This window comes from Phoenix dactylifera, chromosome 3, assembly GCF_051530095.1.
Source record: "Phoenix dactylifera cultivar Ajwa chromosome 3, Ajwa_hap1_PhDact_Kaust_v1.1, whole genome shotgun sequence".
Taxonomy (NCBI): Eukaryota; Viridiplantae; Streptophyta; class Magnoliopsida; order Arecales; family Arecaceae; genus Phoenix; species Phoenix dactylifera.
Genome location: NC_143192.1, coordinates 9,646,546 through 9,718,393, shown reverse-complemented (window position 1 = coordinate 9,718,393; position 71,848 = coordinate 9,646,546). Strand labels below are relative to the sequence as shown.

General features: G+C 43.7%; 4 protein-coding genes across 5 annotated transcripts in view; 2 read left to right on the top strand and 2 right to left on the bottom strand.

Annotated features, from left to right (window-relative positions):
* The window catches only part of LOC149767881 (uncharacterized), a 13,858-nt gene extending 12,398 nt beyond the window's left edge, over positions 1–1,460 (bottom strand). Inside the window, exon 1 of the mRNA XM_089929367.1 lies at positions 4–1,460. Coding sequence (XP_089785493.1) covers positions 4–661 — 658 coding nt within the window. The 5' untranslated portion in view covers positions 662–1,460. The remainder of the gene's footprint in view (positions 1–3) is intronic.
* A 12,577-nt stretch (positions 1,461–14,037) lies between these two features.
* On the top strand, positions 14,038–33,827 carry LOC103707690 (uncharacterized). Of its 2 annotated transcripts, none has more exons than XM_039116930.3 (7): positions 14,038–15,928; positions 28,210–28,300; positions 28,408–28,565; positions 28,688–28,739; positions 28,937–29,019; positions 29,150–29,243; positions 32,830–33,827. In XM_039116930.3, the coding sequence occupies exons 1-7, from the start codon at positions 14,366–14,368 to the stop codon at positions 33,375–33,377; spliced, it is 2,589 nt and encodes an 862-aa protein (XP_038972858.3). In that variant the 5' UTR covers positions 14,038–14,365; the 3' UTR covers positions 33,378–33,827. The 2 variants fall into 2 exon arrangements, 1 of the variants encoding a protein (XP_038972858.3); XR_005507352.3 differs by having other exon boundaries at positions 14,134–15,928; positions 28,651–28,739; positions 28,861–29,019.
* Positions 33,828–34,950: 1,123 nt separating this feature from the next.
* LOC120108675 (uncharacterized) lies at positions 34,951–36,628 on the bottom strand. Its single transcript, XM_039122352.3, has 2 exons — positions 36,159–36,628; positions 34,951–36,056 (listed from the first exon to the last, which is right to left on the bottom strand). The coding sequence occupies exons 1-2, from the start codon at positions 36,207–36,209 to the stop codon at positions 35,232–35,234; spliced, it is 876 nt and encodes a 291-aa protein (XP_038978280.3). The 5' UTR covers positions 36,210–36,628; the 3' UTR covers positions 34,951–35,231.
* A 30,233-nt stretch (positions 36,629–66,861) lies between these two features.
* On the top strand, positions 66,862–69,760 carry LOC148714232 (protochlorophyllide reductase-like). Its single transcript, XM_088717705.2, has 5 exons — positions 66,862–67,013; positions 67,131–67,232; positions 68,399–68,924; positions 69,040–69,398; positions 69,489–69,760. Exons 1-5 carry the CDS (start codon positions 66,963–66,965, stop codon positions 69,642–69,644), a joined length of 1,194 nt encoding a protein of 397 aa, XP_088573831.2. The 5' UTR covers positions 66,862–66,962; the 3' UTR covers positions 69,645–69,760.
* The last annotated feature ends 2,088 nt before the right edge of the window (positions 69,761–71,848 follow it).

Sequence of the window (71,848 nt, the reverse complement as noted above, 5' to 3'; positions counted from 1 at the left end):
TACCCTCGGGGCGCGCCGAGCTCAGACCCACGCTCGCCAGGGCGTCCTCCCGCAGGAGCTCGGTCAGGTCGTTGCCCCTCCCGAGGGCTCGCAAAGAGTCCAGGGTCCTCAGCTCCCTCCCCGTGGGCTCGGAGAGTTTGTTGAGGGCCTTCAGCCGAGGGTGTCCCCACCTTGGCTCGAACCCCCAAGGCGCCGCAGACGCCAGAAAGAAAAACTTCCTCTTCCACTCGTGAATCGAGGAAGGGGCGCCCCGGAAGAGTGACATACCGCCCCGAAAGGCGAAATACAACCACCCTACGTCCGCCGGGTTTTTCTTTAACAGAAAACACCGGCGAAAAAGGCCGACCGAAATCGGGATCCCGTGCCCGAGGCACAGGGATAAAAACCCGATTATGGTCCTCCATGAGTTCGGAGCCAACTGCGCCGGGACGAGCTGGTACTCGGCCAGCAAGTTGCTCACGAACTCATGGGCGGGAAAACGCAGGCCCGCCCAAAGTGTCTCGCGGTAAACCGCGATCCGACCTGGGGGCGGCTGCGTCACCCTGTCTTCCGGCCCTGCGGTTTCAAGGCGAAACCCGGGCTGGAAGAAGAAACGGGAGCGGATTAACTCCAGCTCCTCTTCCGACAGACTCGACCCAACCTCTTCGGGACCGGAACCCATTCTCACGGAAGAGTGGAGCAAAAGTTAAGAGTAGAAAATGGAAGTTGACAAGGAGGAGAAAAGGGGAAACCCTAGTGAAAACAGGAAGAAAACCTACTGGACATTGCCGGAAATCGCTCCGGGCACCACCAGCAAGATTCAGCTGAGGGAGGAAGCAGGGGGGAAAGACGACGAAAATAAGAGGCAGCCAAACAAGACCTTTAGGGCAGACTCGTGGGGTTTATATAGACCCCCCTGACGGCCCAGATCGACGGGGTCGGTTCCCATCCCCCCGACCGAGTTGCGCCACGTGTCGACCTCGGAAGCCGAGGCACCGTATCCACTCCGGTTTAATAAATCGGATACGAAATCGAAGCGTTGTCCCATCGGATCTCGGGGCCTCATCATGGGTCCACAGAATCAAATCGTCTTGAGGAACGAGCGGACGTAACCCCCGCTCCCCTCGTTTAATAAGATCTGGGACACGTGGAGCCCCGATGAGGCCTCCACTTCTTCGGAATTATGATCCAGTAACATGAAATCGAAAGCGTCCGACCTCAGGTCGCGCCGCGTGTCCGTTTCAAACCCCGTAACGGCACACTCATTAATGAGCCAGAAACGTCGATTACGGAATCGAGACACCGCCTCGACGAGCTCGAGGTCCCCCATCATTAATCCGCCGTAAAATGATCCTGGCGATTCGAGAAGCATGATGATACGAGCTCCATCATTAGCTCACCGAATAAAGCAGCCTCGAGACGCCAAAGGGCGCATATCTCACCATGAAAGCTCCGGAAAGCACAAGGGGGCGGGCGAGACCTTCCCCCCAACCTCAGTGACAGACTTTACTTCCCACGTCCGAGCCCCACAAGCCGCTCGAACTCGGAAGTCGGGGGATAGTGTTGGGGGGAATAAAGTTTCCCCCCAAATGACATAAATGCCCCTAAGAAGCCGTACAACCTCCGACCCCGGACAGCCGAAGTCAGCGTCCGACCTCGGAACGCTCGGCCACAAGACGACCGACCCCGAAACCTCCGACCTAAGAGAAACCCCGATGTCCGAGGACCGTACTCTAACACCCCTCCGGCATTTATTGCGCATGGCCGCTGTAATCTTCCGGCACACTCAACAATAAATGCGGATCTCCGGCTTACTCCATAATAAATGCGGATCTCCGACTTACTCCACAATAAATGCGCATGGCTCCTGACATCTACGGATCCCCAGCTCTCCACGGCAAATCGACCCAGCAGGGTCTAGTCGACTATGATAAGTCTCTGATCTCGGCCATACCGCCGACATCAGCGCAATGATTCGCCTGACCGAGCGCCGACCTGAACAACATGCCAAGCCGTACTACGGCCTCGCCCTGTTACATCACAGGTAAACCGACCCCCGCATATAAAAGGGAGCCTTGGCCTCTCAAGAGGGGATTGGAACATTCATACACCCAAAAATCACTGTTTATCTCCTTCTCCCCACTATTTGCCCCCCTCCCTGACTTGAGCGTCGGAGGGCCGGCGCCGGAGAACCCGGCCACCGGTTCGTGTGCAGGCACCCGGACGGAGGACGCCGCCAGCCAACGGATCGCCGCCCCGCTGCGAGGACCTGCTGTTCCTTCTCTCCGACCGCCCCGGACGCAGGACGCCGCCCGCCGACAGACCGCCGCCCCGCCGTGAAGACTAACAGTCGCTCCCTCTCTTCGACCGAAGATTGCCCCCGGGTCCAATTTCCAGCAACACTTCCAACAAATAAAACACTCTCTTACCAATATTCTTCCGTCGGAATTAGAAAATAGTGTAGCAAGTGTGGATGATTCAATCACAAGTGTACAAATTATAGGCATTAGGAAACACAAATTCCCTTTAACTCCAAGTTTTTCACAGCAGCTGTATAGGTGCCTCATTTGATTCACTTTACTTACACATGTAAAAAAACTTAGAAATCTAAGGTGAGATATCAATAAAAATGGTCAATAAATGTGGAATGGGGCAGAGCCACAATTAGCTCTTGGTAATTTCTCTCTGGGTTTTTTCCTCTTTTTTTTACTGATGTAAACTTTGTGAACACATCTGAATTCTTGCATTATAATTTTTTTTCCATTTCTTCTATAGACATTGAGAATCCTTTGATGAACATAGACAGTCAACTGTCTATAAAAGAAGATTACTAATGAATGTGAGAATTCCAGTGGGAACTGCACAGCTCTTGCATTTGGGCCCAAACCACCAGCAGCACAAATTTGCTGCCCCTTAACAACCCATCATGAGCTAACTTTTTGGAAGGCCATCAGAGGCAATCAGGCAAAGAGCAACTACCTTAAAAGATAATGACTGGTGCAAGGATCTAGGCCTACATCTTAGATCCTAAGAACGCAATGTCACATCAAGGTGTTTTGAGCCCTAACTCAATCATTTGGTCCCAATCTAGGGACCCAATTTCACTTCTATCCACTTCATCTGGTCTGGGACCCTGGAAACATTGAGCTGTGCTGCTTCTGCAATGCCTAGCCCCTTACCTCAAAGTCCAGTTGAAACACTGTTAAATAAGGTGGCTACATGGATGTAGAAGAAGGTGGTACTAGGTTAAGAGACACTGAGGTAGACTCCAATTGTAGTGGATGCTAGTGGTTAAAGGTGGTACATGCTTTGGAAAAGTGAACAAATATGATATATAAGTCGCCTGTACTGCTGTTCATCTGGCCGGTTGCTGATGTTCTCTCTACTGAGGTTGGCTGATCTCCCACAAAGACTTCCTCTTAAACCTCAGGTGTAGTGGAGGCTTTGCTCTGCTCCTTCTATTTCTATGTTTTTTATTCCTTCCTTTTGTATGTGAAACTTCCCCTTTCTTTAATAAAATTTTGGTGACTAATGGAGGTTTAAGCTCTTTAGTCTCCATTTATATCAAAAAAAAGGGCAAAGTTTAGGAAGATCAATAGTAGGATTGGTAAAGCAAGATACAGATGCTATTCTCCTTAGTCTGTTAAAACTGAAATGAAACCTAAGCAAATAAGTACACAAGTTGGGGGGTTGTCAGTCCCATATTGAGGCCTTAAAGCCCATTATTCTCAGAACAGATATCTGAAGAGAGGGCCCACACCATCACATTCAGGAGCTATCCCAGGATATCATATCAAAGCATCTATTTCACTGCAGAAAAATGGTCAGGAGATAAATGAAGAGGGAAGGTGAAAAAAAAAAACTTTGGTAAATTGTAAAATTATGATGAGCTGCTCTTTTAACCAAGCACCAATCATGTTTTGTTTTGGTGATTTGGGACTCCCATGAGGATAGCAGTTTTAATATTCCACTGACATGTCCTCTGCTACCATGTGCTGAATCTTAATGTGGTTATGCAAAGGCTATACATGTGTGGTTCCCCCTGCAGACCAACTAATTGCAAGAAAAATGCAGCTCTCTTTTTCCTGTAATTTAGGGATATCTGATCACCTTACTGGAATTCAGAATGTAATTAGGAAGTAAAATGCTTGTTAGACTCTAAATGTGAGCCCACATTCCTTTTCTTGTCACAACTTAATAGTTGATAACCAGTGGGTAAGTAATCACATTCTGTTGAGTCGCAGGCCAACTCGTATATGTTAATTGTAGTCTCACGCATTTTAGCAAAATTTTTTATGACATAATGCAAATACATTCGATGAGACTATAGATATTTGAAGTGGATTATTGTGATACTACCAAAATACAGTATCGTCTAATTTATGCCCCATGGAGCCCCACTTATTTATACTGGGATGTGAATTCCTTAGTGCAACTATATAAATATAACTTTTATAGTTGCCTAACTATATATAACTTTGGTAGTGGCCTACTTTGTAAGAGTCGAACCGTAACTTGGTTTTTATTTATGTTTAAGGATCGTAACTTTATAAATTCATCATCAATATTTCTTTGCCATAATGTAAAGTAAGTCTGCACCATAAATTAAAAAGAGATTGACATATAAAGAGGGAAATAGTAAAGAGTGAGAGTGCATATGAATGTGCACAGGATAATTTCCTAAAGAGAGAAACAAGAGATGCACATTGATCAACATAGGATATTTATCAATTCACACTACTACTTGCGTTATGCGAATTGGCCCAATGTTAGGCTTTACGAGCTTGAGTTATCAATTAATAGGATTACTATGGCCTTCGAATGTTTCATCCTCTTAAATAAATCACATGGACCGAAGGTGCCTTGCAATGATTCCTCTACCATATAGGCTACTTTAGAAATCACCTCAAATAATGGTATGATAGCGTACGGTTTGACATGTTAAGATGAAACATCACATGCCTAACATAGGACTTACATTGTACAAACCATTAGGTCCTAAATTTATCAAGTACGAAGTCCTACTAGCTAGACTGATAGAATTTATCAAATTGTACTTTATCACAACTAGCAGTTAAGGATTTCATACTCATTCTTAAGATGGTATCAACCTTAATTAGGGATTCAAGGTAGTAAGGATTCAAGGTGATCAGATAGTCGTTTTGTAATGTCATGTTGTGTGAAATGATTTCTTGTACTTTTCAAATTTAAATTATTATTGTGTTGATATGGATGTATGAAAATTCTTACTGTGCTGTAAAGCTCACAACCTTTTTCTCTTTCTCTTTTTCAAAGTTGCAAATTGCATAGTACATGGTTATGGTTGAGATCACAGGTGGAGGGGATAATTAGATAGAGCATCGTTATTACTAGTTGGTTGATCAAATTTTATAATTGGACCAACTCTGTTGTTTAGTATGAATTGAAATCATTATTGTTCAATGATATCAAGTTTGTAATATAATTTTTTAGGCCTTGCATATTCTATAGAGCTCTGCCCTAGAGAGTGTGTAGCTGTGTCATGTGCTACACCTGGATGCTGGATTCTGGGTGTAACAGATAGCGTACGGTTTGACATGTTAAGATGATACATTACATTCCTAATATAGGACTTGCACTACACAAACCATTAGGTTCTAAAATTCATCGAGTAAGAAATCCTACTAGCTAGACCGACAGAATTCATCAGATTGTACTTTCTCACAACTAGCAGTTAAGGATTTCCTATGCATTCTTAAGATGGTATCAACCTTAATTAGGGATTAAAGGTAGTAGTAATTTGAGATACCTTTTTCTTGATTCCATGTCCAATCCATCTCACATCAACATCCAATCATGGGAATTGGCTGTTAGGGAAGCAAGTCATCACTGATGTTGGTTGTCTCCACTAATAGCTTGGAAGTTTTTAACCCCACATTAATTAATCAATGCAAAGCTACTAATCCAAGCAAGGTAGGAGGAGAAGAAAATGGACAGATGGGATCCCTTCAATCAATGTTCCTGCCTACCATCACCATGCCTAGCCCACCGACGACACATTCAAAGACCAATGCCCATCTTTTCAATTATTTCCTCCTTTGCTTCAACTTTTCTCCTAACCTTCTTGTCTCTTCCCCATCTTCTTTTCCCCTTTGTCTCTTTTCCCATCACCTCTTCAACTCCTCTCCTCTCCTCTCCACCGACGAGGCATGGAAAGGAGAGCAAAGGTCACCCTCCATTTGTAAAGAGGGCTTGCTAAAGGCCAAATTACTCGTCTAAAACTGCTTTCTAATGTCTATATATATTGCTTCTCCAATATCCCTTTTCCCTCCCACAAGTCAATTGGGCATGTCTTGGAAAAAAATAATGTACTAGAGACATAAAGTATTCCATAGGCAATACACTCTTGCATTCTTTAGTTAAAGAAAGATATAGATTAATTGACATCAAGTATGAATTATATAAAACTAATCATCATGTGCGATGCTCATGGGAAGATAATTGGCAGTAGGTGACATCTATGTTGAATGATTGCCAATATTATATCGACGCACAGTCTAATATTCTCATGAATGTATATTGTTATATGACATATTTGAGAGAAAAGATGACACTGATGATATTATATTAAGCTTTCTTTAATATTGCAGTTATGGTATTATGCGAGGATTAAGTTTATAATGGCTTTTCCACTCTAGATGGTACCATTTGATGCTCTCTTGGAAGCTAAGCCCAAGTTTCTTTTGGACAAAGCTCCAATATAACTTTGGAAGGAAAGCAAACAGCTTTGGCAACGAACCATGTGGACGACTGTCCTCGCTTTAGCGGTGTAACGTTGTGGGCCGGTCAACTTCAAATCTCTCAACATTCAATAATGGTAAGGTTATTGCCGAGTCACTTTCAGCCTAAAAAATTGAGGACAACGATAAGATCGAGAAAAGATCTTAACAATTATTCAATGAGTTCATTAAGTTGGGCAGGGACTCTCATGGATTAAAGCAAATGAACTAAATGTGCAGTGAGTTGAGTTGGGGTGCATGGTGACAATTGGTTGGCTATCGGATTCGGACTCGAACTACAAGCCAAATTCCCTGTAACCATGAGTTCTAGTCTTAATGTTCCAGGTTCTGCATCCGATTTCCCCTACCAATGCGACATTTTCGACTAGTCTTGGCCACTTGGAGTCAACTTTCTGCCGAACCCATGGAATCTTGTTCTAGTCTTAATGTTCCAGGTTCTGCATCCGATTTCCCCTACCAATGCGACATTTTCGACTAGTCTTGGCCACTTGGAGTCAACTTTCTGCCGAACCCATGGAATCTTGTTCGGGATATCGAAAACTAATCATGAGTCAAGATCGTCGATCTGATTCAAAGACTACATAGATCCAGATTAAGTCAGCCCACCCCTTTGAATCCAGATTGCTGAGGTCGGCCTTGAGTAGACTCGGCTCGGTTGCAGCTTTAGCTGAAACCATGGAGGAGATGGGATATGAACATGTAGCCATTTAGGCGGTGTTTCCATGGGGTTAATCAAATCAATTTTTAGGGTTCCTCACCATCATTTGTTAGAGTAAATCAATATATAGACATGGCTTGCAATGATAGGATAAAAAGTTACATGCATAAATGCAGTGTGGTCCCCCTGCTACCTCTATATGCATATGGTATATAGTATCCCTAGAGGATATGCCTCAGGTCTATAAAACCTAGAAGATACATGGGGTGGGAGGATAAGATATTTCTCATCTCCTTTTGAGGAGTCTAATACTCTTGGGGGGGGGGGGGGGGGGGGGGGGTGGAAATCTCATAGATAATTTCATTTTAGAATGATATGCCCACAGACATGTACTCCAATGTAAAAGTGGAGACCATCAAAGATGGCTCATTCATTTATAGTTTATACTACCCAAAAACAAGGATGTTTCATCTATCATGGTACACTATTAATATCATAAATTAAGAAAGACACTGGACCCTTTTTATCTTGTTTGAAGTGATATCTAAGATAAGCCTTCTCTTAGTAAAGTAGTGCATGAAAAAGATATCATGCATATATATGGATTGCCTTATGCCACATATAGTTCCAATTTCTGCCTATTGAGTTGTAACATATAAGCTCATACAGTTACTTTTATCTAAAAGGAGGCATTTAAACCACTTCCTTATATTTGAGCACAACCAGTGGTTCTCAACTTTAAAACATGTGCAACACTATACCAAGGGAGTGCCACATTTGAGAGGCCCACCTTGGATTTCTATTTTTCTCCTAAAAAAAAAAAAAAAGAAGGAAAAAGCAATACACCTAGCTGAATTTATGGTATCCCTTCAATTGCAAACTCCTTTTTTCTACTTAGAGAAAGTTTGACCACACCAATAAGCCTTCTTTAAGGCGACATACAAACATCCAAGCTTGATATTCATAATGGATTAAAGTATTTCTAAAACATAAAATTAAAGATTGATGATTACTCTCACTTCTATTCTTCATCTTCTTTCTTAAACTCTTTTGGTGAAACATATCCATGGATTAGCAGTTAATTAGCATAGTAACTTCCCTAGCCATCTCTTCTTCTACCATTTGATTATTTTGGCCACGCCAAACGTGCTCGAAGGTAATGCTTGCTTCTATACCAAATCCATTAGCAAGTCAACTGCATGCACACACATAAATATAGTTTAATATACTTTTACTTTTCAAGGATGCACAAGCGTGCTAATAGTGCTATGGACTGAATGGCATCATATATATGTTGCTGCTCACATGAGATTGGCACCATGGATGTCTGATTCTCCTTGTCAATTGTTAGATATTTTATTTTTTGATTCCTATGAAGGAGTGAAGTGGATCAGATAATAACCATCCGGACCTATTTTCGTATCTGAATCTATCCGAATATGGATAAAAATTTAAGCATCTGACTAATATCCATATCTTTCAAAGAAAAATGGATATGAATATGAATCGACAACTATTCCATCCGTATCTGAATATCCAATTCTATTTATAACTCTATTTAATTTCATATAACACCCATAAAATTTTAAGAAAAATAAATGACCACATTAGCATGCTATTGACTTAATTGATCATCCACTTAGTAATTAATATTTTTGATTCCGCCGTCATGAAGTTTAATTATCCGATTTGTATCCATATCTATTCAAAATGAATATGGATATGAATTTTTCCATCCGGCTAGCATCCGTATCCATATCTGTATTCATCAAATAAAATAAATATCCTGTCTGAATCCATTTCGATTTCGGCCCTATATATTCTCATAGTTGTATTTACTCTAAATTGGTTTAATGAATTCCGGTTTAACAATAATGAAAAAAAGAAAAGTATATAAATATAAGGTGCCAAACAATAATATCACAACAACTGGCGACGACGAAGACGATAGGAAAGAGGATAAGAAAAAATAAATATTGGGAGGTGACAGTGGAAGCACGAAGCCGGCTCTCCGTTGGTGACAGCAGTACATGCAAAGGTGCATCCCACTATTGTAGATTCTCTTCGCTGTCTGTACCTTCCCTTGTATCCTCCATGTTCTCATCCCTCTACGTTGTCCAATTCACCACTATGCACCATGAAACCACTCCATGTATCAACCCCAAGAAGCTTCTCCTTCCCACTCTTCTAAATTTTTTAAAACTATTTCACAGCTGGAACTTGCTTTCCCTAGACGATCGAAGTCTCACTTGACAAGCCTGCATGGTGCTCAATGTCATGCATGTCAGTATGCATTAGAGCTATATGCGCTCCTGCTCCCACAGAGATGGGGTCGAAGAGTAGTTGGTTTCCTTTAAATGATTCATGCGTCGATGGACCACATGATGATATCGGGTTTCATCTCCCCACTGATGGTTTGGTTTCGGTAGGAGGCACAGGAATGACATGCATGCCTTGGAGGAGATCACTTAATTAAATATCGATATAGTGGTACTGCTGTTGGAAATGAGTAATGATAGGTTACTGGTCACGGTCCCCTCCTCGTTGTTTTGTTTTAGCCAACATCCCATGAGCTGTAGAGGTACATCTACTCACAAGCACTTCGCCCTGGGCATCAAATGGCAGGACCACTTCATGGTTATAAGGTCAGTCCCAGGATGACAGCACAAAAGAATGAGAGAGAGGGGATGAGAGAGTTAAAACTAGAGGAATTACTTTGAGATATATATATTACCTAAACTTGTATAATTAAGAAGGATAATATGCCTTTCATTCACCTAACATTCTTCTTTGCAAAGTTGATCCGACCTAACTATGTGAATAAAAAATTGGAGTTAACTTTAGGAATATCGATGTGCTTTATTGCAAGACATATTAATGGTGGACAGCTTTTTAAAGCGGCTTGAGAGCAGGTCATGTCGAGCTGTGGAAACTAACATTCCGGATTCTGTAATCTTTTTGATACTTCGGAGAACTCATTAGCATCCAAATGCATGCTCCGAGGTTTCCACACCTATTTTTCTACACCTCTCACCTGGATTCACCGCTGTCAAACAGTGTTATGAAACCGGGTCCCACCCCACGAGATCACTCTGAACTTTGTTTGATGACGATAGGATTCAAGTCGAGAACGTTTGCCTGCCATCAGAAGAACATTTATTTATGGTTTTCCATCTTTGGAGTGTGAAGCAGCAAGACTACTTGAAATATAGAACAGCACCAAGCAAGCATGCACCAATGGCCACCATTTTGTCTCCTTGCCTCCCTTTGCATGGTAGTTCATCAGCACAAACTACTATCACCTTCCTAATTCTACCTCCCAACAACTCCACAAAGGCCCGAAGTTTCAGAGCCAATTCCTTCTCATGGGGCCTGGCCATAGTAAACAAATCCAGATAAAAACAAAGTCCCCTCTAATGATCCTCCCCCTTATTCATACTCCTCTTTCCTCTCTCAAAAGTAAAAAAGAAAGAAGAGAGAGGAAACTGTGCTCTTTTACCCCTAGAACATAGAGGCCGGTGGTGGTGGACCGGACGATAAGGATACGTTATGGCCAACGGTACCTGGTCCCCTCTTCTCCTCTCTTAACGGAGATCCATCCCTCAAAATGGGCAGGCCGGGGCGCCATGTGGAGGACTTATAGTTGTCGGAGGCCTAGATCTGGCTTTGGTTGGTGACCACAAACTGGAGAAAACTGCCTCATTAAAAGGATGGAAGATGAAACAGAGCAAGGAGATGCCTCCCTCTCTCATGACAGCATCTCAATTAATCCAAAAGTGGATGAGTCTCCAATGAGACAGCTTGTATCATTAGCTTGTAGTAGAGGGGAAGAAGAATTGATCATGCATGGAGTTAAATCTTGGTGGTGTTCAACTTATCATTTTATTATCACGTAATGTAATTTAATTATTACCATTGCATGATGCAGGCACGTGTTTTTGTATCAACTTTTTTGAGCTTTTTCTTCCCTGTACCAGACCTCTTACTAAGTAGTAAGTAGTATAGGTTGTAGGCTTTTGTGGGGAAGCCATTGTCTCTTTTTTCAGCGCGGGAGAGATGCAATGAGAAGTGTTATTATATTCAATGGTGCATGCTCGTTGTAGCCGCAGCCTGTTATTTATTTCTAAATAAATTTCTATGCTCTTTTGTTTTGTCCTCCGCGTAGTCTTATCCGTCGAGTTATATAACGGTCAATAAGTAATAACTTCACCATCCTCGATCTTCTGCATCCAATTTTTTTTTATTTAAAATTTTAACTGAATTGAGTTGGAATATTAGGTAATCAAAAATTTATCTGCAAAAATCTACTCCAACTATTAATCGTCTGTTTTTTTGTTTTTTTTTGGGAATCAGTACGTAACTGTTTATTTCGAATATATATATATATATATATCATTAAAATGGTCTAGTCCAAAATCTTACAATTTGGTAGAATCAATGATTCTGGACTAGAGAAATTGATACATCTTAGCTATAATATATTGCTCTTTTGAAGCGCAAATAATTTTTTATTCATTATATGCATCATAAAAATGGACTTATCCAAAATCTCACTATTTGATATGATTGTTGATTCTGGATCATAAAAATTTTACCTTCCCAAAAAATGGAATGGACTTATTGCTACTATTACTCTCTTGCTTTTTCTTACTAGTAATTTCCTTTTTTTAATATATATATATATATATATATATATATATCATTAAAATGGTCTCGTCGAAACTCTCACAATTTGGTATAATTGTTGAGTCTTGGCTATAGAAACTGATACATCTAAGCTATAATATACTGGCAAAAATTTTGTATTGCTACTAAAATTGATCTACTATGCCTTACCAAAGGAAGAAATAGATCTACAACTACCACTAGTCACTTGCTTTTTTTGAGCACTAAAATTTTATTTAGTGTATATATATATATATATATATATATATATATATATATATATATATATATATATATATATATATATATATATATATATATATATATATGTATCATTAAAATGATCTCGCCTAAACCTTCACAATTTTTGGTACCATCATTGATTCTTGACTTTATAAATTGATACCTTGTAGCTATAATATATTAGCCAAAGTTTTATCATCTCTTCTAGCCATCCTTTTTTTTAAAAAAAAAAAAATAATTATTAGATATAAAAATAATAATTGTCATCATACTGTTGCTATAATTTTAAAATATTTTGGTTTGGGAATTAAGTAGGCAATATAATTTTTCTTTTTCTAAGTGAAAGTAGGCATTTGACTTAGAGAATATCAAACAACAGTTAAACCTAGTTCAGAAGTTGAATGAGAAATTTTAACACAAACCTTTAAACCCTCGGTGTATATACACACAAATGATAGGTGCTGGTTGGTTTTTGTTGCGAAAGATAAGTATATCCTTAGGTTTTTGCTTGCTTTTCCTCGGAAAGGGCTTCTTGCAGTCATTCTAATAATGAAACAAGGACAGCAAATGTGGATTACATTACACTAGTCATGAAGAATTTATGGAATCAGGGAGTTCCCATTTATTCATGATTTAATTGAAGTATTGAGGATCAGCAATCCTACTTTGTTTTTTTATGACTTTGGGTATTTGCTCCTAGAATAACAACATGCAGCCTCCTTATCTTGAGAAGCTTTCCTATAATAGAATACACATATAAGAACATTAGCTTAATCAAACTCACTAACATTGGGCTATCCATACCATGAAATTGCTATTATTTACTATATAAAATTTTCATTTAAGCTTTTCTTCCATTTTCTCTCTTGATGGACAAAAACATTATTAGCCTAAACTTCTTCGAGAAGTTATAATTAAACAAAAGAAAGAATAATTTATATAATTTCTCAAAAAGAAATAACTTAGAGGCCGTTTGGTATTATTTTTATTTTTAAATATTTAAGAGAAAAATATACCCTATCGGATCCTGTATGGTGAATTTTTTCTTTATTTTTTAAATTAATTTTTGCAAATATCAATAGTCTTTGAAAGTAAAAATTTATTGCTTTCAGAAAACTAGCAGGAAAGAATAGTGAAAGTTTGGTACCAACTTTACCTTCCACATCAATTTGCACATAAAATTTTTATTTTTTAAAGAAATAAATCTCATCCACTCATTATTTGAAAAAGAAAAAAAAGGGACAATAAGATCCATATCATTTGGGTTTTTTACATAAGCATCCTCCTAACTATTAAATTTTATATGAATATCCTTCCAAAATTGATATTTGCATGTATACCTTTGTAAAACACTTATTTTGCTATTCTACCCATTTTTATCCTTGTTTTGTAAATATACCCATGCCATCTAACGCCGTTAAAAAATTAAGAATTTTAAATTAAAATGACTAAAATATTTTTAATAAGCAGATGTGCTAAAAAATATATATTTATAAGAAGATCACAATAGAGGACCAAAAAGAAATTTCAAAATTTAAATTTGTAGAAGAAAAAAAATCTATCAGTTTTTCCTGTCTAAGTCCATCTCCTGGGCCTGAGCCGAGTCAAACCGGCGGAACGGTTCGGCTCCCACCCCCTCTACGGCTCCCCAACAATTGTACCAAAGAAGACATCACCGTTACTAAAGAGTGGGATTGTTACCCGACGGCAGCAATAGAAAAAAGAGAGAGAGAGAGAGAGACAGTAGTAAGTAGGGGGGAGGTAAGATAATGAACCGATAAAGACCGCATCACCCATGTCATCGTTTTTAGACGATGGATAGAATCGATAGATCTACTCCCTCCCTCCCACCCCCGACACCAAAACCAACGCCTTCATCATTTTTCCCCGCATCGGGTTTCGGTCCCCTTCTGTTCTCCCCCGATCCCCGCCTCATATCCACACTCCCTTTCGGTTTCGAGAACTCCGTCGCCGCCGCAACCGCGTCTTGTACGATAACTCTCCTCTCTGGCGCCCCCTCGCGACCTATGCCGGTGGCGAGATGAGCACTCCGTCGGACGAAGAGGAGGAGGACGAGGAGGAGGAATTTTACGAGCCGCTTGATCGGATTCTCTCGTCGTCGTGCTCCTCCACCTCTGCATCCGACGACGACGACGCCGACGCACACCACCACCGACGCCGCGGCCGCCACCACCTGCCTCGCTTCCCGCCGCTGTCCGCGGTGTCCCTCGACGTCTGGATCTCCGAGCCGGCGTCCGTGGAGGAGCGCCGCCGGAGGCTACTCCAGCAGCTGGGCCTGGCCGGCGATCCCGCCCTCGCCCGCCTCAAATCCCCCGCCGCTGGCGAGGCGGGCATTCGGGAAGGGGAGATCGGGAGATCCGTGTCCTCTGACGGCCTCTGCCGTCGCCCCGGTTCTTCCTCCGCCGCCGCCGCCGCCGCCGGCCCCGCCATTGCGCGATCTAGATCCGACGGCTCCGTGGATCCCGGCCCTGTATATAATCAGCTGCAATTAGAGCGGCCGCAGGTGCACTGCCATCAGCGGGCGATCCATATGCCGGTCTCCAGCAAGCCGCTTCTCGTCGGAAGAACCCGGCCGGCGTCGGGCGGGAATCTTGAGGCTTCCGACGCCGATGGCGGCGGCGGAGACCGCCGGGAAGATGGCGACGACGGGGATGATGATGATGATCCGAGGTACTTGATCAAGAATCTCGACAACGGGAGGGAGTTTGTGGTGAAGGAGTTTAGGGAGGACGGGATGTGGAATAAGCTGAGGGAGGTCGGGACCGGGCGGCAGCTCACGATGGAGGAGTTCGACATGTGCGTCGGCCTGTCTCCTATAGTCCAAGAGCTCATGAGGCGGCAAAATGTCGAGGAGTCCGCGAAGGGCAGCGGCCTTGGTGCCCTTGGTGGCGAGCCGAGAGCCGGCGCTGGGTCCGCGGGCGCGATGAGGTCGAAGAAGAGGGGGAGCTGGCTCAGGAGCATCAAGAACGTTGCAGGCTCCGTGGTGGCTGGAGGCCACCACAGGGACCCGCGGAGCAGTGATGAGAAGGACACATCGTCGGAGAAAGGAGGGAGGAGGTCGAGCTCTGCCACTGATGACAGCCAGGATGGTTTGCGCTCTCTCCGTCACCACCACGGCCCCGAGCGGACTAAGGTCCGGCAGTATGGCAAGTCGCACAAGGAGCTCAGTGGTCTGTACATGACCCAGGAGATTCAGGCCCACAAAGGGTCCATCTGGTGCATCAAATTCAGCTTGGATGGGCGGTACTTGGCGAGTGCAGGGGAGGACTGCGTCATTCATGTGTGGGAGGTGACGGAATATGAGAGGAAGGGGGAATTGCCGGTGGAGAGGGAGGATAATGGGAGTTGCAATCCTTTTGCTGCAATTACTAATGGATCGCCCGAACCAACACTGGCACTGGCTTGTGTGGAAGGGAACAATTGGGAGAAAAAGAGGAGAGCAAACGTCCCTGGTGGCAGGAAGTCCATGGCTTCGGACCATCTGATGGTGCCGGATCATTTGTTTGCACTGTCTGAGAAGCCGGTCTGCTCTTTCAGAGGGCACTCGGATGACATTCTCGATCTCTCGTGGTCGAAATCACAGGTATATCTCGGTTGCTCTGACTGCATTTTTGACATGTATATGAGAAGGGTAGTTTCATCTGAAATTCAGGAGCTACGTAATATTGAATTTTGAGTACCAAAATTTAACAGTTGTTCTAGCACATAAGGTTCTCTGTTGCTAATGGTTGCTAAAGAACTGACAAAGTTAACCGGCATCCTTTTCTTTCATCGTCATCTTCTTCTTTCTTTGTCTGGGACAGAATATAAGCTCAAGAGAGTATGTAATTTGACCAGACACTTGAATTTTAAAGCAGAGATATTGTTTCTAAGGACTCCTTAACTTCTAAGATGCTTGACGAGAATCTCTGGTGGAAGGTCAATGTTTAATGAGATAAAGACAAATCTAAGTGGACGACAGTTTGTAGCCTAACAGATAAAACATCAGGTAACAGTTGGGGCAATACCTGATTTACATCTGCATTCTGCACATGTCTTCCCACCAGAATGGATGTGATTTTATTTCCAAAAGTTGTATGTAGGAAAGAGGATATCTCTATGATTTAATTTGTATGATGGATATTATATTTTTCAAGAAAAAGAAATGCTAGGCCACTAGCAGAACTAAAAGTGGTTAACATTTACATAGGCCTATAACATTGTGCAGAGCAAGGTTAATTTGGTCATTTAGTTTTGCAAATATGATGACTGGTATTTGGAAAGTGCGGTGCATGCAAAAGCATCTATGGCTGGGATTCTATGGAAGGCTAGTGGGCTCCAAGCATTTGCACTCAGTGGGGTTCTGAAGGATTCTGTTCTTGACATAAATAAGAGAGGGTTCATTGTGTCTGGTTTCAAGTTGAGATTCCGGCACCTTGAGGGACTAGGTGAGGCTTTTTCATTTTCAAGATAGAGTGCTGCATGAGCATTTACAGCCAGCTGATAACAAAAAACATCAATACATGGAGTGAAATTGATCCATCAAACTGTGTTTTAGTTGTGGGTTTCCCATGTGTATTCAAGTTCTGGAACACAATTTGATGCTTGTGTTAGTCAGGCAGATCCTTATTCTAGACATGATAAGCTTTCTTTCATGGGAGAAACTTTTGATTTTTTGGTATGGCTTTCTGATACTATCATATGTAGACTGAATTGGACAACCTTATTGGGTTTAAAAGTGGTGTTTTATCATATTGGTATATTTAAGTATGGAATTCTAAAGAAAGCATTTCTAAGGTGGTGGGCATAACTAGGTTCTTTATATAAATGCAATTTTTCTTTAATTATTAATTTTTGTTAATGTTTTTAGTTTCTAGAGCAATTTTGAATATTCTAGTGTCATTTTGACAGCATGAACAAAGAATTTCTTCAGGTAGGATTTGCTTTTTGTAATGTTCGGTATAACCAAACCAATTTTATTTTCTTAGGTGGTATTGATTACAACATGACATGCTCATTTGCTGTACCATCTATACTCCCATGCTTCCATATTAGTAGTTTCTTAGGTTGTTTATATTTCTTTTTTTCCACTTAAGTTATGGGTATTATCTACACATAATTTTGGAATGTTAGCTCTTTGGACATGTGGAGATGGACAGCATGATACCCCTGAACACTCTGAAAATATTCCTGCATATGCTTAATATGTCAGCACTTCGCACTTAACATTTGGAATAAAATTTTAGAGTGTCTTGCTAATGCAAGGAATGATGATTCAAGTTTTCAAAAACTTCCAAAAAAGTGTCATATGATTGTTTGTCCCGAGGTATACTATCTTGGTACCGGGCCTCATACCGGTGTTATCCTGTCACTGTGTCGGTACATCCGGCACAGGGACCGATTCAGTGTACCCAGTATAGGTATGCCTCCTATATCGGTACCGGTATCGGTTCGGCCCCAGTACACGAATGAAGCACATTCTATCCCATTCTTCTAAATAACATGAGAATGAAACACATTTTTGAACAAAATCAATGCTAATAGTTTAAATGACGTTTCTAAATTCGGCCATTTAATACTCTGAAAATGGCATGAAAGTTGTATGACGTCCATGCACCTGCATCATTTTCTATAACCGTATGGATGAGACGTGCGAAGCATGATGCATGGGTGAAATGCCCGCACGTGATCTTTAGGGCGTGCGTGGGCTACCAAAAATGGCCGATTCGCATGCCCAAATTCTTTGGCGACGGACACTGACCCTCGCCTATATCAACCATTTTTGGAGGATCCTCCAGGTAAATGCTCTCGAGGCCTCTTATGCTCTTGTGCTGCCACTTTGTCGCTCTCACAACACCTCTGCTGTTTTTTGAGAGTCCGTCTGACTTAGGCTTAAAGGGTCCTCTGCTGAACATTTTTCGGCAAGAAGATTTCTTTGTCTTTGCTGTTTTAGATCAGGTTCGGCGTCGGAGTGAATGTTCGAGCACTATCTCTTCCCAGCGCCATCTTGGGAGCGACCAATATTGGAGCCATTGCCACCTGAGCACAACGACCACTGCCTCACCATTTTGGAGGCACATCGCGATCTTTGGCCAACCTCTACGGTCTGAATAGCCAATTGTCCGAGCCCTCAAGAAGCTTAGTCAAGTTGGTGCCTCAGTTGGGCCAATTTCCAGCGACAACAAAAAGACCGAGATACTCGTAACTAGAAGCAACACGCTAGGCTTGAACGAGCTCCGACCTGGAGACCTGGTGCTCAAAAGGACTGAGGTGTCCCAACCAGCAGAATAAGGCAAGCTGGCACCGAATTGGGAAGGGCCATACAAGGTATCCGGAGTCATATGCTCTGAAACCTATTGTTTGGAGCATCTGAATGGGACACCTATACCTTGAACACGAAACTCATCCAACCTTTGAGCTTATCACTAGTAAGATGTATCAATGCATTCTATGAACTTGACTCATCAATGAAACTCTTTTCTTCTCGCAAGAAATTATTCTTAAGTTTTTTAGGTTGGGTACTTAGCTCCCAAGCAAGCATGAGGTCGGATGCGGCAACCACTGATAAAGGCGCTCTCAAGCGTAACAAGTCGGGTGAGCCAACAACCCTGACTTGCGAGCCCCTTGTGGCTAGGAAGTTCTTGGAGAGCTTCCATGGAGGCTAAACCTCTGTTCGTCGGGCGAGCCATCCAATGATCTCGACCTGCAAGCCTTCACAGCTAGGATGTTTCTAGGAAAGCTTCCATGGGGGCTACACCTCCGTTTGTTGGGCGAGGTAGCCAACGACCTCGACCTACAAGCCTTCGCGGCTAGAAAGTTTTTGGAGGACTTCCATGGGGCTACACCTTTGTTCGTTGGACGAGCCATCCAACTATCCCAACTTGCAAGCCTTCGAGGCTAGAAAGTTTCTAAGGGAGCTTTCGTGGGGGCTACACCTCTGGTTGATGGGCGAGCCATCCAATGGCCTCAACCTGTAAGCCTTCGTGGCTAAAAAGTTTATGGGAGAGCTTCTGCATGTGCTATACCTCCGTTCATCGGACGAGCCATCCGATGGCCCCGACCTGCAAGCTTTCGCATCTAGAAAGTTTCTAGAAAATTTTTTCGTGGGGGCTACACCTCTATTCGTCCAACAACCTCGACCTGCAAGCTTCGCGGCTAGCAAGTTCTTGGAGGAGCTTTCACGGGGGTTAACCTTTGTTCGTCGGATGAGCCATTCAGCTGCCCCGACTTACAAGCCATCATGGCTAGAAAGTTGTTAGGAGAGCTTTTTTGGGGGCTACACTCCCATTTCTGATATTCGAGCTGAAGACTTGGTGAGATAACCAACTTCTCCAGGTCGGGACGACCCAAGTGGAGATGTCGACCTTTTGTCTATCGACCTCTGAACTGAAGACTTGGCGAGCCAACCGATCTATTCAAGTTGGGATGTCCCAAGTGAAGATGCCGACGTCCCGTCTCACCAGCCTTCAAGCCGAAGACCTGGTGAGTTAACCAATTCCCATCAAGATGGCAACGACCCAGGTTGAAACGTTGACCAACGTCGTGGGCGAATAAATAAAGTCCGCCGACCACAAGGCTGCAACATAGTTCTCGGATCTTGATAGCTAGAGGTTCAAGCCTTTGGGTATTCCTTGCCTGCAAACCATGGAATGCCGTACCGGCCCGTACCGGCCGGTACGGGCCGGTACGTACCGGTCCGGCCGTGGACCGGTACCGGAACGGATAAAAAACCGGTATTTTCCGATTTTTTATCCGAACCGGCCGGTACGGGTGCGTACCAGCCGGTTCGGGCCCGTACCGGCCTCGTACCGGTGCGAACCGGCCGGTTCGGGCCCGTACCGGCCGGTTCGGAGCCCGTACCGGCCGGTTCGGAGCCCGTACCGGTTCGCACCGGTACGATTTTTTTTTTTTTTAGAACCACAGCGCCGCGCGCTGTGGTTTTTGAAACCACCGCGTACCGGCCGGTACGGGACCGGTACCAGCCGGTACGGACCGGACCGGACCAGTACCGTACCGGTCCGGCCGGCCACCGGTATGCCGACCGGTACCGGTACGGCGGACCTTGCTGCAAACACTACCTTAAAAGCTCCAAGTCCCTGCTTTAGCTGAGCAAAGCTGAGACTAGGGGGCAAGACTCTAATGACCTCCTAATGGCGGTTAAGCAAGACCAAGATAGGAGGGCAAGGCCCCAATGTTTCCCCAACGATAAGCTCACTCTTGGGCCTTGGGAGGGCTAGCCTGGACAATCATTGGGACGATTACACCCCATGCCGATTGGTTCTTCTCAGCAGAATTGCATGCATCACAGAAATTAGAGCAGAAAAAAATAAAAAGTTGAGAACTTTTATTCATTCATTGCTTTAATTATAGTGGTGTTAGCTTGGCAACCGAGCAGATTTACAAAAAAAACACAACCTAAGACACTATAGATAATTTGGATGAAGCAGCTGCTGACTAGGAAGCCATGCTTCATCTCATTTGCCACTTCGTCCTCAACAAAAAGCAGCTTGAGGATGGCCGGCCCTTGCTGACTACAACATCCAAGAGACCGACCTCCGCCTCGCCCCACATCTCAGGAAGACCAAGGAGATCAAGGGGGAGTCCTTAGTCGAGCAGTCCCTAATGAGGACTTGACGATGTCCCACTCAAGCTCGGCCAACGGCTCGCACTCCATTGCTTAAGCGGTCTTCCCCTCGACTTCTGTGGCCTGCTGTCGGGTGACCTGCAACTCCTTCAGGAGTTCGAAGATCTTGAGGTCCACATCCTCCGTCTGGAGTTCACCCATTCGCAGCTTCGCCTCCATCTTCGTTGCCCTCCGACGGAGGATCGTCATCTTCTCTGTGGCCAACCTATCTCATTGAAGCCTCAGCTCATTTTCGACCTCCACCACCCTCTCTATGGCCTGTTGGAGGGCCAGCTGGAGAGCCTTACGGTGGTTTGGTAGCCATTCTGCTAGCGAATGATCCATGGTGACAGAGCAAGGGAGAAAGAAGATAGAGAGGATGAAGAACATAGAAACTATTCCATCTAGAGGGGTGATGCCCTCTCCTTTTATAGAGTTCCCAGATGATTGAGATCGAACTGTCCCACCTGATCGCTCACCATATATCGAGCTTACTGACGGTCCATCTTTTTTTTGGAAAACATTCTTAAGGACCCGTCCTTCGAAACACCGCCCCAAAGTTATTATCCTCATAAAGCTGGTGTAAAGTTCGACAAAGGATTTGCACCAGGCAGCAAGCCTGAGGAAAAATTTCTCGGGACTTTGAAAACGTCATCCGCACCTTCACTAGGCAAATAGGCGACCTTGGAAGGCCGTCTTGGATGTGCGATCTTGGCCATGCTGAGACCGAGGGACAAGCCACCTTCGAACCTGCCTTAGCTCATGCACCAATCTGCCTCATTGGACTGATGATAACTCGCATGCTGGCCTGCTCGTGCAGACCTACATTGGCTCATACACTGAGCTACAATGAAGCTTACATATGGCGTAGAACTGCTTCAAATGACTTAACAAACTTGGCAAAAGCATGAGTTAGGCCTATGGATTGAGCAACTTTGAGCAGAACAATTAATGAAAAGCAAACGGACTAGAGGAACATAAAAGGATAGTTCATTTTATTTCAAAGGAGAAGGTTACAAAAGAGCAAGAGAAAGAAAAGGGAAATACAAAACCGCGGTTTGTGAATACCCAAGTTGGGGGACTATCCTACTCTCTTTCCTCTTCTTCTTCTTCTCGTTCCTCCTCTTTTTCTTCTTCTTCGGCTCCTCCCAAGAAATCCTCTTCACTAGAAGATTCTCCCGAAAAGGTGATTGAGTTGAGGTCGACCTTGGGAAGCAACTTGTTGACCCTTCCCCTATAAATGGTGAAGCTCTTCTTGAAGTAGTCTCTAGTGGCTTCCAGCATCTCGTTGCGAAACTTCTGCAAGTTTTTGTACTCTGTGGTCGCCCGTCGGGCCTCCTCAACTTGGGCGGCTTTCTTCTCGTCTTGGATAGCTTTCTCCTTAGATTAGACTGGCCTTGTCTTCCGCCTAGGCGAACCTCTCTTCGGCTCGAAAAGCTCTGCTCTCAGCCTCTGCCACCAGGCCATTGAGATGAGCGATCTCTTCCTCGTCCTCCTTACTGATTTGGTCGGTGCATTGTGGGCACAAGGATTTTTCATCTGTTTCTCTTCGTGCGGCAATGTTGACGCATCACCCATCTCCTTGTTGATCTCCTGTTGGATCCTCTTGAGCTTGGCCTCCAACAGGTTGAGCTGGGCCTCGGCGGCGTCGACCCTTTTCTCGAAGAGACGAGCATAAGCCTCAGCCTCCTTCCTCGCCTTCTCGGTTGTCGATTGCTTCTCCTTGGCCTGAGCCTTTCCTCACTTGGCCTTATGGATCCGACGATCGGCACGCTCTGAGTTGTGCTGGTAGGTGTGGGTGATCTCGACGAGCACCCATGCAGCGTAGACCCCGTGTGAGCAGAAAAGAAACGGTCAGTTCTATTGATCAAAGAAGAACTTCGAAGTAGCGAAGCTTGTAGCCTTACCTCAATAGCAGTGCGCACAATGAGAAAATAAGACTCGACCGACCACTTTCAGAGCTCCTTCTCATCCTTGGGTAGTGTAAACTCTTAATCCATTTTCCACTTCATCTAGGGGTTTTCCTTGCGGAGCACTGATATTCCTGCTACGAATGATACCGCTTCAGAAAGTGCAGACATCGGCCCGTCCTTCATAAATGAGGTATCTAGAAGATCTCTGCAACAAAATCGAAGAGATGGCTGCGATGGCTCGGCTTCGTTGCTTGATTTCAACCCGGCTTCACAGCTCACCTCGGTTGGTCGGCCTTACCTGCAAGTCTACTTCCATTTCTCGAGTTAACAAGTTAGCTCAGCCTCGGAAGTGGGGGGCAAGTGATACGCCTTGAAACTGATCACAATTGATGTGGCCGATTGACCAATCAGAGCTCGCCATAAAGCCTCTTATCAACCAGCCAAAGCTTGCCACATGGCCAACCCAAAGGCACACAGAGTCCTTCGAATTTCAAATTCTCTCCTAAGTTAGCGACACCTCGGCGATGACCGAGAGCGGTTCCTATAACTGCGTGGGTGAGATGCATGGCTGAAACGCTCGCATGTGACCTTCAAAACCTGCAATGGGCTACCAAAAACTGCCGACTTGTAGGCCCAAATTTCTCGGTGACGGGCACTGACCCTTTTCTATATAAATTATTTTCGAGGGACCCAAGTAAATGCTCTCAAGTCCTCTTACTCTCTTGTGCTACTCTCGCAACACCTCCGTTGTTCCTTGAGAGTCCGTCTGACTCAAGCATCGGAGGGTCCCTTGCCGAACATTCTCCGACATGAGGATTTCTTCATTTTTGTTGTTTCGGGTTGGATCCGGCATTGCAGTGAAGGTCCAAGCACAATCTTCTCTTTCCGGTACTACATCGGGAGCATCCAACATTGGAGCCATCGCCATTTGAGCACAATGACCACCACCTCGCCACCTTGGTGGCACATCACGATCTTTGGCCATCTCCATGGTCTAAACAGTCAATTGTCTAAGCCCTCTAGCAGCTCGGCATCTCGGTCGAGCCAATTCCCAACGACAATGTTATCGTAGATAGAAGATTCCCTCTACTAAGCTATAAACCACACAATTCGCTGTTGTCAGATGCCATAGTATCTTTTAATCAGATTATTGCTTTTGTTGTTGTTGTTTTCTAAATCTCATGATGACATGCAGTCCACTTCTATGCTTATGTTTTAAAGTACATGCAGCAGCCTTCTCTCCAATATGGCATGGAATACCAATTGGTAATGGTTTTTTCAACTAATTGCTAAGGAATGATTTTTCCTTCTGTTTTTTTTCTGAACCTCATTAAGACATGAAGTCCGGCTTGTCTCCATCAGGGCATGGAAATGTCCTACTGATAACAGCTTTTTCATTAAATTGTTTAGAATGGTTTGTCCATAAAGACTCGTTGAAATGCCTTTGTCTTGCATTTAATTGGTATTTCCTTTCCCTTATAACACATTTACCCATAGGAGCAATTCTTGAATCTTAAGCTAGTTTAAGTTTTAAAGCATCTAATCATCAAAGTTTACCTCGTTTCCTGGTCATCCAAAACCTTTGCCATTATTCCTGTAATAAGTAAGGAAAAGACTCTGGTTAAAATCCTTTCACAAAAATATCATGTCAAAAGCTGATTTTCATCTCATTCCTTCCTAAAGTCCAGCTCTGACCTGAAAGGAGGCACTGCCTTGTAAAGATAGGAGGAATACGGTTCTACAGGGTTTTTGGCTAACCGAGAAAGTTCCTCGTTGACCTATAATTGAATTAAGCAAACAGCATATGTAATTTTGTTCACAAAAAGATATATGATATAAAAGAAAGTTAAAGAAGAGAATAAAGGAAGAATTGATATTAGACTAGGAGAGGAAGAGGGAATAGACAAAAGAGGAAGAAAGAGAGGAAGAAAAAAAGGTGAGGATAGGAGGAATATGGTTCTAGTGGGTTTTTAGCTAACCGAGAAAGTTCCTAGTTGGCTTATAATTGAATTAAGCAAACAACATATGCAATTTTGTTTACAAAAAGATAAATAATATAAAAGAAAGTTAAAGAAGCGAATAAAGGAAGAATTGATATTAGACCAGAGGAGGAGGGGGGAAGAGGAAGAAAGAAACGGAGAGAAAGGATTATAGAACATAGCTGAAGTTGTTCCAAGAGAGATATTTTCAGTCAGTCAAAAAATTCATATGCACCCTTCCTTTTCTCCATGACTCTTATTCTAAGTAAATTAGAGCTCTAACATGAGCAGCAAATCTCCATATGGACATCCAAAATCTTTTCTAAAATGCAAAATTCTGAAGCCCTCAGGTCCCCATGTGGAGAGATGGCTAAAATGGCAAAAAAAAAAAAGTAAAAAAGTGAACTGACTTTGATTGTTTCAACATCCATGAACCAAGAAAAGAAGCTTACATGTTGCAACATAAGAAGATTCTGGATTTAAGAAAAGTCAGATCATATATTTTGTCATTTTTCTTGTGTTGGAAAGTTTTTTTCTACCATGTAACATTTATGCCTGCACATACATACATGCAATGATAGTTTATTTGATGTTGTATTAACCTAAAGTTTCTTGTGGGGTTTATGTCCATGACTTCTTTTTGTGTATCTGCTTTTGATGGGGGGAGGGTTTTGCAGCTAAGATTTATTATGCTGTGTAACTTTGATGGCATCCCTAGGCAATAATGCTGCTAGAACAAATGGTTACTGTAATTTTTTTCTTAGGTAGTAATGCCATTACAGCAAGAAATTTGCTGGGGATGTGTCTAGGAAGACTACGCATTTCTGGGACCATATTGTGGAGAGAAATAAGGCTGTTCCATTGTTTTTGCAAGAAATCAAACCAAGAAGGGAAAAAAACCACAAGGTCACAATAACAGGTTTTAGATATTATAAAAGACTAACATGCTTGGGGAACTAGTACTCATGCGAACAACATTGTGGTAGAAGTTCTAGGAAAGCTGTAGTTCCTTTGTGTTTTATAATTTTGCCTTCCCCCTATATTGGCTATTTATGCAGAAGGTACTATAATTAGTGGGTTTGTTGGTGAATGAGGATACATAAAGCCAAAAACTGAACATTTGGGACAAGGCTTGATGGCTATGGTTATGGTAATACTGAAATGAGTGAAATAAAATGATGTACTTCTTTCTGCAAGAGGTAACATCTTGAATTATATATTGGTTAAGGAACTTTTGTTCATTGTATTAGTATTCCAAGCCGTTGAATTACATTCATCAAAATATTAATACATCATCTCTATACTTTGGTGGATCAGTTACATTGGCTCTCATACTTTTGTGTTGCATATTCCAGAGCAAGAGAATTATATTGATTCAAATTATAGCTCAACATAGAAAATTCAAGCCAGAAAGTCAAGTATGAATGTTCGTGAGTTCATTTGTGTTAAGTCATTGTAATTTATGCACTTAGTGAATCGTTCAAAATAAATAAAACTACAAGTCTGATCAGTATTAACTCATTAAGGATATTGATAAGGTGTTTGGATATTCAGAAAAAAATTGAAAACTCTGTTCAAGATCGTGTAGTAGATAAAATTTTGGAATTTGACTCATCTAGTTCCCAGTGGTTCTAAGTCAAGTCTAACATTTGATTTTTAGTTGGGCAAAATGTGTAGCTTGCTAATAGAATCTGACCCTATCAAATTTTTGCCACCTTGTCCTTATTCTATTTTCACATGGTTTAAAAGGCAGCAAAATTAAACAGGCACTTAAGTAGGTTCTGTAGATTCAAGTCCTAGATTTGAAACCTAGTTGCATGATATTTGAATATGTTAACGATATTCCAGTCAAAAAAAGAATATGTTAAAGCTAGAGCACCTCCATCTCATTACATCTACAGGCCAGTTGGTTAATGCTGATGATTTAATAATGGTGGCGATGAGGCAAACTCATTATTATGTGTTCTCAAAGAATTTAGTGGTTGGGTGAGGATAATCTTGGTTTTATAATAAGGAAAAATTTTATGGAGGTGGGATCTTTGGAAAAACAAATGTAGTGTCATAGACCATAAACCCACAGAAAGTAGATGTCCAGAAACACGACTGGTGTTTGACCTAAAGTCATATAAATTTAATTAAAAGGAATGGACTGAAAGTAGGTTCGAGTAAAAATTTTCTCCTTCTCTATATACTATATAATCCTAATTCCTAATGCTACAAGAAAGTTAGAAAGGCCTGTATAAGTGAAATCTGCCATTGTAATACATACCAGATTTTGAGAAACAAGGCAAAGATTCTATCTGTTCTTCTTCATGGTGTTCCATGCGCTAAATGTGAAACCCTATGATCTTAGATGTGATTGCTAGTAATTTGGTGGGCTAATGCCGCCTTCCTCGTCTATCTTATTACAGTTTTTCCATCTATAATTTTTAATCTAAAGTATCCCTAATACCCATGCACTTGTTTCTTGCCTTATTTTTGACCTTTGTAGGTCTTTCCCAATAAAAATTGATGTAAACTTTAAATTTCCAGTAAACAAAATATTTAGCTTCTCCTATTTTAGAAACTCCATAAAAAATCTCAGTGAACCTGCCTTTCTAATGCACTTTCATTAAAATATTAGACCCAAGTTCTAGTAGACCCTGAAATTTAGGTTTAACAGGCTGAACCCTGTTGCACCCGCGAGATCATTATCTATATTCCTGTTATACATATTATCAATTCAGTGCTTCACGTCTTTGATTTTGCTGCATTACTTCTTAAGGTTAACAATCTACATAAAATATGAGAGGCCAAAGATTCTGCAGAAAATTATCATAAATAAGTTCATCTTATTTATATCGAACTTGGCCTTATTTTCTGACTCTTGCTCATATTGTATTTGCAGCTTCCTTTTAAGCCCTGCATTTTTTTATTATTTAGGAAACCAATTTCTTGGCACCATCTTTAATTAATTTACAATGAAATCAGATGCCATTTAGTATTTTGTAGATGTTGTTTCTTTCTGTTATGTCTATTTTATTTGAAACTAGAGAAAAAGTAAAGCAGAAGTATTATGGACACAATTAGACTATTTATTCGTGAATGTATAAACTATGTGGCTTAACAGTCATGTGATTATATATTATGAATTTTTGTGCATTACAGGAATATGTATTTGCTAGTTTCAGTAACCACTCATAGGAGAGCTTTCTAAGATATATATATATATATATATATATATATATATATATATATCTTTGTTTATCAGTATTGTGCTGCTTTTAGTGTTCCTGAGCGATGCTTATTTAAGATAAATAAATATTTGGAGTCAGGAGTTTGTCATTATTACTTGTAGTACTGAGTGATATTGAGTCTATTTGCATCACAGTATCTGCTATCATCTTCAATGGACAAAACAGTTCGACTATGGCACATGTCTAGCAATTCCTGTTTGAAAACATTCTCTCACAGTGACTATGGTAAGTATATTATGTGCTTTTTTGTCTTGCATTGGTCCTTCATTTTGGTTTTGGCTTCTTAACTAGCTAATGTCTTCGTGATGCTTTCTTCACTTTCCTTGATGTAGTGACTTGCATCCAATTCAATCCTGTTGACGACAGATACTTCATTAGTGGATCCCTAGATGAGAAAGTTCGCATATGGAGTATTCCTGATCGTCAAATAGTTGACTGGAATGATTTGCATGAAATGGTCACTGCTGCATGCTATACGCCTGATGGACAGGTTTTTATGCTTGATACTGTGATTACTTCATTTTTAATGTTTCAATTTACAATTACTTCTCCAAGACTTTGAATCGATCCTCCAGGTTTGTCTTAATGCTTGTTATCTGTTGGCTTCTGAAGGGTGCACTAGTTGGTTCACACAAGGGAAGTTGCCTCTTGTACGACACATCTGGTATGGACCATCACGAACTTATCTCTCTCTCTTCTCTCTATCTCCCTCCCTCCCCCTCCCTTCCCCACTTCTTTTCCCCCCTCATGTGTCTTATAGTGAACTTTTTTTGCTTGTCTGATAGGGAGCTTTTGGCTACGCCAAATCTAAGTGAAGGACCTGTATGTTTATACTCTGTAACCTTTTATTTGTTCTTCCAGATAATAAACTTGTTCAAAAATGTCAAATTGACTTGCAAAACAAGAAAAAGAAGTCCAGTCACAAGAAAATTACTGGTTTCCAGGTATCTAATTGCAAAAGGCATGAATTATCTTTATTCTGATCGTATCTCACTAATTTTTTGAGGTTCTCCATCTAGTAGTAAATTTCAGAACATTATATGGTTGGCTTTGCTGATTAGTTCTATTCGACAGTTTGCCCCAGGGAGCTTCTCAAAAGTGCTGATTACATCTGCAGATTCACGAATCCGGGTAATTGATGGTGTTGAATTGGTTCACAAATTCAAAGGTAGAAGCCTCTCCTTGAAATTACGCTCTCACTATACAGTATACATAAGGTTGCATATTTGCAAGTTATACAACATAGCTTAAGTTATATTAGTAGAGATTAGAAAATTTTCAAAATTTTCATTTAAAAGATGACTGCTTTACCTGCCTAGACAGCCTGCTTGGGTGCCCCATCTTAACATTTTTTATCATGTTAGAGTGTGGAGGATGTGATTGGTTGTAGCTTTGTACTGGATCCTGCCATGTTGATACCTAACAATTCTTAGTTCTTAGATATTCTTTTGTATTGTTGATTATTACTGTTTATTTTATGTTTCTCTTATTGTTTTTTATAATTTATTATTTTGATCCATCTTGACCTCTCGGCACATATTTAGCACCAAGGTACTAGGCACTCCCCTTGGCTGTCCGTTAACCGCTTGCAGTCTTTGAGACAAGGATCTCTATACAATTTCCAAAAATGGACTATGAAGTTGGTAGCATATTTCACATGTATTCTAGTGTGAATGATTTGTACTTACCAATTTTTGAAGAAAAGTCCAAATCTTACTCAAGATTGTCATCTTCTCCCATATGCTTGAATTTGGAATACTTAATGCATCGTCCATCCCATCTTCAAGCAAGGATAGCACTTTGTAGCTATCTCCTCATAGATGATCCAAGAATTATTAGTATGATCATTGTATCTATCTGCTTTCAGTTATGGCAATATGAAATGTGAGATTGAATTGAAGATGTCAGCATAGCTACAATTTGTATTAAAGATCTGCCAAATGTAGTTTAGCAATTGAGGTGAAATGGCTTTGTTTTCCCTCTTTAAAATGAGCTTTTTAAGTTTCAGTTTGGAAGGGTCCGTATCTTTTTAATCTAGAGTGAACCATGTGAAGAATGAAAGCCATTATAACAATTAGAGGATGAAAACCTTGATATAAAGAACTTCAATTTTTTTTACAGCAATACAAATTAAGTTCATGTTCCAGCTATTAAGAATTAGTGGTCTTCGATATATTTATTTGTAGTTGGTTCCATTGAAGCTCAAGCTGGGTTCATTTCCAATATTATAGTACTAGCTCCAGTGAAGCTAAAACAAATATGGCTTGTTGAATTTGAATTTTTCCAGTCCTAATTATAATCATATTTCACCTTCCTTGTTACATGTGCACAATATAAAAATAGCCGAATGCTTTGTGAATTTCACTGCTATTGCCTAAAGTTGTTGAAACTACACATAAAGAACCTATACTGCAAGAAAATACTGTAAAATGTTGTTAATAATTTGTTTGGTTTCTTTGTCTTTCTTTAATGTTTCCAATTTTTTGAATTCTTGATTTCTATGAATGAAACCTGAAATTTGGAGCAATGCTGCCAAGACAATCAAAACTCTGAAATTGGAACTCCATAAGCACTGCTGAAGCTGAAATTCAGTTTTCACACCATGTTTCTAATTATTCTAGGAGTCAAAATGTAGCTACTTGTAAATACAACACCCCAGGGTACACCAAATTTAGTAGCAAGAGATCTAGGCATAGAAGCGATAAAGAACAAGGTAGAATTAGAAAACAAAAGTCTTGCAGAAGACAGAGGTATTAATCATCTTATAATGGAATCTTAAAGTTGCGTCTTTCATATAGCTTGTCTTCGAAAATGTTCTTCCCCCTCAAACAGTGATTGGTAGATTTTCAAAAAACAAGGACTAAAAGAGAACTTATGGGCAATCAGAGGAGTGAACAAAAGCTAAAACTTTAGTAATTGATGGGAGTTGAAGAAGCCATTAAGAGGGCTGTCGTCTGCAATGTGATTACCATCCTCAATGTTGATTAGAAAACATGACAGGAAAGAGGGTGCTGGGGACTGGAGGTAGGAGGTGAGGGCTGTGGTGTGATAGTATGAGTAACTAGATGCGAGGCAGCAGAGGATCAGGGATTTGATGACCCAATTCCCTTGATTCTCTCAACTAAGTTCATTGAAGGCATAGCTTCAATTTATTATTAACTATGTCTACACATCAAATCCTTTCAATGTATAAAAATTTTAATGTGAAATGGAATACTTCCTCTTGTTTCTCTCGTTCTCGCTTGATTCTTTCATTAGCATGGCGTACTGATCCTTAAACTTCATCTGAGTTTGGTTTTTTTTTTAACTGATTAATGCCTAGAATTGTGGCATGGAGATTGGACATCTTAGGTTTCAGATTTGAGAGCCGGTTAGGTTTACGGACTACTGAGGAGGCTGGAGATGGCATTTGGGAACTGGTGAAATCTACAGTAGGGACAGTACGGATGTTAGTGGATTTAGAGGTAGGAGAGTAGAGGATTTTGATCTAAGGTAGGGAGCTATGATGCATGAACGATGGCATATAATAAGTTAGGGCTGGACCACAAGCTTATGATGGGTTAACAGAAATATCTTATTAATGAACTATGATGCACATGAATCACTTTTTATGCAGGTAATATTTTTCTGCAACACATAGAAACAAAAGTGCGTAGCTTCAGCATTCAGTTTTATTGTTTCAACTAAGGCAAGATATCTTCTCATTGTTCATGTCAAAACTAACTTATAAAGAAAACATCTTTTTAACAGGAGAAATTAACTAAGTTTTCTTGTTAAAAGGGCATAGCAAAAGTTACCATGATGACCAATTATTTTGCTGGTTGCTGATGCAATCACCTTTTTTTGAGGAAGCAAAACATGACAGTTGTTAAAGTGAATGGACCAATAGGGTGGTTTGACAAATGATATGTGAGTTCTTAACTTGGTTGATCTTCCTGCAATGAGTTATAGATCTTCATCCCATGTCACATACCAAGATTAACTGTGCATGCTAATCCTGGGACATGATCAATAGTCTTACTAAAGAAGTCTCATGCCTTGGACTGGAATATTTGCCTGCAACCATCGCTTTGTTGCAGGAAGCTTCTACCTAGGTAATATACCTGCTCCAGAAACACCCTAGAAACTTGAATCGGCATCCCACGACCTTCCTTCAAGTGTTTTTAGAATATTTACTTCCTCATACTCACAGCAGTACCCTCTCTGGATTCTGGCAATTAAGAACTATCCACCAAATCTCAGTAGTCTACATTTTGTAATCCCAAAATTGCCTCCATTAATTAATGGGCATGTCAAATTTGCATAGCATGTGATACTTTTGAGGAGATATTAGTGCTCAATAAAACAGGCATAACAATTTTTGTGATTGATCTGAAAAGTGTCATGATTTGAACAGACAAAATCCTGATCAAAGGCCTTCCTTTGTTAATTTTTATCAAATTTATCTAGAAATTAATAGTCTGTTTAATTCTGAGGATCCTGTTTCTATCATCCTGATCTACACTTTAAACTACTAATTTACTGCATATTTAACCATATTTACTGTTTATGGAAGCCATCCTGTTTCCAATGTATGTAATGTCATCCCATCTGATTTTTGCTTGTAACAGTTTTGGATTTATGAAGCATATTCAAGTTTTCTATTTGATTTGATATTATCATGGAGTTTGCAATATTTCTACGATATCCAAAAAATGTTTTTGATTGTTATTTATGATGTTAGCTGAAATTGATATATGGCTATTCTTTTTCAGGTTTTCGCAACACAAGCAGCCAAATTTCAGCCTGTGTGACTGTGGATGGGAAGTATGTGATTTGTGCTAGTGAGGACTCACATGTGTTTGCGTGGAAATATGACGATGATTCTCAACCTAGTAGAAGCAAAGGTGTTGCCACTGTTATGCATTCTTACGAGCATTTTCATTGCCGGGATGTGACAGTTGCTGTTCCTTGGCCAACCAGCAGCATGGGAGGGAAGCCAGGGACTCGATGCGATAGACTGAATGGAGTTTCCAAGGCAAATCCACAGCTGCTGGTTGAGGCAAATGGGCACCAGCATTCACCTTTTCCTGCTTGTCGGTATATAGATATAAACTCGAGCAACTATTGTGACAAGGTTTCTGCTACCTGGCCTGAAGAGCTCATGACAGCAAACAAACAGAGCCCTCCTAGTATTGGTGATATTTCCGATGGGGGCATGCCGGGGCAGAGCAGGTCAGCCTGGGGATTAGTTATTTTGACTGCGAGTCGTGGGGGTGAAATCAGGACATTTCAGAATTTTGGCTTTCCAATTCGGGTATAAATTCCTCCATTGCTCCAAGAAATTGCTAAAGCCCTTGGCTGGGGATGGAATCATTTGTCCCACAATTCAACAGGGCTCTTCCCAACTTGATGCTATCATAGTTTTGTGTATAGATAGATATGGATGTGGTAGGCCTGTGATACCCATGCTCCCATGTTCACTTGCTTGGCCGATTTGTGAGAGAACCAATGCAGCCGTACTGCTCCCTGATTCAAGAGTTACCCAGCTTCCTTTATTCCCAAATGTACATTAAAGTGAAAGCGAAAAGGGATGATGCTGCCGGCTGGTTGGACCTCAACTGATTCTTTTTACCATTCGGAGTTTGTCTTGTTCAGGGGTATACAGTTCAAGGTACCCCATGCTGTCCCACTTTTGTTTTTATTTAAATCAATGTAAGAAGGAAATTTCAGTGCTATAACAAAATTACAGTTAGGATGGGGAATTTGTTTATGTTTAGCAGCTTATGTGGCATGAGAAAGGAAGCAAATGTGCATGCAGCAAAAGTAATGCGTGACCTCTTTCAGCTATAAATTCCAGCAATCCATGAAAGCAGGGTTTTTTTTTTGAATTAAAAAGAATTCCCTACTTCCACCTGTCTAAAAGTGGAAGTCAGTCTCCCACATACTACAGCTTCCACCATGAATGTGTCCAACAGACACTATGCAGAGAGTGAATAAAATAAGCAAGTGCAGGTGCATATGATTGGCAAAGCAGCCCACCGATCGCTAGATAAATTCTTAAACAAATTGGATGAACTTTCGAACTGCAAAGCAATTTGCCACGAATCCCTTCACTGACATATAACTGCCCAAGGAGTCAGTGCCTGGATGTTCAACGTGGTGAATGAATGATCATATGACCGCAGTTTGCTGAATCCCACAGGCTAATTTATCCAAAAACTCGAAATGGGTTCGTGCTCGCACAGCTTGATAGGATTTTTTTTTTTTTTTACTAAAATAGATTATCATATATTACATATGCGAATACATTAAAAAAAATAAAAAATAATAAATTTTGAAATATACCAGATAGCTCCTTCTCCTTTACTCAGAGTATTTTCGAAATGATTGACTACATATGAGGCCATCCAATCTGCTGCCCCAATAATTTCTCTATATACATGTTTTGCTCATCATTAACCATAATTTAAATATTTCTAAGCAGCAGGTCGTAGTGGTCCGCTCCACTCTCATGCCGACAGGTTATTATAAGAGTATATGGCAGCTTAATGTTTTGCCTGATGCATGTCCTTGCAATAGTAGGTAACCAGAAGCTGCTGCTGCTGCTACTCTCGCTTCAGCTAATTGTGATCCAAAAGATTTGTGAGTAGGTTCACTACCATTTATTGTCATGCAGCGATATGCATGATTCAGAGCATGTACTCTCACAGGAAACGATTGGAACAACTCGGACTCAACTGTAGGGAAAAAAAAAGGGTGGGGGGACGGGGGGAGATCATGCCCTGCTCTTCGATATGCATGATTCAGAACATGTACTCTCACAGGAAACGATTGGAACAACTCGGACTCGACTGTAGGAAAAAAAGAAGAGAGGGGGGGGGGGGGGGGGGGGGCCTCTTCCAACTGTATCACACTAACTGATTATTATTGCTTATCCACAGAAGCGATGGCCTACACTGCAATGGAAGTAGATAAAAGGAGGACAGACACTTAACCCTACAAGCTGAAACCGCACTCGAAAGGATGGTATCACATCCTGACAAGATACTTGACATAGCACTGCACATCACTATAGCATTCTAGCGCACACCGTCCTAAATTGTAAACACCAAAGGAGCAACAAGGATTTTTAGCAAAAAAAAGGAGCAACAAGGACAAACATTCCTATCTTCCTTCATGGCTGCTCGGTTTTGTCGCGGCTGGGAAGTTTGAGCTCTGTAGTAACAAAGCCGGCCATGTCATCCTCCCAACCACTCCAATACGCTGAAGAAGGATCTGGAATTACGGGCTGCGGAGGAGGAGCGACCTGCCATGAGCTCCCCATGGTGACGTTGATGCTGGGGCTCTGACCCTCAGCAACGGGGACATATGGGTAGGAGGAGGAGGAGGAGAAAGGATTGATGATGTTGCTGTATGAGTCGATGGTGAGGGGCATTGTGGTGGAGAATTGAGAAGGTGGTGGCAGCGGGGGATCAGTTGCCAGCAGCGAGGTGATGAAGCTGCCGGCAACGCCGTATTCGGCCTGCATCGGCAGCGCCGGCGGGCGAAGCAGCACCTGGCGGAGAACTTCAGGAAAGATGATGCTGCTGTGATCCCGGGAGAACGGTAGGGACTGCTTCTGCTGCCGCTGAGGCTGAGGAGGCATCACCGGACTGCTATTTATGACGCTGGCATTTGTATCGCTATCAGCAGCAGAAGCGTTGCCAGCGGTGGAGGTGGTTGGAGTGCTCTTCTGGCGCTTGTTCTTGCGGCCGCCGCCGACGGGGACGTTGCGGAGGGTGCCGCCCTCGGTCCAGTGCCGGCGGCAGGTCTTGCAGAAGTGCCGTGGCTGCGACTTGCTGTAGTTGTTGTAGTAGCAGAACTTGGTGTTATTGGACTGGCACCTCGGGCACACCAGCGGCGGCCAGTGCTGCCTCTGCTGCTGCTGCTGCTGCGGCTGCAGGTTCCTCGCCTGGCTCACCGGCTTCGGCATCTCCAGCCCTCCACTCCTCAATATATCCTTCAAAAACCTCATCGATCAGATGAAGAAAGAGAGTTTGGCTATCAAAACAGATCACACACACATATATATATAGGTGGGGATCGATGAGATGCGATATACCTGCGACCAGTCGAGGCCGGTGGCGGAAGCCTGATTGGAGCTGAGGCCCATGGTGAAGGAGTACTTAACGATTGGGGAAGAGGAGACAGACAAGGCAGCAGAAGATGAGGCCGGTGACGCGGTTGAGCCAGAGAACCCGGCTCTCCGGGAGGAGGACACGGCAGGAGGAGGCTTCGACTGCTTGCGAGCGGCAGCGGATGACAACTAGTCGTTCCAAAAGGAGGGACCGAGATGGCATGTCGGGCTGGTAGCGAAGCTTCTTAGCTCGACCACTTCTCACTACTACTACTCGAATCAACACAGGAACAACTCTATCTATCTATGTAAGAGATTTGAAGAGGAGGAGGAGAAGGAGGTGATGGAGAGATTGGGTATAGCGAGAGAAATGAAGATTGGAAAATGGTTAATACAGGGTCTTCGGTGTGTGGGACTCCCCATGGGTTCTTATATGGGTGGGGAGGAAGGGGGCCAAAGGGCGAGAGCGAGGGCTGGTGTTACTTAGGCCGTAAGGCGGAAGTGGACGAAACGGAACGGGACGGAACGGAGGGGAGGAGGTGGGGATTGCGAAACACGTGCAGGTTTGCTTGGGACGGGACGGGGGGGGGACACGTGAGCCGGTCTGCGTTTATTTGAGGGTTGGTAGGATTGGAACCTAAGCTTTCAGCTCTTCTCGTGGGCGGTTTCGCTGAAAAACCCTGGCGGTGTCTTAGAGTGCAGACGAAAAATCCGGCCACCGGTTTGTGCAACAACCGTTTTGTAGCTCTGGGTTCCATTTTTTGAAAAGCAGTAACATGGCTGTCACACTTAACTAGGTCGGCGATTGGGTTCGGTTCGGATCGGATCTAAATGTCTCATAACTAGTTCGATGATTTGAACCAATGTGCTTGTTGAACAAGTTATTCGATTCAATTTTACATCAAGAAAGATGTAACTCGATTCGATTGGTGTGCGTTAGATTGATAGATTTGGTTAAGGGGGTTATGTCTGAGATGGTATGATTAACTAGTTAATTAACTTGACAAATTGAGCCGTTGTAACGTTTCTGAGATTGAATACCTTTTCATGTTTCTGAATTTCAAGTCATTGTAATGTTTTCCAATGTCAGATGCATAAGGTTAGCGTATGATCAAGTACGATTTGAAGGTAAGTATAAGGTCCACAAGCACGTACCCACATCAATATATTGCTTCAATGTAGGACGAAAAGGGTTACGAAGTAAGTCGTTGTGGGCCACTCTAAACTTGCTCAAGCAATGAATCTAATTACTCTATTTCACCAAGCTTACCTGGTCGGTATGATATTTTTTTTAACCTGAGTTGCTACTAAACATCCAAGATCTATCAATGAGAAGTGGCTTAAAATTTAAGTACGTAAATAAAATTCTCAGGGATCACAAATGTTCAGCTCAACATTCATATAATTGCCCATGACATGATCTGAATTGCTCTACTCTAACTGCCAGGACCAACAACAGAACTTAAATCAAGAAAAGTCATCTCCATTTCGGCTCAAAATTAACCGAAGCAGGACTTCCAACTTGGCCAACTAAAGAAGGGATGAAAATAAAAAAAAAGAAGGCTCTGGCTGATCGATCACTCCTTGGTCTTCTGTTTTCAACTACATGAACGAAGACGACGCGGAAACCTCTTGGTCTCGAACGTTGGCAACCCAGAAAGGGACGAGATTCGAGTGCGTTGCACGAGGACGGCTTGGGGCCTCCGTTTCTTTCCGCTGCCGGCCGGGCGTATCAGCCAAAAATGGCTGGCTCCCGCTAGTGGACGACAGAGAGAGCGACTGACAGCGAGATGAGTCGGTGGCGATAGTGGGTTCTGTGGGCCATCTTCTCTCTCCCTCTCACTCTCCCTCTCCCTCCCTCCCTCCCTCTCTTTCTCTCTCACTGTCTCACTCTCTCTCTCTCACGAAAGACACAGCGCCAGTGTTGTCCTCGCCCAAGTAGATGCGTTCACTTTTGAGAACGGAAACGGAAGGCGTTCGTGGCTTCTCCCTTCGTTGTCCGTTTGGGCGAGGGTGGCGAGTGGCACGGTGACCTCACGCTGGACCTCGCTAGAGGACGTCATAGCTTTGGAGTGGGGCCCTTGCAACGTTTGCCCATGTGTCAAAAGCTTATTGGTCCTCTTTTGTATACAGGGTGGATATACCGCGGGAAATAGTTTACGTGCATGATTAGGTCATAGTATATACTACAACCACAATATCGAACAAATAGTTATTGGAAAAAAAAAAAAAGGCTCGAAAGATACTTTATGCGCCTTGCGTATCACATTCATCTCGAGCTTCTCATGTTGGATGAGTGCAAGCATATCTCATATATAAACATGATTTTTAGAGGGAATTAAGGCTGCTATCCACATTTGTTGTCTTGAATATATTCAAGGATCATGTGGTCAATTGCCTTGTGATTCGGTGTCGTCGTTCGATGTTGCTAGCACAATATATTGTAGCTTGCTCTCGCCAACTTTCTCGAATTTTGAATCATGTTTGTGCATCGACCAGCAAGTGTTCATCAATGTTTTCGTGGCGTTAGTATTTCAAAATTCTCAAGTAACCACCACAGAGTAACGCTAGTTTAGATTAGAAATCTTGCTTGAGTTATCTAGTTGATGTGTAGCTCTTGTAACTTTTCTATGCGAGATTTATATTGTTAAATCGCCTCACCTCCATGTGCAAGGTTTCGTTTTCCTCTAGCCAAAGACTCTCTTTTCTTGAACATGCAACTCAGCATCAAGACCAACTCCCAAATCTTTGTAATGATTGGTTCCACCTGGAGACCCTTCCTGCTTTTTCCTCTATCAGTAGCCAAGCTAGCCCCCGGAACAGTCCGAAATCAATCAGTAGGTGACCCTAAAAGTCCTTTTCCTAAACTCCGCAAAAATACCTGTTGAAAAAAACCACCTGGAACACAATCTTTGGCTTGATGCTCTTGAACTACTCCTACATCTATATATAAATGTTGGTTCATCAAGAATATGCAAGAAAGGCATTTCAAATTGTTGATTCATCGCCAAAGATGGCTCTGAACCAATAGTTCATTATCTAATGGATCTTTCCGTTCAAATACTGTATCCAAGAGTTACCAATATTTATCAAATTTGTTCTTATCTAACAAAACGCTATTGGATCAAATGGCAAATACATTGCTGAGAAAGATATGGCTTTTTTCAGATGAAATGAAACATTTGATTCATGTAATAGGAGAAATATTTTTCATTCCTTAGACATAAAAATATGTGGCCATGAAAAATGAATTAAGTGGAACAAACAGAATTGACTGGGTGGTAGAGTCGTGCAGCAGGCCCCGTTGCTTGTGGAGAAAAAGTGACAAAGAATTTGATTGTGATGCCCGTAAAGCTCCCCTTTCTCTCCCTTTCCCATATTTCTATACCTGGCAACTGTCTCCACATAGAAATTCTCTTCTTTTCTCCCTTATTGGTTAGACAATCATCCAGATGGTCTCGCTTGAATAATTGAGGGTGTTATCTCCATACAAAAAGACGCCCTAGATCTTGGGATTCTTCTTCTCTAGCAGATTATTTATTTTTTCGTTCTTCTGTCTCAGAAAGTGTTTAGAAAAAAATAAAGGATTAATTCGTTCTTGATAGTCATTTCTTTAATCAGTGAATAGGAGAATACTCGAGATCAGAATTGTAGGGAGGTGCTTCTTGATCATTACTACCAACTTAAGGCCCTTATTATGATTTGTTTTATGCCAAAATATCTCTTTTTTTCATCGGGGGATAGTTTTCCGCGGCGACAATGAATTGGCAATCCACCTTTCACAACACGAAGGACATTTGCCTTTAAAGTGAATTCCTTGAGCAGCCATTCGAGCTTATCCGATGAAAAGAAAGAGACTTCCTCAAGACATTTAAGTGCTAATATTATTGTTTCCCTATATCGTGTGTAGGAAAAAGGAAAAACTTCAAACATGGCTAAATCAAATTCATCTAGATAAAATTATAAGAGAAAACACGTAATTAAGTTGGCGGGAGGAATCTCATGAGACAATGACATATCCTTTTCCTTATTGTCACGACCCCCGCTCCGCTTCCGGTGGGCCGCCGCGACGGTCCTAGGGTGCGGGTAGGCATAAGGCCACCAGTCACAACGTAGAACCCTACTACCTATCAATCATCAATAAATTCTGAAAAAATTTTGGCATGATGCATGCACAAAATGATCACCTTTCCTATGGTGACCTGTCAGGATTATTTCAATACATACAACAACACTCCCTGTCAGAGCAGCAATCACATAATCTGTCACATAATGAACCTGGACAATATATATCAACACATCATCACAGGCATATAACTCATCTGTATAAAAATCTGGTTTCCATTCCATCCATTGTTAAACCCATATCCACAACAGGATCTATAACTGTAACTATACACTATATACAACAGAAGGTTTATAATACGCCAAAAGGGTATAAACCTCTATCTACATTATACTATACTATAGAGTGGCACAGCTAGCAGGCAATCTCTAACCTTGCTCCTCTTTATACAATACCTGCCCTGCAATCAAAAATACCAAACTGGGGAGTGAGTATATGAATACTCAGTGAGTGGAGTATAGAGTACTATGCGCATGAGACAGAATATAATCATAGCTCGAGATGAAATCTCAAGATCAATATATAACAAGATGAACATGAACTCAACATAGAGAATATGGAGTAAATCATCAATATCACCACAATCAATATCAACTCATCTGAAGCATATATGGAATAATCAAGTAAACATATATGCTACTCATGAATATGCTCAACAGATCATAATGCTGGAACATACAAATCAGGTATCAATATGCTGAATCATCGATAAATAGCTATCGGGAGGTGGATCTTACGCCCCAGGCGAACCACAACAACTTCCTACTGCCATATGCATACATAGAATATGACACCACACCAATATGTAAATCAGGGTGTCAATATGCGAAATCATCACTAGACAGCTGTCGGGAGGTGGGTTTTACGCCCCAGGCGAACCAGCAACAACTCCCTACTGTCACATGCATATGCAGGATAAGATACCATATCGATAATGTAAATGCTAGACAGCTGTCGGGAGGTGGGTTTTACGCCCCAGGCGAACCAGCAATAACTCCCTACTGTCACATGCATATGCAGGATAGGACACCATACCGATAATGTAAATGCTAGACAGCTATCGGGAGGTGGGTTTTACGCCCCAGGCGAACCAGCAACAACTCCTCACTATCACATGCATATGCAGGATAAGACACCACACTGATCATGTAAATGCTGGCTAGTATCCAGAACAGAAATCCATCTCACATCTATATACTAAACGGCACCTCGCGGGAATTCTACATCCGCGGAAAGCCATACTGCACCTCGCGGGGTCTTACTATGCCCGGCGGCAAGCAGAATATAAGTCATAGGACCGGCCGATCCTACGCCTAGGGCCGTGTCCCCCCTAGAAAGGGACTGGGCTCCGCCCACCCAGAAGGCTACTATGTGCACAAAGGCCGATGTTCAACCCCCATCGACTATAGGTGTCCTGTAGATACTGCCAAGCCATGCATAAATGCCATAATGCACCCTCCCAATACTCTACTAAAAAGGAGTATGATCAAGACTACCACTCACTCGACTCCGACCCAATCATAAACTAACATCAGGGTTGGGAGTGAGGGGTTAAGGGTGTGCAATGCAACTCAATATACCATGAGAAGAGCTCTATAAGTCTTTGAAATAGAGGAAATGAAATCAATTTACAAAAGAAGTCATTTCACAATTCGGATCCAATTTAACTATTCATAAAGGAGTATAATCAAGGCTACCACTCACAAGTCTTTGAAATAGAGAAAATGAAATCAATTTACAAAAGAAGTCATTTCACAATTCAGATCCAATTTGATTACTCATCTACCCCTCGTAATTTCTCTCAATGTTTCCTCAAATGCATGTACAGAATAATCAAGCATGGAGAACAAAACATAGAGGGATCTACCACAATAATTAATCAATAAGCTCAGGTGGAATCAAGTCACACTTGGCAACATTCATGAAAATGAATAAGGAATGTGCTCATGGTGCAAAGTACAAACTCCCACTCACCTGTCAATCTGGCACAGCCCTGATACGCCTCTAGAACTTTATGGTAGGCAGTAGGGGACTTCCTCCTCTTGTTCCCTAGCTTCTTGCTCAACTGATACATGCATTTATAATACATTTAGTATTGTATCAAGGGCCATAATCTACGTGCCAATAATAAATATATGAACTTTAATTAATTCAACTCCCCCGTTCCCTAAATCTTTTCTTTTCTTTCTTTTTTTTCTTTGTCTATTAATTAACTCACCATTTATGTGTATTAGGGACTCCCTTGCATGAGTACAAGGTCCCCTTAGCTTAATCTTGGCTTAATACCCTATTATGGCATGAAATCCCCTATTTTCCCACCCGGATGAACAGTAACTCGGGCCGACAGCTGGTTACTTCATCCCGGGTTTGATCCACTTTCCAATATCCAAATTTGATGAAATTTTTACCTAACATTCTACACTCATAGGGGATTCCAAAAAGGTAACATGCATCACTATCGAAGGCCGTTTGGCCCCTAAAATAATTCGCCGAAGTTGGGACTTCGACACAGTTTTTCCGTAGTGCCGGAAAAATTTGTCAAAATCCGATTCTTCTTCTTTTAACCATCTCTACAACCCTTATCCGACCCCTCTAGACTACATCCACCCTTTGTATAGCCTAATATCATCAAAAAACTAGATAGAGATGGATATTTACCTTTTTTTTTTTGGAAATCGAGGTCCTTGCGTAGAGGAGAAGGAGATCTACACTTTTTCCTTCAGCTGGCAGCGCAATCGGAATTTCCTTTCCTTCCTTTTTCTTCTTTTTCTTCCTCTTCTTTTCTTCCTTTCTTTTTCTCTTCTTCTTTTTCTTCTCTCTGTCCGTATGAGACTTCCCCCTCTGTGACTCTCTCTCGGTTTCCATCCAAAAGCCACAGCAAACCCCCTAATTAAGTCACATCAAAACACTATTCATCCTTTGTTTAATATTATTAAATTCTCATTTTGCTCCTAACACTTCAACATATCTACTATTATGCCATTAACTTTCCTTTCCAATTTTACCCTTACCACTTCAACGCATCTACAACTATGCCATTATCTTTTGATTGCTTCCAATTTTACCCCTTATATCAATTTTAAAGGACTATTCTATCCCTTTTTATATAAAAAAAATATTTTGGGGTTATTACACTTATCCATTAGGATACTGATATTTAAAAAGCTTTTCACCAAAGTCAAAATAACACGATCATAACAAACATCACTATTCTTTTGCCATCTTTCTTTATCTAAAACAATAAGTTCATACATGCATAATACCATATATATTATTTTTGTAATTTGTTGGCTTACTATCACTCCTCTAGTACAGTAGCTTGCACCCCGAAAGCTCGCACAAATTGAGCCTCGCTACCACACTAGGTCATCAAGCTTTTGGTGAAGTTTTCATGCTGCTCAGTTAAGTTTACGGGTCTGTATAGTCAACCCACTTGAGAAAGGCTCTAGAAGAGAGCTCCCTTGCCCGTCGACGTCCCCAATAGGCCAACTCGAAATTCGGATATTCAGGTGCAATTGTTCGATCTGAGAAGGATGATTCTCGACATGGACCACTTACCACAAGAAGCTAATGAGAGGTCGCACTAGAGCAAGGCTAGCAGCAGCTCGCACATAAATGTTTGTTTCATTCATCTTAGTTTGTATTTTATAGAATCCACCTTGGTGCAAGACCAACCATCACATTTAAATGCTAATGGAGTACCCGACTGATGACAGTTAACAGAATTACATCGATGGGAAGGTTTGGCACCTCGATGTCGGCTCTTCGCCACCTAGGGTTGTAGTATATTCCAAGGGTTGGGCTGTTCGCTCATTAAAGCGGTGCGTGAGCTGGGTTCAGAATGTCGTGAGACAGTTCGCACCGCCACTATTCAGCCCGAAAGGCTTCTACCTTCCACGAAAAACACCCTTCTAATGCCTACTTGGGGCAAGATTAAGAACTTTATTTAGGGTCAGCGCCGAGATTCTCGAGTATGCCCTGGCAGTAGAGCTTGCTGAATTCGAAAAAGAAAAAGGATACTTCGAACCATGTTACGAAGACAGAATGGATGTGATCTGAGTTCCTATGGCGAGAAATTTGGGCTTTCTTTTCCTCTGGCTACTAAGATGTTTCAGTTCGCCAGGTTGTTTCTTGCCTGCCCATGGATACGTGAGCCTTTTGATCATGATGATCCATAGAATATATGTCACTGTTGTACAGGAGGTCACCATTAATCCGTTCATTCTGGTTGAGAAGAGATGATATGAGAATTCCATTGCGTCTTGGAAATCTTGTCTTCTTGGTTTATTTCTGCTACGTGCTCAATTTAATCACTGTACAATTTATACCACAATTTAGCTTTCACATGCACTAAACTTATCAAAGTTTCAGACAAACACCATTTCTGCTGCACAATTTATACCTGTTACCAAGCCATGCTCCACATTTCAAGATTCAACCATCCTCTCATATTAATCCTTCAACCATCTCCTCTATTCTGTTGGAGATACGTTTCCCTCTTAACCAATCAATGAGTTCATATCAAGTGAGTTCATCTGCTGCCTTCCATCACAGTATTTCTACTATGTAAACTGCTGTGCTGCTCCTCCAGTGTGCTCCGTTTCTATCTTTTTGCTTGCCTAAAGAACCCTGAGTTTGGGGCTTGCTACAGCGAGACAACATGATTGCTGAAGAGTACGAGCAAATTAATGGCAAAGACAACAAAAGTAAGTAAAGGTCCATCTCGCTAAAGATGGCTATGAAGACGGATGTTTTTGGAGCTTTAGAATAAGATTGCCCAATTGACTTCCTCCAGGGCATTACTTAACTAGAAAGTAAGTGGGAAAGGAAGACTAATTGGCTGGAAGTTAGCAAATTACACCACTTCAAAAAGAATTCAAATCATGTACCTCCCAGGGACAAGCACACACACCATAGCTTTAGAACCTCTAATGTAAGCCACATTAACATATCTAAGCAGCAGAATAATGTTACATCGACAGCCACTTTGGTCATCTTATATTTTATTATATGCAACTAAATTTATCCATGACATCCATCAGATGTTAGGTAGGGTTTGAATCATGGACTAATTTGCTCTTTATATTCTTCATGTGGATGTCATGCATCACCTTTGGTTGTGGTACCACCAAAGTGTGGCCCTTTTCAACTTTTCTGACTCCACTTTGACCCAGTCCAAGCCTCTCCTTCCCTGCAGCTAGCAGCCCCTGTTTCCACTTGGAATGCAATTATGTCCTTTAATAACCAAATATAATACAAAGACACTTAGAAGACAAAGACCGAGAGAGAGTGCATGAGGCTACCAATATGGGGCCCAAGCATTCTCTGGATCTTGCTGCTGCCCATCACCACCTGTAATCTAATATTATAGCAAGTTGCTTATATTAATAAAGTAGGGAAGAAGTATAGGACAAGTAATGAATCTCAGTGGACAGAATAATGGAATAATGGGGCAACTGTTCCCAATTAAAGTGACAGTCTGGTGATTTATCAATTAGTTCATCAATGTCCAATGTTTGGTTGAGCTTGGTTCTTATTTATTATTTTTATTAGCAAAAGCAGCATGTCTACTTCTTACTTGTAGGCATGGTTGTTGCAATAGAACATCTAGTTAGTAGTACCATTAAACCTAGCCAATTGACCTAATCGAAGACACTTTTTTAATTAAACCACTAGTATGACTGGCAATTTTTAGCAGTATATTTTTTTATCATACTTATGTGATATGCTAAATATATATGTATATGTTATATAAATATCGGGTCCACGAGTTCAGGCTATTGGGCTCATAAATTATTGCCCCATGCTCGGCCGGTTTTAGACCGGGCCGAACTCAAAAGTTTTATAACCTAAGCTCAGAAAGACCTATGAAAATTATTGACCCAATCTTTCGATAATAAGAGCTGGGTTGAGTAGGCCATTGTGCATCACCCAATGTGCATCCCTGCTAACATCAGGTTCTCCAAAAATTCAGGAACATCTAATAAAAGATTATAGAGGTTAACTGATATCTAATAGATATTTAGGAACATCTTCCCCTCCTTTTTTTTCTCTTTTCATATGGAAGAACAAGTACTAATCTGCTTGCTAGAGTGGAATTTTTCATGTCTCCAAAAAAAAAGAGAAGGTAAAAGTCTTGTTAGCATAGCGGTCCAAGATGGAGCTAAAGAGAACATGAAGGAAGCTAATGAGACATGAGGTGATTTTGTAGTAAAATTTAACAGTGAGAATATTGAAGCAAGTTATGGCTATCAGTATGAAGTTGATGACATTTTGTATAGATATATTTTGACTATCTTTAAGATGAAATTGTTTATCTCTCTAGCTGCTATGGCTTGAAGTGATATAGAGAAGACATGCCAAGACTGGTGAAGTGTTTGATGATTATAGCTTTTAGTTTGAGACTATAAGGGTTACAGAGGTGCTTTCTTTGTCCATAGAGGTTTATCATGTAGCAATTGTAAGCCTTTAAGGAAGCTTAGGCTGGAGCTAAATCACTGGTTATACTAGAGGATGCGAGGAATACCCATGGTAATGCAATTAAAAGATGAGATAAATTTCGCAGAACTGAATGAAATGAGCATTGCTTCGAATAAGGTGACTATACAAGATCTCAAACATGCCAATGTTAAATATAGAGTTTTTAATGCTAGAATGAAGTCTACTTTGGAGAAAATGATAACAAAACATTTTTCTAAATTACAGAATGTCTAAAGGATTTGGAGACCATGGTAGTTTTGTACTTGTCCATTAAATCCCAAAAGAGCCAACAATGTTGTGGTCCGTTTGATATCTTTTTGATTGCTTTTAATGAATAATCATGTGAAAGAAAAACTTAAGATTTATGTCTCCTTGGCAATTTCAGGTTCCATCAAGTTTCGATCTGATTCCAATCTTGAATTGTTTAATTAAATTAATAGTATAAATCAACATGAACAATTTCATGTACATGTATGGTATATGATATTATATTATAATTTATCGTTCTTTCCTACCACAAGGCTTTCATTTATCTTTTCTAATTGTATCAAAAATTTGATTCTTTTTATGGTTTTCTTTTAGGCCAGTTTTACTGTATAATGGCCTAGCAATATGAACCATTTCTTGCATCTGGTCAATACTAGCAGTCAGCATCCACAGCTCAAGGTACCCTATGAAGTAATACGTAATACTTAAGTGCACATAATCTTATAGATGTTGATCAATTAATGTCATTTCATTCTCACGGTATGAACAAATGAGATCGATTATAGTGAACATGTATAATATACTACTCATAAAAATAAAGACAAAAACGATGTCTTCACTTTTTCTCTTTGCAAATGAAATTTGTAGTTCGTAAATTTTAACTATTTCTATCGGTGGTCAGCTTCATTGTTTCTATTCTTACTGGTCACTGAAGATTAATTCTCCATTTTGTAGCTGAAAGTTAAGTCGTTTGGACTGAGACTAAGAGCTTTCCATGGGAATTAAGAACAAATACTTAACGAGCTTTGAAGCAAATTTGGTTTGATAATGCTAAGATATATAGGTCTTTAGCTATTTAATGTTCTTATTTTGCAAAATGGAGATTTCTCTATGTGGAAGTTAAAGTGCATTTGAAGCAAATAGCATTTGAACACAACTCAATTATTTTGTTAATTAGTAGTTTATTAAGAGGCTTGTTTTGGTGAGTCTTAACATTGTTAGATCATTTTATATCCTGTAGTTTTAGGTTACAGGTCAAGCCGAAGAAAGGGCTCTTTCTACCCATCCTGTATGTTGTCTTTTATTTCTATGTCGGAAGTAATTTAGAATTATGAAAGAATCGTCCAAAGTTTGCGGAAGTTTGCAATGTACAAAACATAAGCACAAACATTTTTAACCTAGAACTCCAATTAGACTTGCAATATCTCGAAGTCTGGAAGACACATACACATACATATAGGCCATGATATTTCAAATCTTGTTAATCTCTATAGGAGGCTTTGCTTAAGAAAAGAAGAGATGAACAGATACAGCAATTATAATATCGTTGAGAATCAATAAGTATAGTGTTGATTCAAAAGTTTATAACGGTTATGAAGATTTTCAATTTACATGAATATATGATATGGCCATAATTGATTGTGACTCTGAATTTGCTCTATATACTTGGTACAAAATTTCTTGGCATTTCTTTCTTTCTCTGTTTTGACCTGTTTGACTCAAGGGTGCCACCTTTTTCTCTGTTTCATCTATTTGCTCTGTTTTTTGATATGAAATGGAGGCAGGAGCAGAAGGGGAGGGTGATACCAATACTCTGTTGCAGAAGGAGGTTCCTTCACTTTTCTCCTCTCCACCATCTCTATTATTCTCAGGAGGTACTTTGCTTACATCATTGATCCATATGTTGTTTGTTTCTTTTTGTGTTGTTTTTCAATGTATTGGGAGTGTTTATGCTTAACTTTTTAATCAGAGGTTTGTGCACAGGATGAGTACGATGCAGGGAGGACAGATTGCTGCTTCTAATTTTCAAATAATTGTTAAGAGTTCGTTGGCACTTGGAGGATTGCTATAAGGTGTCCTTTTTTTGCTTCTCTTTCTTTCCTCTCTCTTATCCTTCTTTATAAATTGGGTTTATTGGATAGCAGGATATCTGGAATAGGACTTTTGGCAAATTATCAATTTTTAAATTCTGCTTTTTTAAAATTTTTTGATCTTGTTTTAAACCCTGGATTTGATGTTGAAGTTCTTATCGATGGGCTTTTCTATGTTGGTTTCCTGATGTGTGTGATCTCTGTTCCTGATCAATATAATGGTCTCATTTCTTGGGTTGGTGTGTTCTGTTTCTGACTCATGTTTATAGTTGGCAAGATGTGCCCAAGTTGGGCCTCTGCACTTGCTCTCTAATATTCTTCTCGCAAGTAATTGGATTTGTATGACCGAATTGAATTAGATTACTATTTGAGTGGATTCTTGGAGTTTGATTGATATCAATGGTTCTACCTGTTGGGGGGAACAAGATTTTTCCCCAAATGACGCAAATGTCCCTAAGGAGCCGCACGACCTCCGACCCTGGACGGCCGAAGTCGGCGTCCGACCTCGGGACGCCCGACCTCAAGACGACCGACCTCGAGACCTCCGATTTGAGAAAAGCCCCGATGTTCGAGGTCTACTCTTGTCAGCCACCTACTACGGCTGTGCACCTCTGAGGTCCGGCCGAAGACCATACCCTGACGCCCCTCTGGCATTTATTGCGCATGGTCGCTGTAACCCTCCGGCTCACTCAACAATTAATGCGGATCTCTGGCTCACTCAACAATTAATGCGGATCTCCGGCTTATTCCACAATTAATGCGGATCTCCGGCTTACTCCACAATAAATGCGGATCTCCGGCTTACTCCACAATTAATGCGCATGGCTCCTGTCACCTACGGACTCTCAGCTCTCTACGGCAAATTAGCCCAGCAGAGTCTAGTCGACTATGATAAGTCTCTGATCTCGGCCATACCTCCGATACCAATGCAATAATTCGCCTGGTAGCGTGCTAACTCGGGTTGTACGACGCCCTCACCGCCGACATCGGTGCAATGATTCGCCTGACCGTGCGCCGACCTGAACAACATGCCGAGCCGTACTACGGCCTCGCCCTGTTACATCGCAGGTAAACCGACCCCCGCCTATAAAAGGGAGCCTTGGCCTCTCAGGAGGGGATTGGAAGATTGATGCACTCTACAGACACTATTTATCTCCCTTTTTACACTATTCGCCCCCTCCCTGACTTGAGCGTCGGAGGGCCGGCGCCGGAAAATCCGGCCACCGGTTCGTGTGCAGGCACCCAGACGGAGGACGCCGCCAGCTGACGGATCGCCGCCTCGCCACGAGGACCAGCTGCTCCTTCTCCCCGATCACACCAGACAGAGGACGCCGCTCGCCGACGGACCGCCGCCCCGCCGTGAAGAACTCGCCGCTCCCTCTCCTCGACCGAAGATTGCCCCCGGGTCCAATTTCCAGCAACAGTTGGCGCTAGAGGAAGGGTCCGAGTAGCAGTCATGAAGTTGAGAAGTAAGGGAGCCTCTAACATCTCCCGGCGTCCCCCGCAAAGTCCCGGACACTCCGTCGGGAATTCTCCAACTCCGACTGACCCAGCTCCTCAGGTCCAGCTGGAACAGTTCGACGCCCTGGTACAGCAAGTCCAGGCCCTGGCCGCCGCCGTTCAGGGTCTGCGGCGCGAGGAAGCCTTACCTACGCTCCCCCCACGGGCCCAGGCCCCGCCGGAGTGTCTCCCCAACGGCCCGGTTTTCCCAAACCAAAACTTGCATGGCTCCTCCAGAGCCAACAACGGAGAACGAGCTTCTCCCTGGAGGGAGTTACCGGGAGAAGGTTTCGACCGGAGACCCCAACTTTCTGAGGCAGAGTCAGCCCCAGACCACCGTGAGCCGGCGCAAACCACAGCGACAATCCCACGGATGGGGGAGCTCGACCGGAAAGTTGAGTATCTGGAGCGCCAGATTGCGGCGCTCCACAGCAAGAAGGCAAGACAAGAGGGAGACTTTGAGTTCACTACCAAGTCCCCCTTTTTCCGCCAGATCGAGGATGAGCCGCGAGGTTCAAAATGCCTCAAGTGGAACCCTACAGCGGGACGACTGACCCTCTCGACCACCTGGAGAGCTATCGGGCCCTCATGGCCCTACAAGGGTCCTCGGAGGCCATACTCTGCAAGGCCTTCCCGGCAACCCTCCGAGGGACCGCTCGGCTTTGGTTTTCGGGACTGAAGCCGAATACGGTGTCCTCTTTTGAGCAACTCGGCAGGCAGTTCGCTACCAACTTCGCTGCTAGCCGGCGCCAGTGACGGACGTCAGACTCCCTCCTCGACATCAAACAGAAAGAGGGGGAGTCCCTCAAGGAGTACCTGGATCGCTTCACCGCCGCTACATGGGAGGTTCGCGAGCTAGACCAGTCGATAGCCATGTCGGCTCTGAAGACTGGGGTTCGCTCCTACCGATTCCTCTTCTCCATCGAGAAGAGCTTCCCGGCCGACTTCACCGAAATGTTGGCCCGAGCCCGGAAGTATGCCAAGGCCGAGGAGGCAGTCGCCTCCAGGCGGGGAGCAATCGAGCCCGCCTCGAAGAAGCAGAAGAAGCGCCGCGAGGAGCGCGGCCAGCAAAGGAGCCGGTCTCCCCGCCGAGAGAAGAGTCTCCCCAGACTGAGAAGTCCGCCCCGACAGCAGAGGCGACCTCGGCAGAGGACCCCTCCTCTACCGAGGTCCCCACCACGGCCTCGGACGTACCCGGGGAAGTACGAGAGCTATACACCCGTCAACGCTCCCCGGGCCGAAATCCTGATGGAAATCGAGGGTCGGGACTTCTTCCGACCCCCGCCTCCTATGCGAGACACGGGATTCCTCCGAAATCCCAGAAAGTATTGCCGCTTCCACCGAGATCGCGGGCACGACACGGAGGACTGCTTCCAACTCCGGGACGAGATAGAAGCGCTCGTCCGGCGGGGAGTACTCAACCGGTTCGTGAGGAACCGACATGAGAAAAGGAGGCCGGCAGAGAATGTCGCATCAACCGAAAATCCGGGCGACAACAGGCCCATCGCCGGTACCATCAACATGATTGGGCGGGCCTCGGCAGGAACAGCCGCCCAGGGAGCATCCCCGAAGCGCCCACGTACTGATGAAGTCATCTCGTTCTCGGACGAGGACTTAGAAGGGGTCGAAACCCCCCATGATGACGCTGTGGTCATCTCTATGATTGTAAACAGGTTTGATGTAAAGCGTGTCCTAGTTGACAATGGAAGCTCAGCCAACATTTTGTATTATCATGCCTACCAAAAAATGGGAGAGACAGAAGGGTATCTCCGGAGAGTCAATGCCCCGTTGGTTGGGTTTACCGGAGATGCGGTCCCGGTTGAAGGTGAGGCTAGCTTCCTTGTCACAGTCGGCCTCGCCCCTCGTGAGGGCACCGTGAGGATGGACTTCCTGGTGGTCTGTCTGCCCTCGGTCTACAACGCCATCCTTGGGCGCCCTGGGCTAAACGTCCTTCGAGCCGTGGTTTCAACTCGCCATTTGCTCGTGCGGTTCCCCACCGGCCAAGGAGTAGGCGAGGTCCGCGAAGACCGGCTGGTCGCCAAACAATGCTACATGGCGGCCCACAGAGCAAAGCAACCAGCCGAGGCGACGATTCAGCCTACTGGCCCCTCGCTGCCCATAGAAACCCTCGATGCGAGGGACACCCTCTGGAAGAGGCAAGTAGAGCCCGGTGAGCTCCTTATTCAAATCCCACTACAAGAAAATTTTCCCGAGCTAACCGTGCAGGTCGGCTCCGGCCTCGGTGCCCACGAGAGGGATCGCCTCGTCAGCTTCCTGCGGGACAACGCTGACGTCTTCGCCTGGTCGCCCGCGGACGTGCCAGGAATTGACCCTGAGGTCATGATCCACCGACTCCAGGTGAGGCCAACCAGCAGGCCTGTAAAGCAGAAGAAAAGAGGCTCCGCCCCGGAACGACAACGAGCTGCGGCTGAGGAGGTGGACAAACTCCTCGGGGCCAGCTTCATCCGGGAGGTCTCCTACCCGGATTGGCTCGCCAACGTAGTCCTCGTAAAGAAGGCCAACGGGAAGTGGCGTATGTGCGTGGACTACACCGACCTAAACAAGGCCTGCCCGAAAGACAGCTTCCCCCTCCCGAGCATCGACCAGCTCGTCGACTCCACTTCAGGACACTAGCTGCTAACTTTTATGGACGCCTTTTCAGGGTACAATCAAATTCGAATGGCGCCAGAAGACGAGGAAAAGACGGCCTTCATCACCGACAAGGGCACCTACTGCTACAAGGTGATGCCCTTTGGCCTGAAAAACGCTGGGGCCACCTATCAGAGACTGGTCAGCCAAATTTTTAAAGACCAGATCGGCCGGAACATGGAAGTCTATGTGGACGACATGCTGGTGAAGAGCCGAGCGGCGGAACACCACATAGCCGATCTCAACGAGACATTCGCCAAGCTCAGGAGATACCAAATGAAGCTTAACCCGGCGAAGTGCGCGTTCGGGGTCACCTCGGGCAAGTTCCTGGGTTTCATAGTGACCCAGCGCGGAATTGAAGCCAACCCGGAGAAAATTCGGGCACTGCAAGAGATGTCACCTCCAAAGACAGTTAAGGAGGTGCAACGACTCGCGGGGCGGGTTGCCGCCCTGGGAAGGTTTGTCTCTCGGTCAGCCGAGCGCTGCCTCCCCTTCTTCAAGAGCCTCAAATGGCCGAAAGACTTCCGGTGGACAGAAGAATGCCAGCAGGCCTTTGAAGAGCTTCGGAGCCTTCTGGCCTCTCCCCCGCTGCTCACCAAGCCCCAGAAAGGCGAGATCCTTTACTTATATCTGGCCGTCTCCTCAGCTGCAGTGAGCTCAGTCCTCGTCCGGGAAGAGGACAAGCTCCAAAAGCCGGTCTATTACACCAGCCGGGTTCTCAGGGATGCTGAGACCCGATATTCTAAACTTGAGAAGACTATCTTCGCTCTCATCATCTCGGCTCGGAGACTCAGGCCTTACTTCCAAGCCCACACGATAGCTATATTGACCGACCAGCCTATGAAGCAAATATTGCAGAGGTCGGATCGTGCGGGGAGGATCGCCAAATGGGCGGTCGAGCTCGGGGAATTCGACCTCGAATATCGGCCCAGGCCGGCTATCAAAGCTCAGATACTCGCCGACTTCATCGCGGAGTGCACCCTTCCGGACGACCCCGAGTGGCCACCCGAATCCGTGGAGGAGGCCCCGAGGCAGCCATGGGTCCTGCACTCGGACGGGTCTTCGACCTCGGGGGGCAGCGGGGCCGGACTTATCCTCACCAGTCCAGACGGAGTGGTGGCCGAGCAAGCTTTGCGCCTCGAATTCCCGGCCTCGAACAATGAGGCCGAGTATGAGGCTCTCATCGCCGGGCTCAAGCTGGCGAAAGAACTAAAAGTGGGAGACCTGACGGCCTTCAGCGACTCCCAGCTGGTGGTGAACCAAATCCGAGGAGACTTCGAAGCTAAAGAGCCATCCATGCAAAAGTATCTCCAAAAGGTGCGGGAACTCACGTCTGCCCTGAATTCTTTCAATATTCAGTACATTCCCAGAGCGGAAAACCTCAGGGCAGACCAACTATCCAAATTGGCAACCTCCCGCATGAGCGAGCTTCCCAAGGGAACAACGCTCGAGTACCTCCAGATCCCCAGCACGGAGGAACCCGAACCCACCATGTGCATCGACTCCGAGCCAAGCTGGATCGATGGGCTCGTCTGCTACCTTCAGGACGGAACCCTACCTCACGACGAGACGGAGGCTCGCCGAATCAAGCGCCAGGCCCCCCGGTATGTCTTGTACGAGAATAGACTTTATCGGCGATCATTTACTTCTCCCCTTCTCAGATGCCTCCGCCCCTCCGAGGCGGACTATGCCCTCCGAGAGGTCCATGAAGGGATCTGCGGAAATCACCTGGGGGGTCGGGCATTAGCCCATAAGGTCCTGCAACAAGGATATTATTGGCCCACACTCCAGAAGGATGCAACGGATTTCGTCCGGAAGTGTGATCGGTGCCAACGAAACGCCAATGTCCAGCGCCGACCTTCAGCTTTGCTGACTTCCATCATCGCCCCCTGGCCGTTTGCCCAATGGGGGATCGACATCCTGGGACCCTTTCCCCTGGCCACCGGACAGAGAAAGTTCCTGGTCGTCTCCATCGACTACTTCACCAAATGGGTCGAGGCCGAACCCGTCGCCCGGATCACCGAGCAAAAGATGCGGGACTTCGTGTGGAAGTCCATAATCTGCAGATTCGGACTACCCCGTATCCTTATATCCGACAATGGCCGACAATTTGACAATGTTCATTTCAGGAAATTTTGCTCTGAGCTCGGCATTGATCACCGTTTCACCTCAGTCGCTCACCCCCAGACAAACGGGGAAACTGAGGTAACTAACCGCACTATTTTGCAGGGGCTCAAGGCTAGGCTTGATCGGTCCAAAGGACAGTGGGTCGAGGACTTGTACAATGTCCTTTGGGCGTACCAGACCACGTTCCGACTGCCCACGGGAGAGACCCCCTTCAACCTGGCATACGGCACTGAGGCCGTCATCCCGTTGGAGATCGGCCTGCCTTCTCCAAGAGTGGAGCATTACGACCCCGACACCAATTCCTCCCAGCTCAGGAGCAACTTGGATCTTGTCGAAGAGACAAGAGAGGTCGCCCGGGTCCGCATGGCGAGATACCAACAGCGAAAGGCCCAATACTACAACGTCAGAGTCAAGACCAGGCTCTTCAAAGTGGGGGACCTCGTCCTCAGGAGAGTCGAGGCTTCTCAACCGACCGAGCAAGGGAAGCTCGCCCCAAATTGGAAAGGGCCGTATCAGATCGCCCGGGTGCAACGACCAGGGGCCTATAAATTAAAGTCCCTAGAGGGGACCCTGATCCCGCGAAGCTGGAACTCTGAGAATCTACGAATGTACTACCAGTAAAACCCCTAGGGGTTCATGACAATCAGGACAATGGACTCAGCTTCCTTTTTGCAAATAATTCTCCCATCTTGATGGCTGTAACTCTCTTCTAACGTTGGGTCGTCTGTGATCCTCAGATTCCCCGGCCAAAATCGGGATGCCTCGAGGCTCGACCGTAGAGTCCCAAACTCCCTCGACCTCGAGAAGTATCGCAGGACGATGAAACATCGGCTTGGCGCAAGATTCCCTCGACTAAGGTCGGGATGCCCCGAGGGTCGACCGTAGAGAACCAGACTCCCTCGACCTCGGGAAGAAGCCGTAAGGGGTGGAAAGGGTGGCTCCACCCGGGGCGCCACAAAGTGGACCCCCGGGAGCGGTCGACGATCCCCGATCCCCGAAGCGAGCTTTCCCCCGACTAAGGTCGGGATGCCCCGAGGGTCGACCGTAGAGAATCAGACTTCCTCGACCTCGGGAAGCGCCGCAGGTCAGTAGAGCGTACCCAGACCCGCCGACCTGACGAAAGATCCCCCGACTAAGGTCGGGATGCCCCGAGGGTCGACCGTAGAGAACCAGACTCCCTCGACCTCGGGAAGAAGCCGTAAGGGGTGGAAAGGGTGGCTCCACCCGGGGCGCCACAAAGTGGACCCCCGGGAGCGGTCGACGATCCCCGATCCCCGAAGCGAGCTTTCCCCCGACTAAGGTCGGGATGCCCCGAGAGTCGACTGTAGAGAACCAGACTCCCTCGACCTCGGAAAGCGTCGCAGGTCGGTAGAGCGTACCCAGACCCACCGACCTGACGAAAGATCCCCCGACTAAGGTCGGGATGCTCCGAGGGTCGACCGTAGAGAACCAGACTCCCTCAACCTCGGAAAGAAGCCGCGAGGGGTGGAAAGGGTGGCTCCACCCGGGGCGCCATAAAGTGGACCCCCGGGAGCGGTCGACGATCCCCGATCCCCGAAGCGAGCTTTCCTCCGACTAAGGTCGGGATGCCCCGAGGGTCGACCGTAGAGAACCAGACTCCCTCGACCTCGGGAAGCATCGCAGGTCGGTAGAGCGTACCCTGACCCGCCGACCTGACGAAAGATCCGTCGACTAAGGTCGGGATGCCCCGAGGGTCAACTGTAGAGAACCAGACTCCCTCGACCTCGGGAGGCACCACAGGTGTGCAAAGCGTCCACGGACTCGCCGACCTGACACAAGATCCCTCGACCAAGGTTGGGGCGCCCCGAGGTCCGACCATAGGGTCTCAAGCTCCCTTGACCTCGCAAAGAGCTACAAATCAATAAAGCCTCCCCAAATCCTCTCAACCTCGGCGGGCGTCGTCGGGTCCGTGAGAAGCCCGAGCCCCCTTTAAGTCAAGAATGACTCCGGAGGTCGACGAGGAAGGGAAGCAACCTACTCCACCATGCAAAGCATAACTCTAAGAATGCAAGAGGTACACCTAACTAGACGCCCTCCTTGTCAGATTTTATCTACATACTGCTGAGCGGAATCTCATCCAACATTGGAGTCTTATCTCGCCCCGAAACCGGGCTTCTCCAATAGGTCGGCTTAAGACCGACCCCCTAACTACATTATGCATGCTCCGTTCGTCAAGTCTCCGCAATTTGTACAAAGGCTTCATAAATTAGGGCCCAACTCGGCTCTTCTACGTAAACTCCGACGTCCGGCTGAGAAAGTGGTCCCGGCCACGAGTGTACCAGCCAAACACGGGTACCAAGGCAATCTTTGGAAATCCCAGCCTTGCTCACCGAAATCTCGGCAGAATCCGAGAACGATAACTACGAAAACCCTCGGCAATAACTTGTTTATTAGCCCGCGCTCCCTAAGAGGGGTTCGGAGTTGAGTTCGGAAACCCGACTAAACTCCCCGAATAGCAGCACGCACAGACCTAGTCCGGTCTTACTTGAAGGGCTAAGGCCCGACCTCGATGCCTTGGAATTTTTCTAAAGGCTAAACGTGATGACTTCAACGACTCTCAGATCTGAGTTATAGGACTTAGAGAAATTTTCTAAAAAACCTAAGACTCGGAGCTCCCTTTGGTCGGAATGACTGGAATCCGAGAAGGCTAAGACGTAGCCCGGGAAAAGGGGCAACTTCGTTAAGCAGCCCGAAAATTAAAATACAAAGTTAGAGGTCGTCAAGGCGGTTAGCTAAGGCTCTAGCTTCATCCACGACAATAGAGGAAAAGATGAACACAGAATGACAAAAATATTTTTTCATTGACAAAGGGCCGGAGGGCCAATTACAAAATTGGAAGTCGGCCACTCAAGGGCCGACCTCGGATACAATGAAAAAAGAGAAAGAAAAAATATAAGCTAAGTCCTAAGCGGCGGGAGCAATATCCGGGGGGTCGTCCGGCACATTGATGATCTCGGGATCTTCAGCCGGCACAGGCTCGGGGTCGGGGGCAGGGGCCTCAGGTACCGCCTCCGGGACGGCGTCCGTCTCGGCTGCCGGAGCCGCCTCCATGATGCCGACCGCCTCGGCCACCCCCGTCGAAGGCTCGGCGGGGTCTTGTTCGTATATTCCCGCCTCGGATGTCAAAATGGCGGGGAGGCCTTCCGCGTCGAACCCCCAGCCCAGGTTCTCCCTCGGACGGACTGTCGAGAGGTCGTACTGAGGGCAGTACCGGCGCATCTGCAACCGAAAGTTCTCGAAGCCCTGAAGGAACCCGTCCACCGTCTCCTCCTCCAACATGTCGCGGAACTCTTGCGACTCCTTGAAGAGTTCCACGGCGTGATCAGCCCGCTCAAGTGCCCTCCGCTCTCGGGCCTCGAGTTGCACGATTCGGAGGCGGGAAACCCCGTCCTCATATTTGAGGGCCGCGACCTCGGCCTGGACCTCCCCCAAGCGCGCCTCCGTACCGCGCATGGCCGACCTGGTCAGGGTGGCCGCCCTCCGAGCTTCGGCCTCGGCCAACGCCGCCTCCAGCTCGGCGACTCTTTTCTTGGCCAGCTCCAGCTGCTGGCCGAGCCGCCAGGCCTCCTCTTGACAGCCTTGGGCGATAAACACCAAGGCGTCGAGCTCGTGGACATGCTGAAAAGAAAGAAACGAAGATATCATGAGTTGAAAAACACACAAGTCCGCTAGTAGCTTAAGGAAATTAAGAAGGAAGCTTACCCGGGCGGTGTTGCAGTAAGCACCGTTGGCGACCTCCTCCAGCAGAATGTTCCGGAACTCAGCCCGGTCCGCTGGAAGCATCGCACGCCGCAACACGGAACGTGCGATCTCGGCATCATGAAAGGCCGAACTCCCCTCGGGAATAGAGGAGTCCGGCTCGACTGAATCTTCTCGGAAAGCCCGGGAAGAGCTCGGCACGATCGAGCCCGAGGTCCCGGAGCCGCTCGCTTCGGGGCCTCGAGTAAGCCCGGGTTCTGGCCGCCGCGGCCGGGCCATGGATGACTCCCCCCGCTGGGCAAGGGGGGCAGGGCAAGGAGGGGCCGATGCACCCGCCTCAATGGCGACCCGCGCCCGCCTCGGGTCAGCTGTGGAGGCCCCCGCCTCGGGGCCACTCGTCCCGGCCGACGTAGAAGCGCCGTCCGTCCTCGCCCTCTTCCGAGGCTGGGGTATGGCTCCCCCGGCCTCGGCCTCTCGCCTTCTCAGGCGGGAAAAAAGTGATGTGTTGCTGGTCGGCATATGGGGAATGTCTGAAATCAAAAAATTTCGTTAAGTGTTAGACCAGTGGCAGTAAAACCAAAGAACGAAAAAAAAAAAGTAACGTAACCACCCTTACCCTCGGGGCGCGCCGAGCTCAGACCCACGCTCGCCAGGGCGTCCTCCCGCAGGAGCTCGGTCAGGTCGTTGCCCCTCCCGAGGGCTCGCAGAGAGTCCAGGGTCCTCAGCTCCCTCCTCGAGGGCTCAGAGAGCTTATTGAGGGCCTTCAACCGAGGGTTCCCCCACCTCGGGTCGAACCCCCAAGGCGCCTCGGACGCCAGGAAGAAAAATTTCCCCTTCCACTCATGAATCGAGGAAGGGGCACCCTGGAAGAGTGACATACCGCCCCGAAAGGCGAAGTATAGCCACCCTGCGTCCGCCGGGTTCTTCTTCAACAGAAAACACCGGCGGAAGAGGCCTACCGAGATCGGGACCCCGTGCCCGAGGCACAGGGACAAGAACCTGATTATGGTCCTCCACGAGTTCGGAGCCAACTGCGCCGGGACAAGCTGGTACTCGGCCAGCAGGTTGCTCACGAACTCGTGGGCGGGAAAACGCAGGCCAGCCCAAAGTGTCTCGCGGTAGACCGCGATCCGACCTGGGGGCGGCTGCGTCACCCTGTCCCCCGGCCCCGCAGTTTCAAGACGAAACCCGGGCTGGAAGAAGAACCGGGAGCGGATCAGCTCCAACTCCTCCCCCGACAGGCTCGACCCCACTTCCTCAGGACCCAAACCCATTCCCACAGAAGAACGAAATAAAAATTAAAAACAGCGGATGGAAGCTGGGGAGGAGAAAAAAAGGGGAACTCTAGCAATCACGGGGTAGGAACCTACTGGACATCGCCGGAAATCGCTCCGGGCACCAACGGCAAGGTTCGGTTGAGGGAGGAAACAAGGGAGAAAGACAACGAAAATAAGAAGCAGCCAAACAAGACCTTTAGGGCAACCTCGAGAGGTTTATATAGACCCCCCTGACGGCCCAGATCAACGGGGTCGGTTCCCATCCCTCGATCGGGTCGCGCCACGTGTCGACCTCAGAAGTCGAGGCACCGTATTCACTCCGGATTAATAAATCGGGTACGAAATCGAAGCGTTGTCCCATCGGATCTCGGGGCCTCATCATGGGTCCGCAAAATCAAATCGTCTTGAGGAACGAGCGGACGCCGCCCCCGCTCCCCTCATTTAATAAGATCTGGGACACGTGGAGCCCCGATGTGGCCTCCACCTCCCCGGAATTATGATCCAGTAAAACGAAAGCGGAAGCGTCCGACCTTAGGTCATGCCGCGTGTCCGCTTTAGACCCCGCAACGGCACACTCATTGATGAGTAAGGGGTCTCGATTACGGGATCGAGACACCGCCTCGACGAGTTCGAGGACCCCCATCCTTAATCCGCCGCAAGGCAACCTCGGCAATTCAAGAGACGCCACCCCCGCTTCAAGAAGCGTAATGATACGAGCCTCATCATAAGCTCGCTGAATAAAGCAGCCTCGGGACGCCAAAGGGCGCAGGTTTCACCATGAAAACTCCGAGAAGCGTAAGGACGCAGACGAGATTCGCCCCCCCCCCCCCCCCCAACTTTAATGATAGACTTTACTTCCCACGTCCGAGCCCACAAGCCGCTCGAACTCGGAAGTCGGGGGGTAGTGTTGGGGGGAACAAGATTTTTTCCCAAATGACGCAAATGTCCCTAAGGAGCCGCACGACCTCCGACCCTGGACGGCCGAAGTCGGCGTCTGACCTCGGGACGCCCGACCTCAAGACGACCGACCTCGAGACCTCCGATTTGAGAAAAGCCCCGATGTTCGAGGTCTACTCTTGTCAGCCACCTACTACGGCCGTGCACATCTGAGGTCCGGCCGAAGACCATACCCTGACGCCCCTCTGGCATTTATTGCGCATGGTCGCTGTAACCCTCCGGCTCACTCAACAATTAATGCAGATCTCCGGCTCACTCAACAATTAATGCGGATCTCCGGCTTACTCCACAATTAATGCGGATCTCCGGCTTACTCCACAATAAATGCGGATCTCCGGCTTACTCCACAATAAATGCGGATCTCCGGCTTACTCCACAATTAATGCGCATGGCTCCTGTCACCTACGGACTCTCAGCTCTCCACGGTAAATTAGCCCAGCAGAGTCTAGTCGACTATGATAAGTCTCTGATCTCGGCCATACCTCCGATACCAATGCAATAATTTGCCTGGTAGCGTGCTAACTCGGGTTGTACGACGCCCTCACCGCCGACATCGGTGCAATGATTCGCCTGACCGTGCGCCGACCTGAACAACATGCCGAGCCGTACTACGGCCTCGCCCTGTTACATCACAGGTAAACCGACCCCCGCCTATAAAAGGGAGCCTTGGCCTCTCAGGAGGGGATTGGAAGATTGATGCACTCTACAGACACTATTTATCTCCCTTTTTACACTATTCGCCCCCTCCCTGACTTGAGCGTCGGAGGGCCGGCGCCGGAAAACCCGGCCACCGGTTCGTGTGCAGGCACCCAGACGGAGGACGCCGCCAGCTGACGGATCGCCACCTCGCCACGAGGACCAGCTGCTCCTTCTCCCCGATCACACCAGACAGAGGACGCCGCTCGCCGACGGACCGCCGCCCCGCCGTGAAGAACTCGCCGCTCCCTCTCCTCGACCGAAGATTGCCCCCGGGTCCAATTTCCAGCAACACTGCCTAATGACTTTGTTTACTTAGGATATTCATTATCTGCAGTATGTTCCATATGCAATTAACTAGAGAATAATCTTTGATTGTGGGATAGTATGCATAATGAGTTAATTTTAGAGATAGATATTGGAGTGTGATAATACAACCTTCTTTTTTTGTTAATATATATACATATACATATACATATACATACATACATACATACATACATATATATATATGATAATTATATATTTTAATTTTATTTTATTCATATTAGCTATAAGAAAAAAATTGTATTATATGGTTTTTATTAAACTCTATTTTCATCATAGTATCAATTGCCTTATAGCCAAACAATTTTAAATCATTTTTTTGGTATCTATCTTTTTAGGTCATTGTTACTCAAAAATAGCTTTAGATTTGCTGGTCAAATATATAGCAAATCATTTCTACAGCTTCGTGACAGCTTTTGGTTCTTGACAGCTAAATATTTTTAGAGTAAAAACTATTTCACTTAAAAGTGGCTTTTAATCTTAAAATACAGTTTTTGCCAAAAAAAAAAAAATAGTTATCTAAGCCAAAAGCTATGGCATCCTCAAATGGAGCCTAAGAGATAAAATATTTTTTTTATATTGATAGTTAGACTTCTTTCTACCTGAAAAATTGGTAAAGAGAGAAAAATGAAGCCTCGAGAACCAAAAGTTGCTTCTCCCTTTTGGCAAGAGGTTGGAAGAGTTTCTTTTTTATTTTAATATTTTCTTCCTCCCTTTTGGCTTGGAATTTATTTAATGAACATAAGCTTTTAAATTGCTCAAGGATTTATCCTTGCACAAATCTTCATGTGAAATGTTTATCCAATGATGGAAAAGCTAAGTGTAAACCCACCTTTGCTCCATGTGTGTGATAAAACTAGACTTTATATATTAGTTTGACTAAGCTTCTCTTGGAAAGAGGGGATTTTGTACTTATCCAAAATTAGAAATGTAATATCCAAATCAAAGATTAACATCATTAATCATGATCTATATTGCTAAAAGTATCTATGAACTAAAATTTATATATTTTAGTGATCTCTAACTGCAACAAATGAATACAAAAATGAATAGTTTCTATTGCACTACTGTGCTAAAATATATGATAACATTCATCACTTATACATGTTAAAGTATGTATTGATTGAAACCCGATAGATTTTAATAATTAGGTCATAGGAAATATGACCTTATATCATTTTAAACATATATTTTTGTATTCTATTGGCATATAGGTTAAAGATAACTAAAATATGTGACTTTTAAACTTGAGACAATTTGATACCTTCTCCTCTTGAGAGACGAAAGGAGCATAGCGTGTGTGTGTGTGTGTGTATGTGTGTGTGTATGGGTGTGTATGTATGTATGTATGTGTATATGTGTGTGTTATCTATGTATGTATGTATATATACACACCAGCAATATAAACGTACAATACAGCAAAAAAATAAATTTAAAAAAAAAACCTAAATGATAAGAGTGATGATATACATGGATTAGATAAATAATTTTTTATTTTTGATTTTGAAAAAGTCCAATTTTGAAAAGAAGCCAGTGGGTTGGGATGTGGATAAGACATAGATAGAGGCTTTTTTTTCTAAATAGAATCCAATTAGTTTCGGATACCTAAAAACATTATATTGATAAGAAATAAAGACAAATAAAAGTAGAGTCACACTAGTAACTTTTTTAATTATATTTTTTTGTTCGGATATTTCTGAAGAGAGAAACTAAGGATATTCTAGTCACAAAATTTTAACAGAAAGAATCTAAAAAGGGATATCTCTCTTTCATTTAATAATATAGTATATGTGCATATACATACACATTTATATGTATATGTTTATGCATATATGTATATATATATAGTATTTAAATATATAAATATATTGACATATAAATATACATATGTAAATATATTATTATCATACATATATGTATTATTATTTATTATTAACAATAAATAATATTATCATTAATATTATTAATAATGTTATTTAACTGGTAAAAATATGAATGTAGTCAATATCAAGGAAAAGTTGGCACAAAGTGAAAGATATTCTTTTTCTCTCAGTCTCTCCATTTTTCAAATGACTTTCGGGCATGGGAGGCTCATAATCAATCGACCCCATTCTAGTTATTTTGGATGAATGCCATGACTTGTATCTTTTACTTTTACACTCAAAAGTGTGTTAAAGTTACTTTTAGTAAAGTGACATGCATCCATTTCACCCCAACCAAATGTGCCCATCTAGTCAAAATCCTTTTTAGTGGCTAACTCCAAGTTATAGTAGATGGTGTCTTGTTTAGCTCGATCATGTGTTTTATCCTTTTGTGAATGATATTCCTATATATTTATCTATTGTAACAATGATCCCACAAGTCAAGAGTCGATTGTAACCATGTAGCTTGTCTAAATCCCAACAATAGAAAGGATGTGAGAAAGAAAGTTCCCATCTTTTCAAACTTTACTTGGTATTACTACAACATCTCCGATGTTAGCTCCTTTTATTTCATATTCTTCAAACCCGTGTCTACCCCTAAAATGTCCGTACTACACCTAGCGTTCATATTCATCATGTCATATTACCATATTACCTCCATCCTTTTAGAAAATTTGAGACAATTTTTGTCACACAAGTAGGGATGAAAATAGATCAGATAATGTCCATTCAAATCTATTTTCATATTCAAATCTATCCAGTTATGGATAAAAATTTTAACATCTGACTGATATCTGTATTTGTGTCCATTTTCATCCAAAAAAATAGATATAAACATAGATAGAGAGCCATCCGATTCGTATTTGAATATCTGATTTTATTTGTAGTTTTATTTAATTTTATATAGCACTCATAAACTTTTAAGAGAAGTAAAATACTATATTAACATGCTATTAACTTGATTTATCATCTATTTAGTAATATCTTTGATTTTGTAATATAAAGCTTAATTATCCAACTTATATCCATACTTTCAGTATCCGATTTGTATTAGTATCCGTTTAAAACAAATATTGATATGAATTTTTATATCCGACTAATATTTGCATCCGTATCTATATTTATCTAACAAAATAAATATGAATGTGGATATACTAGTATGCGATCAGTATCTAATTCAATTTTAGTCCTACACCTAAGTGCTATATGTGTCAAACTTTTCCTTATGACAACTTGCTACCAAAAGTAGCACTCACAAAGAACAAGCTTTGCTTTGTTGATGGAGCCCACCAACCTACCTGCAAATATTTAAGCATGGATTCATTGCAACAGCATGGTGATATTTTGGATCGCTCACTCATATCATGGTGAACCTCACTTTGATGTTGCACTCGGTGTGCTTAGATGTCTTAAAACACCTTAGCCAAAGATGCACAAATGATGCTAAAGGTTTAAAAAGACATGTGGCAAAGATACATTTTTCGCAATCAACCTCAAATAACTCTAGAAACAAACTTATAGATTGTGGTATATCCCGACAGCCAATACTAGCTCTTTTACAAGTTTAATACATTAATTGAAAACCTTACCTTACAAGTTGAACAAGTTTTGAGTCAAAGTGAAGGACCATGCTATGTCAACGCAACAATCTAGAATGAAAAATTACACTTATAATGTGTAGCTCTCCTGCAAAGCTAATTGCTAGCAACCAATATTAGATACCATATGAGGGTTTTTCTTTTTCTTCTTTTTTTTTAAGAGAGAGGGAAAAAAAAAGAGAGGAGAGAACCCCATGCATAATATAACTAACCAAGTCCAACTTTTTATATATGCACCATCCAAGAATCAAATTTAGAAACTCTGTTTGCTTGGTGCATAGAAAGGTGTGACCATTAGGGCAAGTCTTACCTCACATAAAAATAATCAGTGAAAAGAGAAATAGAGCAATTACACAACAACTATGGAACTTCTTGTGTGAATTTTTTGTATCCTTAAGCATTTCCCTTAGCCTGAACAATGGTTCACTTCAGGTTTGGATTTCGAACCGGAGAATTGATGCCACATCACCAATGTACAGGACCCATGATGCACATTTGTCATCAACAAAGACCAATACCTCACCCTCCTTCACATGGCCATAAAACCACAAAAGAAATGGCAATTATTGGGCTAGCATTATGCAACATAGTGCGAAAAGATCCCTAGGGGACAGGATATCCAGGTCCACTATTCCTCTCCGGCCGAGCTCTCAATACGAACAAGCCATCCCAGGCCAATGCATGTGTTAAAATTAGTAAAGTTAGTCTCTTGGAATACTCTAGATACATATTACTCTAGATTCATACGAGGATCATTAATATATTTATGTACTTATCCATCTTTACATCTTCCTATAATATCTGTTTATTTTCATATGTAGTCTTAATTACATGCAATTAATGTAAATGCATGCACTAGAAGTCTCCATAAAGTCTATAAAATACTTTTCTATAGGTTGTATTTGGGAACATAACCATAAGTTGATTATTCTTCATCTTTGTATTGAGTTGCTTCAATTAATTATTCGCTCTTATTCATCTTTTTGGTTGCACTATCATTTTCTGCACGATGGATCCAAGAAGCAAGGCAAACATCCTCGATTTTTTTTTTTCACATCGGTCTTGGATTAGTGTGATTTTGGTTGTACTATCATTTTCTATACGATGGATATATACAGAAGCAAGGTAAATATCCTCAAGAAGAAAATCTAAACAACGAAATCCCATTGAAGGATATCCTGCCTAGTTGGCGTCTGATGGGGCCGGTTCCTATCGCCTTATCCTGTCACGCTATTCCCTTTATAAGCTCTCTCCCACCCCCATTGCCTCCTTCCACAGGCCAACGTCTCCTCTCCATCTACCATTAACAACTCTTTGAGCAGCTTTTTCTCAATGGCTCTCCAGGCTTCCTTCCTTCCTTCAGCTCTGTCCACCCACAAAGAGGTGAGTTTGGAGGCATCGGCATCATTATATAGTCTTGCTTGGTTCTTCGTTTCTTTCTTGTCCTTGGAATGGGTTATGTGAATAAGGTTAGCTAAGTGTGAGGTGTCTATGGTGCAGGGAAAGGTAAGTGGTGGTGTTAAAGACTCGGCTTTCTTCGGGGTTTCGCTTTCGGACCATGTTAAATCTGATTTCGGTTGTTCAGTTCTCAGGTGTAGCAAGGTATTAATTTTTTTCCCATTGTTTTTAAGATGGTTGGTTTGTTTTCTTAAAGATGTATGTATATTTATTCTTTCCAGTTTTTATTAGAGCATCAGGCTTCTGATTTGGATTTAGTCTTACTCATTGCTTGGCGAATTGCAAACTCTCCTTCAAATGGTAATGATTATGTAGGGGGTTCATGTTATTTAAGCACCAGCAATTGGAAATAATTGCAGTACATCAGGTCGTCTTAGCTCAGATGAGAAAAGGCTCCCAATTTAATGAAGTTCTTCTCATTTCAATGATATAAAATCCAAGTTTCCATCTATCTAATTCTGATCTTATTGCCTGCACTCTCGAATCTTGGACTCCAAAATAGCAAAACAGATCATCCAAAAGACAACTTTAACTCCTCCTTTGTTCATTGCATATGTGAAATTATGGGAGCTATGGCTTTTTGTGTCACCCCAACCTCAAGTATATTTAGCTGTTTCACAAACAAGGTCATCAATTCCTCGGACCATGCTTTAATCAATTGGCTACTCCGATCAATAGGCACTGGCATCACGTTTCTTCTGTAAAGTCTGAACATTCTATAAGAAACTTGCTACGACCATCCCTTTGAGGCCCAAAATAGTTATACGGGCTCGTTTCGTTCCTAGAAAAAAAGGGAAAAAGTGTGGTCAACGGAAAAGTAATGAGATGCCTCTTATTTGGTTGAAATTTTCAAAGGAGAGAGAAGGAAAAGTTGTATTTCCATGGAAATATAATTCCCATGTTTTATAGAAAAGTATTTCCCATGAGAAACATGAAAAAGTTATTTTTCCATTAACCGGAAATCACTTCATTTTTATTTTTTTTCAAAAATGCCCTTCAGCATTAAAAAGGCATTAAAAACCTAATTTTTATTAAGGGTATAATAGGAATTATACATAACTTTTCTAGAAAAGTAGATGGTCAACCAAACATAAGCACTATGCAAATCTGTCACTTTTCCATTGTCAACCAAACATGCCAAAAGTATTTCTTCAGGCATTTTCTTTCTAGAAATCTGCTTTTCAGAAATTATATTCCTAAGAGAAAAAATACTTCCTGCGAGCCAATGAAGCGGATGCACTGTCTTAACTGCTTCCCAGGATCATCAATTTTTTCCATTAATGCTTCACAAATTGGCTACGAACTTGCAGAGAGCGAAAGCACCGGTCGGAGTAAGAGCGCAGACGGCAGCTACAGCCTCTCCGGCGATCAACCGAGCCACCCCGGAAGGGAAGAAGACACTGAGAAAGGGCAATGTGGTGATCACTGGGGCCTCCTCTGGTCTGGGTCTAGCCACTGCCAAAGCACTGGCCGAGACTGAGAAATGGAATGTGACCATGGCCTGCCGCGACTTCCTCAAGGCTGAGAGAGCAGCCAAGGCAGCCGGCATGCCCAAAGTCAACTACACCATCATGCACCTCGACCTCGCCTCCCTCGACAGCGTCCGTCAGTTTGTCGAGAACTTCCGACACTCCGGGATGCCACTTGATGTTCTGGTGTGCAATGCTGCTGTCTACCTTCCAACTGCAAGCGAGCCCGCTTACACAGCTGATGGATTTGAGATGAGCGTTGGAGTCAACCACCTTGGCCACTTCCTCCTTGCCCGCGAGCTCCTCGAGGACTTGAAGACATCCGATTACCCCTCTCGCCGTCTCATCATCGTCGGTTCGATAACAGGTAAGGATTCAGAGCTTGAAACTAGAAGGCTGGGCTCCATCTTTCACTTGCATGGTTGCTATGGAGCTTGCGATAGCTAAATTCCTGTTCGTGTTCGTGCGAATTAATAACGCAGGGAACACGAACACTTTGGCTGGGAACGTCCCGCCGAAGGCAAACCTGGGAGACCTGAGGGGGCTCGCGGGGGGCTTAAATGGACTGAATGGCTCGACCATGATCGACGGCGGAAGGTTCGACGGAGCGAAAGCGTATAAGGACAGTAAGGTCTGCAACATGCTAATGATGCAAGAGTTCCACAGGCGATACCACGAGGAGACGGGCATCACATTTGCTTCCCTTTACCCCGGCTGCATTGCTACTACTGGCCTCTTCAGAGAGCACATTCCCTTGTTCAGGCTCCTCTTCCCTCCATTCCAGAAGTACATCACAAAAGGCTTTGTTTCTGAAGACGAGGCCGGCAAAAGACTTGCACAGGTAGAATTAGTACTCTCTTGCCACCTTTAGGTTGCAGACGTGTTTGCAGGCGCAAGGCCGCGCTGATCGCTCTGGTTTTATTGGTTTCAGGTGGCGAGCGATCCCAGTTTGACGAAGTCTGGCGTATACTGGAGCTGGAACAAGAACTCGGCATCGTTCGAGAATCAGTTGTCGCAGGAGGCCAGCGATCCTGAGAAGGCTCGGAGGGTGTGGGAGCTCAGTGAGAAACTGGTTGGTCTAGCTTAATGCCTCTTCATGTAACACCAAGTCATGTTTTTTGCAGTGGATTTGCTTGTAGAATTTTGATTGTAGTATTCTGTTATTGAGATAATAAGAATGCAGGCATCCCTTTTCCAGACTCAGATGATATCAAAGGCTGCATTCAATTGATTAAGAATGCAGGCAAAGAATTGCTGCTAAAACTCAGATTGATCATCAAAGAATGAACGTTGGAAAATTCATTGAATGGATGTAAGTCAGAGCTCAACAGGTGAATTGGATGAATCATATGATTGTTGCATCCAGTTGGCTCATTTGTCAAAATTTCAGATTATATATAGCAGTCAGAAGAATTCATGACTCTAGAGGATCATGGATTAGGATTTCTATTTCCATGTTGTTCAACATAAGAAAGGAAGCAGCTTTGAGAGCACTGGAAGTCTGGAACAGAATAATTGGATAAATTATAGGTAGACAAATTCACAAAGAAAGGGGTTACGATTTTGAAAAAGATTACTCTAAACAAGGTGCGCATATGGAATGAACTGCCGATTCTATACAGTAATGTGACGCCAGCAATACAGATCTTTTCTTTGCAATTGAGCAGGGTCTCCTAGCATTTTTTTTTTTTTAACTTTTTTCCAGCTTTTGAGCTAGTTTATGCACCAGATAAAACTGAGATATCTACTTGCATATTTATAGAGGTTATTAAGCTGCCTTATAAGCTAGAGGGATGGGCCCGGTAAGTAACTTATTTAAAAAAATGTACCGTTGCACTCTTTGTCTCTCTTTCAATGTAGATGAGAGAGATGTTTTTGGTGGGGCAGCCTTTATGGACAAGAGCATTAGCGGTTCTTTATTTTTATTTTTATTTTTTTTGCTAAAACGAAAGTATCATACATAACAGCCAAAAAGATCAAAAAGTAAAACATCACGAAGAGCCGTAGGCAACTCCATCTCTCCTTCCTATAGGTGGTCTCCCAAATGGTTAGCAACAAAAGATGCTACCCAACAAAGGTGCTCTACAGTTTTAATGGTTGAACTACGTGCTGCATAGAAGAAGTTGACTTTTGCTACACAGTCATTGAGGGATTTCAATATTTGTCTAAAGAGGAATTCATCGATTGCTGGTGAATGATGCGCACTTTGTTTTTACTCAGGTATATTTAAAGAGAGGTTAATCGTAATTATGGTTGATTGGATAGCTACTTTTGCGGCCAATCACATTGAGACTATATTATATTCTACACCCGATCTTCCAGCTTAATTTTGAGATATTTCGTTTTTTGATTCCTACAGATATATTTATGGTTGATTGGTTTACATGAGCCAATTTACCAAAAAAAAAAAACTAAAGTTGAAGTAGTTGAGAATCATTTTTATTGGAAAAAATAGAGTTCTATAGAGCATCTCATGTAATATTACGAATAGGGATGCAAATGGGCCAACACCAAGGATTTGCTGCATGTTCAGTAGATCTGGCTCTAAGACCCAATCAATGTAAAAGTTGGCCCACGGGGCCAGCCCATTTGCGTCCCATACGTAGAGATTTAGTCGCGCCATCTGTGCACTATCGGTCCACTCGTGAGTTGCATCTATAAACACCTAGTGGTCCCAACCATATATTTAGTCCATGGATAGAGGTAATGGTTCACCTAATCCTAAAGCCTCATTTTCGATAATGACCTTGCAGCTAACGATTTAACACAAGATGGAGTGATTCAATCTAGAAACTTATACATCATCAATTGACTATAGAGTAAGTATTAAGGCTAGATCCGATCTAAGGACCTGTGGAGCTAGATCGGGTTCCAAATTTAGACCCACTCTATATTCTGAATTGGGTTGGGTTTATTAAGTTTTGACCAGACCCGACCCGATTGTTATCTAAGTCTAATCTGGATCTTCTGACCATTACTAGACCCAATCCAATCTCCAACCTGGGATAAGAGGGGTGGGATTAAGCACTTAAGCCTATTGATCCTTATAGGGTAAGAAGAGAACAATTTGGGCTTCCAACTTTGTTTGATGAAGAGGTATTAGATTCATGGCACAGGAGATTCAATCAGGCCCAAGGGATGGTCATTCATTTCAATGGACATTGTTATTCCAAGCTCCTCACTAAAAAACTATGGAGGATGAAAGTGATACACGTAGTTCCTGATATGACCACAAGTTCGGAGGACTTAATAGGTGTTGAGGCATATAGTTTATGGAAACTCATCTCATAG

What these genes read in the sequence shown, in the direction of transcription:
- LOC103707690 (XM_039116930.3), top strand. Translation starts at nt 14,366, where the DNA reads ATGAGCACTCCGTCGGACGAAGAGGAGGAGGACGAGGAGGAGGAATTT. An exon ending in AGAAAATTACTGGTTTCCAG is followed by an intron (nt 29,020 to 29,149) that starts GTATCTAATTGC and finishes TCTATTCGACAG; the next exon opens with TTTGCCCCAGGGAGCTTCTC. An exon ending in ATTGGTTCACAAATTCAAAG is followed by an intron (nt 29,244 to 32,829) that starts GTAGAAGCCTCT and finishes ATTCTTTTTCAG; the next exon opens with GTTTTCGCAACACAAGCAGC.
- LOC120108675 (XM_039122352.3), bottom strand. Translation starts at nt 36,209, where the DNA reads ATGGGCCTCAGCTCCAATCAGGCTTCCGCCACCGGCCTCGACTGGTCG. An exon ending in CCGGCCTCGACTGGTCGCAG is followed by an intron (nt 36,057 to 36,158) that starts GTATATCGCATC and finishes AGGTTTTTGAAG; the next exon opens with GATATATTGAGGAGTGGAGG.
- LOC148714232 (XM_088717705.2), top strand. Translation starts at nt 66,963, where the DNA reads ATGGCTCTCCAGGCTTCCTTCCTTCCTTCAGCTCTGTCCACCCACAAA. An exon ending in CTCTGTCCACCCACAAAGAG is followed by an intron (nt 67,014 to 67,130) that starts GTGAGTTTGGAG and finishes TCTATGGTGCAG; the next exon opens with GGAAAGGTAAGTGGTGGTGT. An exon ending in CATCGTCGGTTCGATAACAG is followed by an intron (nt 68,925 to 69,039) that starts GTAAGGATTCAG and finishes TTAATAACGCAG; the next exon opens with GGAACACGAACACTTTGGCT.